This window comes from Salvia hispanica, chromosome 1, assembly GCF_023119035.1.
Source record: "Salvia hispanica cultivar TCC Black 2014 chromosome 1, UniMelb_Shisp_WGS_1.0, whole genome shotgun sequence".
Lineage (NCBI taxonomy): Eukaryota > Viridiplantae > Streptophyta > Magnoliopsida > Lamiales > Lamiaceae > Salvia > Salvia hispanica.
The window spans coordinates 12,735,422-12,796,369 of NC_062965.1; the positions used below are offsets into that span (position 1 = coordinate 12,735,422).

Below are 60,948 nucleotides of genomic sequence, written 5' to 3' on the forward strand. Positions count from 1 at the left end.
TAAAACCCCTTGCCACCAATCCTGCTTTAAATCTGACATTGTCATTCTCATAAGCCTCCACCTTTCTCTTGTAAATCCATTTACAAGAAATTGGTCTCTGGTGGATTTGAGACCTCAGAACAAGTATCCAGGTTTTGTTTTTCAAGAGGGAATCTATTTCTTCATTCATGGCTTGTATCCACTTCTGCTTGTCCTTGCTTCCTATTGTCTCTTTATATGTACTGGGCTCAGAGATCTCGAGTTCCTCAGAAACACACAAGGCATAATAGACAAAATCAGCATCCCTATATCTAGCAGGTGGCCTTATCTCCCTCCTTGTTCTGTCCCTGGCCACCAAATAATCACTAAGATCTTCATTGTCGGAAGTGGGGGGGCTGAGAGATAAATCAGCTAAACCAGAAATCTCAGCATCTTCATTTGGAAGAACATCCTCCTCAACCTTAGCAGCATTCTGCTCAAAATCAATCTCTGGTTGTATTAGATCTTGCTGAGGTTGATGAGTCTGAGCATTGGCCTTGAAAGGCATTGTTGACTCATCAAAAACTACATCTCTGCTAATTATTATCTTTTGACTTCCAGCTTCAGTGCACCATAGCCTATAGGCCTTTGCTCCATCCTGATATCCCAGAAGAATGCATTTTAGAGCTCTAGGCTCCAACTTGCCCTGTTTGATGTGTGCAAAAGCTCTACAACCAAAAACTCTTAGCCTTTGATATCCACCAAGATTCCCATACCATTTATTATCTGGAGTGTCATGGTCTATGGCTGAGCTCGGGCATTTATTGATGAGTTTTGCTGCGGTGGAAACAGCCTCTGCCCAAAACCTCTTTGGTGCACCTGAGGTGAACATCATGCACCTCACTCTCTCTAACAATGTTCGGTTCATACGCTCTGCAGTCCCATTTTGCTGAGGGTTACCTGGTGCAGTCCTGTGTCTCTTGATACCTTTGGACTTGCAGAAAGAGTCAAACTCCTTGGATAAGAACTCCAAGCCATTATCTGTTCTCAAACACTTGAGCCCATATACCTTCTCAACTTCAACAGCCTTGTGCCATATCTTGAAACTCTCAAAAGCCTCTGATTTTTCTTTTAAGATCCTCACCCATACCTTCCTGCTGAAATCATCAATGATACTTAAGAAGTATCTTCCCCCACCTGTTGACTTCTCTGAACTGGGACCCCAGAGATCACTATGACAATAATCCAGTGGCCTTGTTGAAGTGTGTTTTCCAGAACCATAGGGCAGCTTCTTCCCCTTCCCCAGCAAACAAGACTCACATAGTTTTACACTTTCTTGATCACTACAGGTGAAAATACCCCTTTTAACCAGCTCCTTCAACCCTTTCTCTCCAACATGTCCAAGCCTCTTGTGCCACAAAGCCAAACTAGAATCCATAGTGAAGGAAGAACTACCAGTAACAACATCAGCATTAAGATAATAGAGCCTGTTCCTTCTAGATGCCATCATAACAATAGTATTCCCAGACAAGACTCTCATACATCCACCAGAAGACACAAAGGAATATCCCTTCAATTCTAGCATGCCCAAAGAAACAAGATTCCTTTTTATACTAGGTATGAACCTTACTCCAGTTAACAATATAACCGACCCATCATGCACCTTAAAGCGAATATTTCCAATCCCTTTAATAGTACATACCTGATTGTTGCCTAACAACACAGTTCCATCAGCTTCTGTGAGATCCTCGAACCAATCCTTGTGTGAGCATATGTGGAACGAGCATCCAGAGTCCATGATCCATGAGTCTGAAATCTGCTTCTCTGCCACATTCATCACATGTGCAGGTTCCAAAGCCGTGCAGTCAGCCGTATTCTGATCATTGTTGCCCTCAGATTGTTTTCTCTTCCAAGCATAGCAATTCTTCTTGAGATGGCCGGGCTTTTGACACCAATGGCACTTTCTTGTCTCCTTAGGTTCATCCCCAGACTTTTGATTGGGATTGTGGGGCTTAGAACCTTGATTCTCCTTTCCCTTGAACTGCTTCTTTGGCTTGAATTTCTTTACAACAAGAGCCTCTGGAGCTTGATCAGAACTCGCAATTGTAGAGGTTCTTTGCAATTCCTTGGCCTTCAAAACGCATTGCACTTCATCAAGAGTAATGGCCTTCTCTTACCATACAACATGGCATCCTTCAGATGATCGAAGGACTTCGGGAGTGCGTTCAGAAGTAAAATGGCCTTGTCTTCGTCTTCAAGATTGACATCTATATTTTCAAGGTCATCGATGGCCTTATTGAATTCATCGAGTTGTTCTCCCATCGGCTTAGATTCAAGAAACCGATAGGAGTGTAGACGCTGCTTCATATAAAGGCGATTCGCGAGAGACTTCATCATGTATAGAGTCTCTAGCTTCGCCCAGACACCCATCGCAGTAGTCTCCTTCGCGACCTCTCGAAGGACTTTATCCCCGAGGCAGAGAACAATGGCTCTGTGCGCCTTTTCCCAGATCTCTCGCTTCTTCGCCGCAACCTTTTCATCTGCTCCTTCCTCGATCACCGGCGATTTCGATTTGATAGCATCGGCTAACCCTTGTTGGATTAACAAGGCCTTCATCTTGATACGCCAAAGCCCAAAATCGTTGTGGCCGGTAAACTTTTCTGCTTCAATTCTTGGCGTCGTCATTGTCTCCCACAGACGGCGCCAATTTGTTGATCTTGATTCAACAAAGAACAAGAAAACGATGCAAGAATTTAACGTGGTTCGATCTTCAACAGATCTACATCCACGGACGAAGGGGAGATGATTTTATTCCGAACACAATCAAAAACAGTTTACAACACACAATCTCTCAAGCTATCTACTCAATCGAAGAATCCCTCTCGACTGTGAAACACACACTTAGCTAGCTAATCTTAGATTGTGAAAGTAACGAGATTCACTCTAGAATTCTCTCTATATACAACAAAGAAGAAAAGGGGGAAAAAACTCTTCGATGTTTACCGTTGCAACTGAATGAGCTGGTTAGCTCTGTTTCACCTAACTCTACTGCCTTGGGCCAAGTCTTAGGCCCAACTGACATGGCCCACTTTAGTGGATCAGTCACCAAAACCCAACACAAGTAGAGGAGGAGATTGGAGGATTCCGCATGCCGATTGAGGTTGATCAACTAGTTGCAGTTGCCCATGCCATGTAGTTGGTCAATCTGTGAATATGTGCAAACCTAGCTAACGGGTTCTGCCTGCGGGCTAAACGGCTGGACTTCTCGAATATTGCTCCTTTGTTGTTAATTAGTAATTTATTCTATCCATCATTGTCCTTGTACCTCACTAAAGGCTTGTACCTCACTAAAGGCACTTTCCGATTTTAAACATGATATAATGATACAAATCTCTACACTATTGTTTTACTATGGAAATGCAATCGATTTTTTACTTTATCTATCTAAATTGTTACTATTCCTTTTATCCCATGTCCACATTCTTGAGTGGTAGTATGGTATTTTATGAGGAATGGTTAGGTGCAGTAAGTATAGAGAAAAAAAAATATAATTGAATATTTTAATGAGCAGAGAGGAGAGAGAGATTTATTTCTAAATATAGAAAGTGGACATCTCGAGTGAGACAAACTAAAAAGAAAATGTGGACATCTTGAGTGAGACGAATGGAGTATGTAATAACTGGAAATGCAATCGATTTTTTGATATATCTATCTAAATATATTACTCCCTCTGTCCCAAGGAAGGTGGCTCCTTCCTTGGGCGGCATGGGATTATATGCACTTTTATTTTGTGTGATAGATGAAGATAATAAAGTAAGAGAGATGGAATAAAGTAGAGATAAATGAGTTTTTATTTTTAGTAATGAGTCATCTTGGGCGAAACAAACTAAAAAGGAAAGTGAGCCATCTTCGGTGGAATGGAGGAGTATGATGTAATACTCACATAATAATGTACGTATACTCCCTTCGTTCCACAAGATTGTGAATTCTTTTTTTTTCCGTTCTACAAGATTGTGAATTCTTTTTTTTTCCGTTCTACAAGAATATCCATTTCCTAATTTTTAAAACCATTCTCTCTCTATGGAAGTGAGACACATTCTCCACTAACAATAATTTTTTTTCTTTCTATCTATCTCTTACTTTACAAATTTTGCATTAAAACTCATGCTCAACCAAAAGTGCATACTCTTGTTTGACGGAAGGGAGTACTATTTAATAGGTCTTGTTATGAAAAATTTCAGAGTACTATTTTGCTATTACTTGCGTTGGAAAATTTTATATAACAACAATTTAGAATGCAAAAGAAAACTTTTCTAAATTATGAATAAATTAACTTAATCATTTGCTTTATTATGAAGCTTTCATTTGCGTCCTCTAATTTAATTGGGACACCAATAATAATAACGTTTCGTTGAAGTGTTGGTGGTATTTTTATAATTTTCTTATGCGTCATTCCATTTAAAATTAGACACTTTACTTTTTGACATGTCTCACTTTAATATATTAATAATAAAATTATATATACATTTAAATTGCTTTTCTCTAAGTATGTGTATTTTTTTTAATTTCATCTCTCTTCAGATATATTTCTTGTGGGTTTCCTAAAGGGGCATGTACAAGAATTGTGGAGCCTCTTCTGGCAAGTAGCGTAGGTTTGTTCCTCCCTTGCTTTTTCCCCATTCAACTAAAGCATCTTTATCTCATACATATCACATAGATTCTGTATTGCCCATAATGTTATCTAGAATCTCTTTTCAAGGGAGATATGATTGATGTGATGATTCTTGTAATTGGCCTCAAATTAGACATACCACAAACCCTGAAGAATCCAAAGCTAAATGAAATCAATAAATTCTAACTACTTGATTATCCAGAATCATGCTTTCTATTTTTGATTAATTGAATGATTGCAACTGCAACAGATATGTATATCTATAGACTATAGGGATGGATGGTGATAGAAAATAGAAATAGTAGTATTAAATTGGCAAGTTGGCAAAGTGATGCTGCTAAGAAATAGATGGTTCAAGAGTCACAAGATAGAAGGTATAGGGTGAAGACAGGTGGAGGATATGATGAGAGATAGTGACTAGTGAATTTGAAGGGGAAAGAGATAAGGCATTTGTGATGGGGGAAGACTCTTCAAGTTTCCAGGTCCACTTGCATTTTGCTTTGCCCTCCCTTTCCCTATTTCTTTTCAAAGTTACAGATATTAATTTAATGAATCCAATCCCTAAGGTTTACAACCATCGTGCCATCTCCAACCATACACCAAAAATGAGTTTTGGTGTAGAAATCTTCTCTAACCATACACTAAATCCAAACTCATATTTGGTGTTTTTTTGTGAAACAACACCATATTTGGTGTTACTGCAAAAGTTTTGTGAGAAAAAATTCCAAAAATGGCGTAAATCTTAAATTTGGTGTCTATGATTGGAGTAAAATTATTTTTTGGTGTGGTATATACTCAAAAATGGGTTTGAGTTTGATGTAAATGATTGGCGATGGCCTTACAACCGTAGTTATAAATTACATTATGTATTAATAATTCAATTATTATTATTTGGAAAATGTGTTATTATATTATAATTATTTTTTGTGTTTATTTAAGTGATTTTGCGTTTTATAAATTGCTTGAAGTTGAAACATTGAATAGTTTAAATTAACTGGAGAGGTATGACTAGAGAGATGACCATTTTGCCGCAAAGAAAAGGGAAATAATAATGTAGCGGATGAGAGATATAGCTAGAGTGATCTCCATTGTGGATGCCCATACAGCTCTGCCAAAATGGGTCATGGCCATTCCGAAATCTATAAAAGTCTTATGTATTTTAAATGAATAATAGTAATATATAATGCTTTTCATTTTATCTACTTAAATTAAGTAAATTGACGTATATATTTTCTTTTATGCAATTATTAAACATTACACTAGTGTTGTAGTTATATTTTAAATGAATAATTATTCAAATGTTAAGGTCTATTAATTACGATATTTTAGTGTATGTGAAGTCGGGTTTTGAAGCTCCATACTTATTTATCGCATTTTCAAATCGAAAATCTTGGATATGTCACTAGATCGTGCCATGTACTGTTTGATTCAACAGTTAAACAGTTTGGCAATTATATATGGGTCACCCGCTCCGTGTAGCTTGACCGTGTTTCCGTTCCTTGTCATTGGACTCACGTTGGGAAGCATAAGTTCGAGCTATAATGGATGATTTTGACTCCAGTTTTGAGGAAAAAACTGTTTTAAAAGCAACACAATTGATAAGCAACATGCTGCTGCAATCACTCTCCATTTTTCTATTGTCATCTCTGGGAGTATGTTTAGTTTTATCTTTTCCAAGTTTGAGTATAGTCATGAGTCTTTTGAGTTGGAGTCTTAAGTGAAGTCTTTATAAATATATATCGTATAATGTTTCTCAGTCGATACTACTCTATCCGTCTCGCAATAGGAGTCCTATCTGGTTATGACACGAGTTTTAAGAAATATAAAGAAAAGTGGACTAAATAAGTTAATTAGTGGAATATGGATCCCACCTACATAAAATAAACTGTTAATAAATAAGTTATGGAATGTGGAGCTTACTTACCATTTATGGTAAAAATGAAAAAGGACTCTTGTAAACGGACCGAAATGGCGAAATAGGACTCTTATTGTGGGACGTGGGACGAAGGGAGTATTAATTCAGAGACTAGCTTGGTTTTTGTAGTCCTTTTCGGAGATGTGTGATTTCATTGGAATTTATATTTAATTTTGTGAGTTTTTGTTGTGGTGTATATATCAAGGATAATTTCATGTTCTACCCTAAGAAAGGTTGCCGAAAACAATACGTTCAACCTATAATTGATGATTAATTGATCAATGTCGCAGAAGCAAGTCACATGATGAGGATAAGGGGGACAAAATATCTTTGCCCTAGCTACTTATTTAATTTTTTATGGGGCAACTCCCATTTTTCTTTATTAAAATAATTTATTGGGCGAGAGTGGTTGAATGTAGACAAATTGCGACCGAAGCTGAAAATAGTGATTGATCAGCCATATATATATATATATAATATATATACACACTTAATTGTATGTTTCAATAATTCCTCATTTGGTAGGGTATACACTATAGAAGCATGATTCATTTTGTTAAATATAAAAAAATGTACTACCTACAAAGTACAAACACACACAAATGTTAAATGGAGCATGAGATGTGATTCACTCAACTCTATTAACCCAAACCTAAAACCCCACAGCCGATGCAATCAAACAGTAATGCTGCTATCAAGCATGATATCCTACACGTGTACGGCACCAATGGCCAGAGAGACACCGAGCATATTAATGAGCAATGTCTAAAATTCAAAATTGAGTTATGTGGTGGGAATATGTGGTGCTCAATCACAGACTTACAGCTGCAAAGAAATTGATTCTAGGTTCTTATTCTCAAGTCTACCACTCACAAATTCAAATTCAAACTTAAATTTGTTACTTATAATATTCGTCAAGCCCACTAACCTCAAATCCCCCTTTTCGGCTCTTAATCAGCACATTTGGTGGGTAATCATGATTAACGAATATAGTAATGCTAATAAAAGCCAGGACTAGATCTGATTCACTCATACACTCACTATAAATACAGGCACTGGAGAAGCCCTTATATCATAGTAGTTAAATTAAAACTCATCTAATTTCCTTCTCTTTAATTATCTCTCTCTCTCCATGAGATTGTTTAATTTGTGCAGGTAGGCAGAAGATGCAGGTATTTCAATGGTATTGTATGTGTAAAAGAGGTGAAGAAAGTAGGGTATTGGTGATGTGTTGACAGAAGATAGAGAGCACAGATGATGAACATACAAAAACACTTTGTATCTCAATCTTTGTGCTCTCTATTCTTCTGTCATCACCTTCTTTTCCTTCACCTTCTTCTCCCACTTCCTTCTCATTTTTGAGTTAAGATATTATAATTTTTGAGCAGCAAAGTAGTAATTGAAGTAAGTTTAAATGCATTGATAATTATGTTAGGTAGAGGTTGGGGGTTTAGTTGTTGTTGACAGAAGATAGAGAGCTCAGATGATGAAGTTGCAAACATTGTATTGCATCTCACTCCTTTGTGCTCTCTATACTTCTGTCATCACCCTGACAAACCAAATCCTCAATCAATTACTACTTGCCTTTAATTTCTGAAAGAATTAAAAAGTTTACTTGATGAATTTATGATTTTGGTGTGTTAATATATAGTTTTTGTGTGTTTGTTTAAATAAAATTGATAGAACTTGGCTCCTCCCCCTTTTAACATTTGTGGAAGAAGCATAGATCTTTAATTCCAATACCCTATTTTTGTTTATTTTCCTACCTACTTTGGATCTGCTGCAGATGATGAGATGATGATTTCAACCTTACTAAATCTCAATGATGTGCTAATTGTCCCTTTTTTTCTTGACTGATTTAGGTCAGTGATGGTTTTATTCCAAGACTTTCTTTTTCCCTTTCTTTGATTTTGCTTTTGTTAAAGTGGATTTAGGCAGTAAATTAGCTGATATTCTATAAATGCAACTAGTTTTCAGAAAATAACTCACTTTCTTATTGCTTTTGTCTTGGTATATCAACATTGAAATCCCTATATTAGTTTCATCATAAGTAGATTATATTTCTGCGGGTTTATTAAGGAATTTCATGACTAAATTTGGAATGTCAAAGATTTGGTATCTCATGGATCTTTATTTGCTTGACTTTGGTTAAAATGTGATTCACAAAATATTCTCCCCTTACAAATTTTTAACTCATCTCTTGTATTGCCAATCTTTTCAAGCGATATTTTCTGCTGCATATGAATATGATTAGAACTTTTATTATTTTATGCTACATTAGAAATAAGTGCTTGGTTATATCAAAGTTCTCATAAGATAGTTTACATTTTATATCTGGTAATTGAGCATTTTATAAAAAATTGTCGTGTATATTTGTAATTCTTAATGAATCAACGAACATTGGTAGTAGTATTACTTTTTGTTTTTGTTTTATTTGTATATTTTGAGATTCTCATAAACGAGTAGTTTCATTTATTTGTTTATGCCTTTTTTGCTGCTTTTTTTATTTTTCTGCAATTTTATGTAGTAGTCTACCGATCCTATATTAAAAATGTAGTAATTGGGTTTTCTAATTAGTTGGTTTTATGTATAATTATCCTTATCCATGTAGTGGTGCTTCTTACATCTGTTAAAATGCACGCATAATCTGATCAGTTCTTAGTTCTAGTGCTTGTTCTTCTTTTGTTCTGCGATGTGAGATTAATGTAATAACTTTCGGAATGTATTGATACAAATATAGAAACTCTCTATATTGAAATATGGAAGATAATTGAAATTGATCTTCTTGAAAAAATTCTTTTAACAAAATACTAGAAATAGTTTAGTAATATTTGAAAAATTCAAGAAAAGTATGATTAAGGAGTTCGAAATGACTTACACTGGCTTGAGGGCGCATTTTCAAGGAATTGAGGTTGTGCAAAACGAAGTTGGGATATTAATTTCCCAGAGCTCTTCCATGAAATAAGTAGGCGCATGTTGATACTCGCTATCATTTTATTCAGAAGCACATGAACAAAAATGATGTAGAGACGTTTGTGTACTAGAAGTCACAAGATCCAAGTTGCAGATATTTTTCAGAGCCATCGAAGCACAACGATTTTAGAAAATTGAAATTTATATATACTCCAAAGTCCAAATAAAGTCCAATGATTTAAGAGAGGATGTCGATTTTATAAAAACTCCTTACACTACTCCGAAGTTAAGAAAAGGTCTTGTTGGAAGTGATAAAAGCAATTGTATCATCTAAAGATTGATGCTATTTTGGGTATAAACATTAGTAGCAGTTTCTTCATGGATACAAGAGAAGATGCAACACACTATATCATCAAGCGGTGGAATTTGTGAGTATCATTATGTCTTCATAACTAAGAAAATAGTGGTAACATCTTCCAAGAATGATCAAGGGAAAGAGGCATGGAGAATTGCCTAGCTAGAGAATGTTGCCAATATTTTCTTAGTTATAGTGACATCAAATATGACCTACAAATTCTATCACCTAAGGATGTAGTGTGACTGTAACCTCTTTTCTATTTATAAAGAAATTATAATATCCATCAACAAAAGATTTATTTAATGTTTAGAAATATAATGGAAGTTGAACTTCTGAAAAAAAAAATTACGAAAGTACAAAACGTGCATCGGCAGTACTATACCGCTTTTTTACCTTCTTATTATTGATAAGCTTCAGCTCTTTTCTGACTCTATTCTAAGTTTTTGATATATCTAAAATGAACCCCAACAAAGACTATTTATAGTTAAATAAAATTTGAAAAATGTTCCATAATTGCTAGCTAGAGAACACAATTCCTCCACGTGTCTTTCTCTTCATCATTCTTGAAAAATGTTGCCACCGTTTTCTTGACTTCAAATATTATCCATAAATTTCACTGCATGAAGATATAGTGTGATTGTGGTCTCTTTCTATCCATAAAAAAACAATACTTTTCAGATAATGCAGCTGTGCGCTTCAACTTTTCTTAATCTTGAAGAAGAAGTTTAAATAAGTTCAATAAAATCAATGATAACTAGCAATTAGCTCATTAGTATCTAAACCAATGTTTTAAAAACCGGACCGGACCGGCCGGTTCGACCGATCGGACCGCGAACCGGTAGGTAGTCCGGTCCGGTCACTCCTTTAAACCACCAATGCATTGAACCGTTGTGAACCGGTAGAACCAGCCGGCCGGACCGGTTGGACCGTGAACCGGAAACCGGTTCAATATTGTTTTGTTTAAAAACGTTTAAAATTTGTTGTTGGTAGGAGTTGAACTCATGACCTCTCTTCTAAATAAGAAGACCTCTACCACTCCACCACATGAGCTCATTGAACAATTTGAACATCAAATATTTTTATACATTAACCATTAAATTTTTATCTACAAAAACTAATAATTCATTTTAATTTTATATTATTTAATATAATTGTTAATTATAATATAAATAATTATCATCCTCTATATTTTAATGATGCTCTACTTACCATCTATATTATTATTAGTACCATATAAGATTCATTATTTACTATAAATAAATTTTTTATATTACATACTTAATTTATATACCCTAGCTATTGACATCAATGAATATTTTTATCTAAACTTAATACCTAATTCGTATTTAATTATAATATTATTTTACGAAATAAATTTTCTTAAATTAATAAACATCATCTATTTTAATACATAAAAATATTAAATTTGTTAATAATATTTAATATATGTGTTTATTATATATTCCGGTTCAACCAATGGTTCGACCAGTGAACCGGTTGAACCAGTGAACCAGTAACGACGCCGGTTCACCGGCCGGTCCGATTTTTAAAACATTGATCTAAACTAAGGATAATCATTAGATAAGAAACGAAATTGATTCTATCAATAAAACTGGAGTTCTCCCACAAAGTAATACTCCCTCCAATCTTCTTTACTTGTTCTATAGTTCCTTAAATATATAGAGGTTTTAAGAAATTATTTAATTTGTCAATATGAAAAAGTGAAAGGATATGTTATATAAATTATATTATAACAATTGTAAATGGAATAGGTTAATAGCATATCAGATTTATTTATTAAAAATAATAAAAATGAAATGAGGTAACTAATATGAATGTAAAACTGAACAATTAATTATTAGAGACAGGATGAAGTATCATTAATTATATACTCCATAGACTAACAAATAGTATAAACTTTATTTTACTAAATTACATCAACGTGGAACTTCATCATGCAAGCTGTAAAGATGATGAACACGTATCAAAAGAAAATAGTATATCTGAAATTTATAATTCATCGGCAAAAAAAAATCCAATTGTATTATTTTTCCATCTCAATCCTACACTACACCGTTCATTTAATAAACTTCATTTTATTTGATTTGTTGGCATAATTAAATATAGTTGATCGTTTCATCACACCAATGGCCTATAGGAGAGACTCACCACCACCTCCACCACCATTAATCCCACCCCACAATCACTTTGTGCCGCCTACTCCCCTCCCTTTATGGCCTGGGCCGCCACCTCCTGCACCGGTTTATCACGCTTCACCGCCACCGCCACCGCCACCGCCACCGCCAACTCCAGTAATCAGTCTATGGGGTGAGCCGCCGCCGTACAACATCCTTCCTACTCCTCCGCAGCATCAAATGAATCGTCCCGGAGCGCCACCAGTTTATTGTGATCCTTCACAACCACCTCCGCCACGGCCACCGCCTTACTACTATTGATGATGTATGTTACAGAATCAATTCCCACATCAGCTGTGAGAATAACTGATATGGTTTATATAGAGTAAATAGGCTTTTTCTCCTAATAGAGTAGGTTAGTCTTTTGGGCTGAGTTCTCGTGTTTGGTCCGTATTAACGTAGCAACTCGATTTTCTCTGTGTCTTTCACCTCTTGAATTTATTATGAGTATACTAGTGTTTTCATCTTCATTTCCAGTTGTATGTATACACTTTGCTTTTAATGTATTACTTGCAGGCAGCTATATTATTCTTACTTTTGCAGTACGATCTTTCAAAATAATTAAAGATGATTAGTACTACTATAATTTTGTAAGCCAAAAAAAAAACTTAAAACGCACTATGAAGTAAGTATGAACCATTTTATGTCTTCGCTCAACCAATTTTAAGATTTACTGTAATTAATATATAGCTGAAAATATTTAGAATACAATTTTAAAGTATGTAATTAAAGATTTACTGGGCCAAATTTGCCTTTTCTAATTTATGACATATAGATTATTTCATGTTTATTCACTCAACCAATTTTAAGATTTACTGTATCATCTTAAATCTATAGATTATTTCATGTTTATTCACTTTTAGTAATGTAACATGAAATTCCATCTTATAAATACTCCCTCTGTCCCAGATTTGTAGTAACATTTTGCCATAAAAGTCCGTCTCACATTTGAAATAACATTTACTACCTCTGTCCCTGAAAATTTGATACATATTACCATTTCGGTCCGTCCCTGAAAATTTGATACACTTCACTTTTACCATTTTTGGTAGTGGACCCCATATTCCACTAACTCATTCCTACTCACATTTTATTATAAAATTAATACTTTAAAAGTAGGACTCACATCCCACCAACTTTTTCAACTCACTTTCCATTACATTTCTTAAAATCCGTGTCGGGTCAAAGTGAAGCAAATTTTGAGGGACGGAGGTAGTAGAATTTACCATATTTGCACATAAAATTTTACCCCATTATTCACTAAAATTACACCAAAATGCCATAATCTATATTAAAATAAATCAAAACAAAAATAAAAAACCAAAAAGTCAAAGAGGGACCCATCTTCAACCAACTCACTTCATTTACTACACACTCCATCATCTCACTTCATTTATTACACACTTCATCATCTCACTCCACCATTTCATTTCATTTATTACACATTCCACCTCTCACTTCATTAATTACACACTCCACCAATTCCTTAAAACCCGTGCCATAACTAAATGTTACTACAAATGTGGACGGATGGAGTAATAAAGAGATATATTATAAAAGTTTCGATTTGTGCCCAGCTACTATTGTTGCTGATGATGATGCAAGTTGGTAATTGGACTTTTATTTCTTATATATCAATGTCGATTTTCATCAACAATACATGCACAACTGAAGAATATCATAAAAAATAAAAATAAAATTAAAATTGAATATAAATACAGAAATTAAAATCGATCTTTCAGTAAACTAATGAAAACTGATAACCAATCTAGACACCCTTTTTATAGAAACCTGAACCCCAAATTCCCTTCCATATATATCTTATTTAGTTTGGAGGTGGAACAATGTCCAAGTTTGGTGGACATAGCAAATAGTAATGAAGACTTTCATGATGCTAAAACCTTTTCATGTTCCGGAGCCATTGTGCCCTCGAAAATTCATTGTCGAGCCATTGACGCCGACTACTAAAGTTTCCGACATAAATTTTGTCTACCTGGATTGTCGATACTAATTTTCGAACACACATATATCATCATCAGTTTCATCTTCTCTACAAGATGAAATGTAACTCCAATTATTACACGTAGGATTTTTATATTCCACGTAGGCAAAATTTATACTGTAAATTTTAGTATGAGAAATTCGCACGATTAGAAAACTTTGTGATATTAAAAACGGATGTAGAAAAGTGACCGGGACTCCTAAAGTGAGACGGAGGGAGTATTTCCTATAACCTTTAGAAGTGGTTTTAAAAATCAATAACTTTTCGAATCATGCGTATTTCTCACAATAAAGTTTTTAACATAAATTTAGCCTACCTCGAATGTCGACACTAATTCTAGAGCATATATATCACCATCAGTTTCATCTTCCCCACAAGATGGAATGTAGCTCCAACTAATACACGTAGATTTTTGGCATTCCACGTAGGTCAAAAAATTTATGCCGTAGATTTTAGTGTGGGAAATTCTCACTATTCAAAAACTTGGTACTACTCCCTCCGTCCCACTTTAGGAGCCCATTAGAGTTCGGCACAGATTCTAAGAGATGCAAAGGGAAGTTGGTGAAAAAATATAGTGGAATGTGGACCTATAACCAACGACGAACCCAGGTGGGGTCGGGCAGGGTCGGACGAACCCAGGTGGGGTCGGGCAGGGTCGGCCGACCCCACCGGCGGTCTGTGAGTAATGCTTGGGAAGCTCTATAATCTGCCCTCCGACCCACGGCAGCTCCACCTCCTGACCCCACGTACGACAATTCCACCTCTACGGAAAACTAGAGAATAAATGAGAAGAAAGTAGATAAATATCAAAAACCATTGTTGTGGATTATTATAGGAAGGAAATTTACAGAAGAATAACAAATTTAAAGATGCTATAAAAATTTAGCCAAGCTCTGTTGATGAATTTTGAATTTGAAGAAAATGTGAACTACTAAGTTGCATAATAATTGGAAGAAGAGAGGGGCGGCGATTTAGTAAATCTAGGAATTTTTTTTTATTTATGATTTATATTTCATTATATTTTTGTTTTATGCTGTAAACTACTAATTAATATATTTAATACCATGTGGTTGTTTATTTTGTGTAACTAATTTAGCTTAAACTACTAATTAATATATTTAATACCATGTGGTTGTTTATTTTGTGTAACTAATTTAGCTTTAGTAGATCCTATAAATATGTTAAATATTTAAAAAATGTTAATTAGCATAGTTAATTGATTTAGTTCAAGTTTTATAAATTTTGTTTTCGATTGTAACAAAAACATATTAAGGCAGCAAAAATGACAAAAATAATTATTTTATACTACATATTATATAATTATTATTTAAATATTGTTTTAGTATTAAATTTTCGGTCCGACCCCACGAGTTATATTTTCTGGATCCGTCATTGCCTATAAGCATTTATTTATGATCCCATCATTTACCGGTTGCGGCTAATGCAAGTCGGTAAATGGACTTTTATCTCTTACATCAATGTCGATTTTAATCAACAACACATGCACAATTGAAGAATAACATAAAAATATTTTAAAAATTGAATATTAAGTACAGAAATTATAATCGATCTTTTAGTAAAAACTAATGGAAACTGATAGAAACCTGAACCCCAATGCCTAAAAATTTACTTCCATATATATTCTTACTCCATTTAGTTTGGAGGTGTAACAATGTCCAAGTTTGGTGGACATAGCGAATAGTAAAGAACACTTTCATGCTAAAACCTTTTCATGTTCCGGAGCCATTGTGCCCTCGAAAATTCGTTGTCGAGCCATTGATGCCTGCAATGTTGTTGATCAATATCAATTGCGGAGATACTGGAGCACCAAAAAAACAGATTGTGTAAAGGGAGAAAATATAATGTACAAAACCTGTTTCCTCCAGTTGGTTGAACATGTCACCAAGCATAACAACGTTGATTGCACTATCGATCCCATGTTCAGCCCGAGCCATAGACCCTTTCCCCGCCAATGAAACACGAAACCTAGAGTAACCGCTGCTGGTAGTCCGACTAGATAATACGCTCCAAGATTCACGTAAGCGCCTAGATGCTGCCATCCACAACCTCTTGCCACTCCTAGGAAATACAACACATAATCTAGTATTATTGTTCATCTCAAGTGTGTGTGTGTGTGTGTCATTTTGGCTATGTTTATCGTACTTGTTGAGTTTCGCCATATGTTGCATCTACCCGAAAGAGAAGAAAATGGCACGAACAGAGGAGTTGAGGCCAAACCTGAAAGCACTGCTTGGATACAGTCCATTGCAATCAAGAGGCAAATGAATGGAACGAGCTCTCTGAGATAATCGACAACTTCTTTCTCGTTACTGAATGCGTATCCCACAATATTACTCAGGCTGAGGAGAAATGTGCAAGCGACTATCGCCTCAGCTATCGAAAGAAAGCCTGCAGCATAAACTGAAGCTCGAGCCCTCTCTGGGTGCCCTGCCCCAAGTTCGTTCGAAACTCTCGTGCTATAGAAATGTCAGGCATGTATGTACAGTCAAATAGTGCAGCAAACCAGAGAAAAATTAATGCACACAATTAGATTCGAAGCGCTAACCTTGCAGCAGCACCAACAGAATACGGGATGAAGTAGTGCAACGAAGCAATCATGAGGCTGTGCAAAGATCAAAGGAGAGATATATCAGATCTTTAGACGAATCAAGTGTCACTCATTTATTTTAGAACATTCAATGGATAACATTACCATAACGAAAGGACCGAAGTCTCAAGTTGCGGATTAGGCAAAAGACCAGAGAGCAATACCAATATTTCACAAGACCACCATTCAAGGCTGCATTGATTACCATTTTCAACATGTTAGATGCTATCAGATAAAGATATTCTTGACGAAAAACCAATGTTTTTATTACCAGACCATGACAGCGGAAGGGACAGCAAAGCGCAAAAACTCCCTCATACCCGATAAGACGCTTTTATCAAATGGTGCACGGGTTCTCTTGCAAGTCGAAGAGTAGTTAACATACAAAAGAAGTAAAATCACATTGAACCAATAACATAATCCGATCGCCAACGCTGCCCCTGCAGTGCCTAGGTTCGCCTTGAACACTAAAACCCAGCAAACAGGTACATGGACAAAAAGCGCTGCGATGGAGCTCCAAACCATGGGAACGATCAAACTTTGCGTTTGCAGGTATCGAATCAGTGCTTGGAGAATAGCATAACCAAATAACCCGGGGATAAGCCATATAGCGTAATGGCCGGCTTCATGAGAAATCGAAGGATCTTGACCGATAAATATGAGCAATCTTTCCAAAAAGATCCACAAAAGAGAGAGCGGTAAACAGAGTAGAAGAAGACATAGAATTGAAGCATTGGTGTAAAGTCCTAGCTTCTCATACTGCTCTGCTCCAAAGGCCTGCCCGCATAAGGTTTCGAGGGCACTAGCCATCCCAAACTGTTTACAAACACGAAATCAATTCGCTGCGAAATAGCTCTGGTATCTACAACTACTATGCTGCTTAACAATCTATATCTCTTCTTATTCAAGAGATCAATCTATTTGAGATGAGCAAGTAGAAAAAGGAAGAAGAGCTTTGTTTGATGATTTTCAATTGGAGGCAGATAAACAATTAATGCAAAAAAAATGAGGTCAACATCAAACATTCCCAAATTGAAGATACTAAATCCAATCATAAGTGGAGTAAAAATTAAATGGAGAATTAAAGAGACCAGGGGGCTGAGGCCGGTGACGTTGGCGAGGGAGGTGGCGACGGCGACGCCGGAGAGGGCGAGCTCGCCGAGGTGGCCGACCATCATCATGGAGACGACGCGTGGCAGAATCTGAGAGATGGTGACGGCCACCATTGGCAGCGCTATGTAGCTCACCTTCTTCAGCTCGTCCACGAAAACCTCCCCTTCGCCGCCGGGTAGCAGCAGCAGCGGCGCCGCCTCCTCTTCCATGGATGATCGAATTCGAGTGTGATGATAAGTTGGATTAGTCGTGAATGCGGCGTTGGTCTATCAATATTCAATATGGACAAATCTACAGCCATCCAAAATCATCTAACATACTATTTATATATTTTAAATGCCAATTCTACTTTACAGTATGTCCAGTTTAAATGGAGTAGATACTCCCTCTATCTTCTGCATAAAGCTAAGCATGTTTATGTAATATTACTAGTATTATTTTGCGAGTTTAATAAATAAAATTAAATACAGATAATACTATTCTCTCCAGTCTATTCAAAGTAGCATATTTTTTTAGGGATATTATTCATTAAATTTGATCATTCTGATAATCTTTTAAATTGGAATTTAAATCATAAAATTTTAACTTTTTACTATTATTTCATTCCTGCATAAATCAATATTACTCAATGACGTTATAAATAACAATATTTAATAAACTAAGGAAATAAAGGAGCATGTTTTAATGAAATATGTTGTTTTGGACAACATTATTAATGGACAATATTTTATATATGGATGAGACTGTTTAGAAAAAAAATAAAATTTTGTAATTTAATATTTTAATTTCGAAAATCATGTGATATTTCATTTAAATGATACAAATGAATATTATCCTTTTATTTATAAGTTATTCCATTCAAAGTGATATATATATTTTTTTAAGTAAAATATTACTACTATCCTTATTTTATTTCCTTTTATATTGTTTTATTATTTTCAATTTAACATATAAAATAATAGTAATAATATTTAATTTTACGTACCGGAAAATAAACTTTTCGTATTATTTGGGATGGAGAAGTGCTTATATTACCACCTACTGATTTTTCGTATTATTTGGATGGAGGAGGTATTTATATTACAACCAACTGTATTTTATATGCCTGGAATGTTTAACTAATAACTAATGGCATTTATATCTGAAGTGACTAACTCTAATTAAATTAAACACCTTGAAATTAACGAATGTGGAATACACGTGTCCTCACTACTCCACGCATGCATGTTCGGAAAAAGTTAAAACTGAGCACTAGCCATTAACAAATATGGAAAATGCAATAATATATGATAATATTACGCTATAAAATAAATTTTAAATAAAACACTTCATTACTAAATCAGTTTCACACCCACCTCACCTCACACGTTAATTATGGTGATAATACTGTACAGTTTAAAATTTAGTACACAAATCGTCATGTACCACATGATAATAGCAATAAAGTCAATATTAATAATAATAGTTAATAAAATAATAATAGTAGTAGTAGTAGTAGTGTAGATACTAGTAAGATATAGTGGTGCATATGTACTAATTAGGAGTACTATATTGTACTATTATGTAACATAATAAATTTTGATATGATCGTAAGAGCATTCCCGACTGTTGCCTTGCGGAAGAGCGAGCTCATGCCATCGGCACGAAAACATGCATGTTCAGGGTTGCACTCGTGCTGTCGGCACAGACGTGTTCTTAGCTAAGAGCTATGCTCTTCGGGTGGCCGGGACACATGGCACGCGCTGTGTGGGCAGGACATGTGGCACGCGATGTGTGGGCGGTGACACCCTATCGCCCCCTATGGCGATTGAACATGTTTTAATTAGTTAAAATGTTTTTTTAATTCGTAAAAAATCAGAAAAAAAATTAAAAAATATACTCCCTCCGTCCCATAGAAATATGTCATTTGGTTTCGGCACGAGTTTTAATGCATAATTGGTAAAGTAAGAGAGAAAGAGAAAAAGTAGTTGAAAATGTGTAGTGGATAGTGGGGTCCATAATTAAAAAAAGTACAAAGTAAGGAGAAAAATATTACCATAAATGGATATGGACTATTTGTATAGGACGGACGAAAAAGAAAATATGAGCTACTTCTATGGGACGGATGGAGTATATATTTTCTCACTTCCTAAAAATAGAGCTGTTTTATGACTGTTTTATCAAAAAAAATTGAATTTTTCTGTCCCCAATTCATTCAAATCATCTATAAATATCCTCATTCATCACCCATTTTTTACATCAAACTATATCTCACTCATACTTCACTCATTTTTCTTCATACAATTTAAAAACGCCCACATATAAATACTCAATAATAATGCGTGACACCAAAACCCACGTCCAACTACAACAAGATCTAGTCGAACACCTTTGGAAAAAATTTCGGTCACGAGTAGTAGGTTTTTTTAATTTTAGGATTTTAGTTATGCAATTTAAAACTTTTAGGATTTTAATTATTTACTTTTTCATTTTTTAGGAATTTGCAATAGTAGTTCAGGTTTTTTTAATGCTTTTTAATATCATAAAATATTTTTAGTAACTGAAGTATTTAAATTGAATAATAGAATAGTGGGACCCGTGAATAAAGAATAAAGATGTTTTAGCTAAGAGCACGATTGGGGGTGTTGTGCCATAGCTAAAAGCACGAAATAAAAAATGAAGAAAAAGTGAGACCAGGCCCACAACCGTGCTCTTAGCTAAGAGCACAGTATATCTAACGAAGAATTTTAATTGATCTTAGATTTATTTAAATTTTTTTAGCATATTACTACGATATAGTATTCCCTCCGTCCCAAGGAAGATGTTGGATGGCACGAGATTTTATGCAATTTTATTGATCAGCACGAGGTTTTTATGATATTTTATTTTTTTTGTTGGGTGAAGAGAATAAAGTAGTGATAAATTAAAAGAGTGTACATTTTTAGTAATGAGTCAATCTTGCAGGGCACAATTGAATAAATAACTCAAAATCATAGCATGTTTATCAAAAATTCCACAAAAGATGTTTACTACTCATAGACAAGTAAAAACATCAATTAAAGTATTAGACATGAACTAAAACAAAACAAAACACAAGGTTGAAATATACAGTCTTCAATCTTCTCATGGATTATGCAGTCTTCAGTCTTCTCTAGTTTAGATCTGCAGAGCTCCGCTCCAATGGAAGATTGAATAATAATATGTGAATATGGGATGGCAGAAGTATAGAGAGGGAGAAGAATGAAGGCTCTGAGATGAATGTTATGAATTAGGTTGTGAGGTATATATAGGCTTGCAAAAGATTTAGAATTGTAAAAAGTATCCTCCAAGTAATGGAAAGGATGGTAATTTTGAGTCCTTCAATTAATAGGAGAGATTTGGTATCACAAGGCAACAATTTCTTTCATTTCTTTAATTTTCGTCTAATTTCCGCCAGCTTTTGATTGCACTGCGCAACGTTTGTAAAATGGTCATAACTTTCTCCACGGAACTCCGAATTAGATGTTCAAGGTACCCACTCAAAGCTCTTTCTAAGACGAAGTAGGCACTGATTGGACTTCAAACTTGCTGGCAGAATGGGCTCGAACAAAGGCTACTGCACCTTGGCCTTTTTGCATTTTTTTTTTTTTTGTCTTTTTCTATCATTTATCAACAAACGCGTCAAAAAATCAAAATGTACGACATATGCAATTTTAGAACATAATTTGCATGAATGACATTTAAAACGAGCCAAATCTAGGCCTTAAAAACATGTAAACCCGTGTTTATCAGTTCATATCTCCTCCTTTGATCCACCTTCTTGTCGTGTCAATTGCCTCCAGTATAATCCTTTTTGTCTAGCCATTTGTTAAGTTGTACCTCCAATACAGCTAATCTGGCGATATCACACGCATCTCCACTTCCATCATCGATCTTAATCTGTGTTTGGAGTTATTCTTCTTCCAACTTTTTGATATTGTTGTCTATATTTTCGAAACACTTCTTGTTCCAACTTCTGATAGAGTGATATATGTAGTGCCCGAAATTTCTTGATCACATGTAACATTTCTAAGTTTCTCCATTCTTCTCTAACCAATTTTAAAATGAAAGTGTAATGTTATTGGTGCATTAAATAAAATATCTGAATGACTAATACGTAACATCTAAATTTACTAAAATGTCATATTATGACTAATCATAACGTGGCAGAATAGATTTTTCATGAGTTGATTAGTTTGCTATGCTGTTTATTGCACCGACATGCATGCCCATTCATTGTCTTCAACCTAAAACAATTAATCCACCTACTACCCTTTCTAAATTCGATCCTACAATAGCATCTATTCTACCTATTTTTGTACTATAATGTACGACTTACATTTAATTCTACAATTTTGTGTCAAATGTCACCTTTTTATGTGCCAAACTCCCTTGCTAATAAAGAATGTATTTAACATAATAGTGTACTGAAAATAAATTATATTTGCACGGCTTATAATTTCTCAAAACAATTTTTTAAGGAAAATTGGTTAGAAAAATCATGAAGTTTTGCAAAAACTTAATATTTTTCTCATAAGATGGAATGTAGCTCTAATTATTATATATAGGTTTTTTTGACATTCCACATAGGTAAAATTTATGCTGTAAACTATAGTGCGGGAAATTCGCACAATCAAAATTGTGGTGATATTAAAACCCATTTTTAAAGATTTTGGAAAATATCAAATTTTTGTGAAAATTTATGATTTTTTTATCAGTTTCCTTTTTTTTGAAATGTGTTTTTGTAAAATAATTTTATTATATTATTTTATAATTTCGTTAGGGGCCATATTAGATTAAATCTATATATAATTGATTTTGATAAAGATATTATCATATGTATTGAAAAAAAAGAAGAATCCAGAGGAAAATCAATAAATTCAAACCACCTTGTCCATTGTGTTTTTTCATGAAATCCGTACATATTTAGCATTTAACCCCTCGATTAACTTTACCAAATTTTATTGTTTTTTTAGAGATTAAAAGAACAATTATCTGACTTACAGGGTTCAAATGTCCATTTTATAATTCTTCAAATTTTATTCATTCATTAGGTGAAAACCTTACGAGTTTATCAACACCATATAATACACTAGTAGTACATAGTTTTAAACTAGCTTATTATAAAAATGTGTTGCTCAATTATATTACATCTCTCTTTTTAAATCACAAAAATTACCGTGAAAGGTCAAGATTTATCTATGTATGTTCAAATATAATACTAATAATCTGATTGTCAATTTGAGGACTAAGCCATCAGAATATATGAGTGGCCACAACGAGACTTCCTTTCGTATAGTCACATGCATCGCACTCCCCACTATAGATATTATGAATATTATGATACATATATATCGCCATACTTTAGTAAAAAATGTCCATAAGAAAGTGACCACACGTGCCATTGTATGTGGTTTTATGAAGGAAAATGCTAATGGAGTTACAATCATGATATCATATGTTAGATGAGAAAAGATAAATGTACTTAGATTGTACATTTAGAAAGAGGGACATATCTAGGTAGGGACGTAGGGTGCCGACCGATTCTACCGTCGATCCATGAGTACTGCCAGAAAATATCTGATCCTATGGCAGCTCCGCCTGCATCCTTGCTCTTCTTATTCTATTGTAGGATTTGCAAAACCTCAAACATATTTCACAGAAACTGTACTTTCATGATTCAGATTAAGTACGAAAAGGAAAAAATGGTTCTTGTCCCGCAGCATCAAACGAATGCAGTCGACAAGTTTTAATTCCACGAATTCAGTTTCCTGGATCTGTCAATATTTCTTTTGTATAGACAATACCTCTATATGTACTTCCTCTATGATGCAAAAGGAATATACATGATATAGCTCGTGTAATATTCTACATTCTGTTGAATTGCAGAATATGAGCACGTGCTTCGGATGTTTTCAAAATGAAAAGCAAGTTTAGTATATATGATTGAACAGACATACTACTAAAGTTTGATTTGAGAACATCCATAATTCCAATCCCAAATCTTACTTAACAACTAAATCTTGGGCTTTTTTAAAGGTATTTAAAATAATCGATCTCGATTCGTGGAAAGTAAAATACTTATGTATAATAACATTGATTAGTGGAACTCCACTTGCATTCCTTATTTTTTAAGGTTGATATTAGAATTTACTAGTATAAGTTAAATTTGTGCATCACGCAGAGTCAACATTAATAAAGTTGGAGATGATTATCATGTTTATCATGAATTTGACATATTTTTCAACGTCACATTCAGAACGTTACAAACAAGCATCCCATTTTCCATATTTCTACAGTTGATTGAAATAATTGCTGACTTGAGTATAGTTTTGTACTCCAGAAAGAAGACGAGAATCAGGACAGGCATTAATTTTAAACATATAAAAGCATATTTCCTTGTAGATATATATAGATACTAAAAGGCCTATGGTTAGGGACTCGGACTCGGACTCAATGTAAATAACTAAATATGTACTCATTTGATAATTAGGAGTTTCGTTTTTTCATTTTAGTCCACCGTGAATAGGAGTTTCGGTTCATTTTTATTAGGACCACACATTCCACTGCTCATTCTACTCGCATTTAATGTAAATCTAATACTCTCTCCATTTAACATTAATTGTCCACTTTTGTCATTTTTATCCATCTCCATTAATTGTTCACTTTATAGTACACTTTATAGTTCACTTTAAAATAATTCTTAAAACACATGCCAAAAATATGGGAGTGCTATTGACGCACACAAAAGGAATAATACTCGAAAAACTTAGAAATCAGAATAAAACCCATTTAGACTCATAGTACTTAATTTGTGGAACCGAGTAGTTTTTAATGCGATTATATACTTGTTCAGATACATTACACATACCGTATTAAGCAATTATTCAGATCAAATTAATGATGCTTTACGCACCAATTTGTTGTAGCTGCAGATAAGCATTATGCGAGTTACAGTAAAGATTATTTCAGAAAATAATTTGACATGTATATTTGTAATTGGATTGTTACACATAAGCATTTTGGACTAGGAAAGATGCATTATAATTAGTTGTCAACTGGGCCGGGCTGGCCCGTCCCAACTCGGCACAGGCCCGTTATATCCGGGCCCAAGCCCGGCCACTAGTGAAATGAAGCGGGCCTGGTTTAGGCTCATTAGTTGAGATGGGCTCTAATTGGGTCAGTTTGTAAACCCAGGCCCAGGATCATTTGAAGCCCAGCCCAAGCTCAGGTCCATCAGAGGCCCACCTTCTATAATTAACTTTTTTAATATAATTAGATAATTAATTACTAATAATAGTATAGGGATGTGATCAAATGAAAACTCTAAATATTACAAACTCAAAACTATGATTTGGACCATTGAAAAATGTCAACAGATCACAAAAAAACATCAACAAGAAAATGTCAACAAATTTCAACGGTAGTCAATGATTGATACAGTGTTGATACTGTGTTGACATTAAAATCATGAAATTTTACACTGTGTTGATATTGTATTGAAACTGTGTTGAAGCTGTGTTGAAGAATTTTGAGTTTGTACAATATATAAGTTTGCATTTTATCACTATCCTAATAGTATATATCTCTATTTATGCATGTAATCTTGTGCACGAGACATGTTAATTTTGTCTATATTATCAATGTTTTGGATGTCAACATATGTTTTCAGCCAAATCTTGAATGCAACATTCAATCTTGACTATATCTAATTTTTTTCTTATATTTTTTATTCAAAATATAAAAAAGATGATTCTAAAGTTTAACTTTAAGAATATTAATTATTCAAACCTTAGTATTTGATGAATGACTATAGAATTCTATAAATTTGTTAGTTAGTTCATTTATTTATTTTAAAAATATAACATCGACTCATATATCATCATCTACTAACAAAATTATCGATATTCATTATTCTTTTAGTTATACACTTACTTTTAAATAGAATAAAGAACATCAAAAATATTGTTAATACAAACTTACAAAGACAATAAATTAACTTAAACACATTATTTAAATCTAAATTTAGTTAGCATAACTTTAAAATATATAAATTAAAAAATTAAACAAAGCTCAGCCCAGGCCACCCAGCCCGCCCAGGCCCACATGGCAAGTGGGCCTGGGCCTAGACCGGGCTATACTAAGCAAAATTAGTAAAGGCCGAGCCCGGCTCGGCCCGGCACACTTGACAAGTCTAATTATAATGTTTCCAATTCAAGTTGAGGACTAAAAATAATTATTCCACCTGGGCTATGCTGAGTTGAAATCAATAATCAATAATAAAAATAAAAGTAATAAAGAATAAAAGAAGTAATTGCCCCACGTCCACGTCACGGCTTCATGTTGTGCTCCATGACGATTCAGTATCATCCAAATTTTTCCTTCACTAATTTCTCTACGAAGTGGAGGGACTACTATACATATGCAAACATTTAATTTGCTTCCAAAAACAATGCTTAATGTCACAATATCTCCACCAATTTTTCTTTTTCATGCTTCAATATGCCATCATTTTCAACTGGAAATTCCTCCGAGAAGATCCTCTGCCGTGCTTCAATTGCCTGTAAAATGAAGAAATCAAAGCATTAACTATGCATGAAGAAATCATTCTACTCCACATTGATCAAAACACAAAATGGACACACAGAGTTTCATGTCGATTGATAGATACAGCAGCGTACCTTCTTTTCCCAATTGGTAGAGGCCGTTAGAAGAGAAAGCGCGATAGATTGAACCGTTGCTCCTGCCACGAGTCCGCTCCAAAGGCCAACTCCTTTCAGGTGTACTAAAAAGCCAAACAACAGAGCCACTGGGATACACACCAGATAATATGCCCCTGCATTCACATACGCCCCTATATGCTGCAACCCGATGCCTCTCACTACCCCTGCACAAATATTAAGTGTCGTGTTGGGATTCAACGACTAATTTGTTTTATTGGCGAAAATTTCAATTGAGTCGACATAAAAAGTGTACCTGAAAGAACAGCCTGTATGCCATCCATGACAATTGACATGCCAAGGAAAGGGGCCATTTTCTTGACATAAGAGATTACTTGTTTATCTGCACTAAATGCGTATCCTAAGACGCGGCCTGAGGACCCAATGGCGAAGCCAGCTGCTAGGAACTCTGTGATCGACAGAGCCAACACTGCGTGCAGAGTGGTTCTGGCTGCTTCCGGCTTTCCTGCCCCCATCTCGTTCGAGATCAGCGTGCTGAACTCAACAAGGAAAACAGTTAAATATTCACAAAAACATGTAATGTAAGACATTGTGCAGTTAATAGTGATGCAAAATCGAGGGTAGACCTTGCAGCAGAGCCGAAAGAATATGGGACGTGATAGTGCAAATACGAAATCGTGAAGCTGCAAGCAAAGGAAAGTAAACACTTAGAAATGTATGTACATATATAACAGTTAGAGTTATTCAATCAAAGAATACCATATGGAAAGAACTGATGTCTCCAACTGTGGATTTGGCAACACTCCTGACAGCAACAGTATTAGCTCAAAAGACCACCATTCCAAACTGTAAAAACACCATATCGTTCACAGCTACGAAATTTAAGACAAATCCAAATTCAGTAAAAATAAAATAGTATGTGAACTCAAACTCACCATACCATGGCAGCAGATGGTATAGCAAGGTGAAAGAAGTCCCTCATGGTGACAAGCACATCCCATGACAACGGAGCTCGTGTTTCTTGGCAAGCAGGGGAATACATGACATAAAGCACGAGGAGAAGAACGTTGAACCAAGAGGATATGGCTATGGAGATAGCTGCTCCAGAGTTTCCGAGATGGAATCTGAATATGAAAGCCCAACAGAGTGGCAGCTGGAAGCAGAGAGATGCTAATGAGCTCCAAACCATGGGGAAAATCAAGCTCTGGATCTGCAGGTAACGAACAATGCACTGGAGAAACGCATAGGGGAAGAGCGTTGGGATGAGCTGGATGGCGAACTTGCCTGCTGCAGCTGATATTGAAGGATCTTGGCCCATCACAAGAAGCAGCTTCTCGGTCAAGATGAACCCGAGAGAGAGAACTATGCACACCATAAACAGCCATAACATTGCACCATAAGTTAGCGTTCCCACTCTTTTATATTGCTTAGCACCATATGCCTGTCCGCATAGAGTTTCCAGAGCACTAGCCATCCCAAACTGCATATCAACGGTATAAATCAGGCAATACATTCTACACATGGAGCTATGTTATGCATATAGATTTAGCAAGTACGAATATACGATTGATAGATTGAATTGACCACATGATTGAGTAGGATTAGATGATGATGTGATCATACTGGAGTAATATTTTACATCTTTGCTACCACACATAGTAAATGCCTAATATATAATGCTTTGGTGCAATGGTTTTGAATGGAGAATTATTTAGTATTGATTGAGCTAACTGTCAACATCTTTAGGCAGAAGAAAGTTATTAATAAGTATCAAATTAGGTTGAATGGTCGTCGACACGATTGATAAGAGCGAGGTCAATTTCGCACAAATTTCCTAATCACATTCGGCAATTGAGCAAAAACGTGGACGCAATCAGAAATAAAATTGAAAATGACAACTTACAACGACACTGAATCCGGTGACGTTGCAGAGAGAGGTGGCGATGGAGGCGCTGGATAGGGAGAGTTGGTCGACGTGGCCGAGCATGAACATAGGCGAAACCCGAAGCAGAAACTGCGATACCGTGACGACGATCATCGGCAGCGCGATCCAATTGACACGGTTCACCTCCGCCGTGAATGCAATTTTCCTCGCCGACGCGGCGTATCGCTTCGCCACTAGTGTCTCCACCTCCATTTTCTGGCGACTCCTCCTTACGTAACAACCCACACATTTATATTCATAAACTCAACTTAATCCTTTTTTTAAATAGCAGTATATTAAATGGAGAAATTGCATTGGTGTTTCGGCGTTGCTTAATTTTAATTTACTGATTAATAATTTATATATCTTGAAAGTTGAAATGATTAGGATGTACACTTTTCATTACGATCATTTTTTAATAATTTCATATAAAGAAATTTTTTATAGGGTGTGAAACCTGAAAAATCACAGAAAAACTGAAGTTCAACATTAGTTTTGATTATGTTTGTAGTGTTTCGGAGATTTTACTTGTGTTTAGATTGAGACCATTTCGTTACAAAAATCTACTAATTAATTTAATTAGGCTGTTAAACTTCTCTTGGATTCTATTTAGTGGTAATCCAACAATTAAATTATCTGAATGACTCTTTATTTTTTCTTCTGAAAATGAATATTGCACGCTCTCAAAATGTGTAAGTAACTAGGTCGAGGAAAAATACCGAAATATCGGTCTTATCGTATCGAAAAAATATCAAAAATACTGAATTTTAGGTATACGGTAAGTTTCGGTACGATATTATACCTTATCGAAAGATTTCGGTAAGGTAATGGTCATATACCGCGGCATACCGAAACGGTATATAAATATAATTATATATAAAATATAGTACTTATATCTTTTTAAATCGTAAATTCAATTGTGAAATAAAAATATAATTATGAGGAAAATATATTTTCTATATTTTTTGAATTATAAAATATAAATAATATTCTTAAGAGTCAAATATTATATTTTATTGATGCTAAAAGTTAGGTATACCGTAAAAGTGAGGTATACCAAACTTTGGTACAGTATACCAAAATTGAGGTACCGGTATCGATATGCAAATTCGTCATACCTACCCACCCATGCGGTGAAATAGTGCTATTGATGTTTAAATCTGGGTGAAATAGTGCTATTGATGTTTAAATCTCTTAATCTTACATATGTATCTAAGGATATGCTTTATACTTTGTATTTGTATTATCTTTGATGATTATTTCATATTGGGATATGATATGATTTGATTTTATATGATTCGATTTGATATAGGTCTTATTGTTTGTCAACGTATTTGATAAAATAAAATAAAATATCTTTTTATTTGTGCAATTCATGATTCTCTACTCTTCTTGAGGATTTTTATAGTTAAATAAAATAAAATTCTTTTTTATTTGTTCAATCCACGATTCTCTATTATTCTTAAATATTTTTTAAGCTAAATTATTGCTCAAATACAATAGGAGTAATATATTAATATTTGTTTGAATATACGTACTCCGAGAATATCGATATATCAAAAAAATTTGTAAGATAAAGATATGATTTTTTCATATACCGCATTTAAGTAAGGTATACGTGCCTATCCATCCCTAGGGCCGTGAAATAGTGCTATTGATGTTTAAATCTCTCAATCTTCCATATGTACCTAAAGATATGCTTTATAAGTACTTTGTTATCATGTTTGATAATTATTTCATATTAGGATATGATATGATTTGATTTTATATGATTCGATTTGATATAGGTCTTTTTGTTTGTCAACATATTTGATAAAATAAAATATTTTTTTCATTTGTGCAATTCATGATTTTCTACTATTCTTGAATATTTTTTAGTTAAATAAAATAAAATTCTTTTTCATTTGTACAATCCACAACTCTCTACTATTCTTATATATTTTTTAAACTAAATTATTGCTCAAATACTATAGGAGTAATATATTAAAATTTGTATGAATATACTTCCTCCGCCCACCAATAATTGTCTCATTCTGTCATTTTCATCCGACCACCAATAAATATTTCATTTGCTTTTTCTAAGAGTACTTTTGGTAATTGACCTCATATTTTACTAATTAAACTTTTATTTAAATTATTGCTTTCGTTAACTTCTTATTGATTCTATAATTTGTAAATTGTAGTAATATAAAATCACAACTTATAAATTCTTTTTAATTCTTCCATAATGATAAATATTGAAAGAGATATGACAATGTCGAATATATGATATGACAACAGTGGAGTTAAATTTTTTTACAAAACAGCTTCATTATATTTTAAGTGTTAATTAAAATATATTGATATATCCAAAATGGAGTGATGCACATGCATGTTGTAAAATAGAATTGAATAAATGTAAATACTATACATAAATGAAAGAGCAATGAAGAGCTTCAAGCTATATTAGAAAAATGCATATTAACTGGTTTAAGTGCAAGACTATTTACATAAGCCCTATTTTCATATTTGAGAAATTTTGATTTCTACATTTGTCTTACTTCAATTGATACTCCACACATCATAAGATTTCACTTTTGTTCTTTTTCATTTAATTTGCTATCTCCACCAATTTTTCTATTTCATGCTTGCTTATGGCATCATTTCCAACTTGAAATTCCTCCGAGAAGATCCTCTGCCGTACTTCAATTGCCTGTAAAATCCAGTCCAACCACATTTCTTGGAACATATTTGTGTAAAATGAAGAAAACAAAGCATTACTATGCATGATGAAATCTTTATACTCCAACATTGATCAAAACACAAAATGGACTCACAGAGTTTCATGTCGATTGATAGATACAGTACCTTCTTTTCCCAATTGGTAGAGGCCGTTAGAAGAAAAAGCGAGATAGATTGAACCGTTGCTCCTGCCACGAGTCCGCTCCAAAGGCCAACCCCTTTCAGGTGTACTAAAAAGCCAAACAACAGAGCCACTGGGATACACACCAGATAATATGCTCCCGCATTCACATACGCCCCCATATGCTGCAACCCGATGCCTCTAACTACCCCTGCACAAATATAAAGCACCGTGTTAGGATTAAACAACTAATATCATTCATCGGAGGATTTCAAGTGAGTCAACACAAAGTTTACCCGAAAGAACAGCCTGCATGCCGTCCATGACAATTGACATGCCAAGGAAAGGCGCCATTTTCTTGACATAAGAGACGACTTGTTTATCTGCACTAAATGCGTATCCTAACACATGGCCTGATGAGCCAATGGCGAAGCCAACTGCTAGGAACTCTGTGACAGACAGAGCCAACACTGCGTGTAGAGTGGCTCTGGCTGCTTCCGGCTTTCCTGCCCCCATCTCGTTCGAGATCAGCGTGCTGGACTCGAGAGTTAAATATTCACAAAACATGTAAGTCATTGTGCAGTTAATAGTAATGCAAAATCGAGAGTAGACCTTGCAGCAGAGCCAAAAGAATAAGGGACGTGATAGTGCAAATACGAAATTGTGAAGCTGCAAGCAAGGAAAAGTAGACACTTAGAAATGTATGTAGATACAAACAGTGTGAGTTATTCAATCAAAGAATAATACCATATAGAAAGAACTGATGTCTCCAATTGTGGATTTGGCAACACTCCTGACAGCAACAGTATTACCTCAAAAGACCACCATTCCAGACTGTATATATAAACCACATATTGGTCAAAGCTACGAAATGTAAGACAAATCCAAATTTGGAAAAAATAAATAAATAGAAAGTGAACTCAAACTCACCATACCATGGCAGCAGATGGTATAGCAAGGTGAAAGAAGTCCCTCATGGTGGCAAGCACATCCCATGACAACGGAGCTCGTGTTTCTTGGCAAGCAGGCGAATACATGACATAAAGCACGAGGAGAAGAAAATTGAACCAAGAGGATATGGCTATGGAGATAGTTGCTCCAGAGTTTCCGAGATGGAATCTGAATATGAGAGCCCAACAGAGAGGTAGCTGGAAGCAGAGAGATGCTAATGAGCTCCAAACCATGGGGAAAATCAAGCTCTGGATCTGCAGGTAACGAACAATGCACTGGAGAAACGCTTGGGGGAAGAGCGATGGGATGAGCTGGACGGCGAACTTGCCTGCTGCAGCTGATATTGAAGGATCTTGGCCCATCACAAGAAGCAGTTTCTCGGTCAAGATGAATACGAGAGAGAGAGCTAAACACACCAAAAACAGCGACAACATTGCGCCATAAGTTAGCGTTCCCACTCTTTTGTATTGCTTAGCACCGTATGCCTGCCCGCATAGTGTTTCCAGAGCACTAGCCATCCCAAACTGCATACCAACTTACACTATCGATTAGGCAATACATTCTACACATCAAACTATGTTATGCACGAATATACGATTGATAGATTGAATTGACCACATGATTGAGTAGGGATTAGATGATTAATATTTTACATCTATGCTATCACACATAGTAAATGCCTAATATATTATGCTTTGGTTCAATGGCTTTTGAATGTAGAATTATTTAGTATTGAGTGATCTAAAGTGTCAACATCTTTAAACAGAAGAAAATTATGAATGAGTATAAAATTAGGTTGAATGGCCGTTGACACGGTTGTTAAGAAGAGCAAGGTCAATTTCGCACAAATTTGTGAATCATATTTAGTGATTGAGCAAAAACGTGTAAAATTGAAAATGACAACTTACAACGACACTGAATCCGGTGACGTTGCAGAGAGAGGTGGCGATGGAGGCGCTGGAGAGGGAGAGTTGGTCGACGTGGCCGAGCATGAACATAGGCGAAAACCGCAGCAGATACTGCGATATCGTCACGACGATCATCGGCAGCGCGATCCAATTCACACGCTTCACCTCCGCTGTGAATGCGATCTTTCTCGCCGCCGCAGCGTTTCGCTTCGCCACCTCCATTTTCTGGTGAGACTCACAAACTCTCCTTTGTTTTCATGGACTTTAGACTTTATTAAATTAGCAGATTTGGTAAACTGCCGAACTTTTTTTTGTCCACTTAAATGCAGAATTTAAATGTAGAGTTGAATATTTTTAGTTAGGTATTTCAACTCTAAAAATAGTATAAAATAATTTAATAAAATATTTAATTATTTAAAATAATTAATTTAATTAGGTGTTTTGTTATTAATTTATATTATGAAGGCAATTAAATGTATATATAAAACACTAAAAAAAAAAGAAAAAGAAGATAAAAAAATGAGGTAACATAAACTATGGAGAAAAAGAAAGAAGAAAGGAAGTTAAAATCCTAAAAAGAAAGAAGAAAATGAAGAAATAAGTAAGGAAGAAAAAAAATAAAGATCAGGTACCTCAGGTTATTTTTGTCACTGGGTACCAAAAACGATATAAAATAAAGATCAGGTACCACTTGCGTGCGAAACTGAAAAATCAGGTACCATTTATGTAGTTTACTCTATTTTATATTAACTCATATTTTACTCTCTTTAGAGCATCCAACACCAGATTTCCGTCGGGCATCAGACCGCCGTCCCCGATGTCCGCCATTGTGCGAGGAAGAGGGGCGGACGGACGTCCCGTGCGGCCACGGGAGTTCCGCGGGTATCTCGCGACTTCCGTCGTGACGGCGACGGGACGTCCGCCGCTGTGGCATGCGGACGGACGTCCGATAATTCTATTTTTTTTTATTTTTTTTTTCAAAATCTATATATACAGCTCATTGAACTTCATTTCACTCGCACCACTTGTGTTAACAAGTTTCTCTCTCTCTCTAAGTTTCTTTTATTATTTAATATAATGGAAAGTGGTAGTGGTAGTGGAAGTGGCAGTGGTAGTGGTAGTGGTAGTGGTGCGGGTGGTAGCGGTGCTAGCGATTGGCGCCAGATTGTTAGGGATGAGCTGCGTGTCGTTACGTCTAGGGAGATGAATCGGGTGTTACAAGCGGCCATGCAGCAGCAGCAGCAACAACAGCCGGCGGTACCTCGACCCATCCATCGCCGCACTTATATACCTCATGACCGCATCACAGCACACCATCGGTTGTACGCGGACTACTTTGCTCCACAGTCGCGGTTTGGAGACAACTTATTCCGCCGACGTTTCTGGATGCGTCGTGAACTATTTCTTCGTATCGTTGGTGCGAGCGTCGATACTTATATTTCAGGATGAGAGAGGATGCGGTTGGTAGACTGGGTCACACGCCCATTCAGAAGTGCACTGCAGCGATCAGGCAGCTGGCTTACGGAGGTACGGCCGACATGTTCGACGAGTACCTCCACATCGGCGAGACGACTGCCCGAGAATGTGTGGAGTTTTTTTGTCAAGGCATTAGGGAGATATTCGGGGATACCTATCTTCGGAAGCCTACCCCCCAAGACTGCCAGGATCTGATGGCTATGCACGGGAGCCAGCACGGGTTTCCGAAAATGTTGGGCAGCATAGACTGTATGCATTGGGAATGGAAGAACTGTCCCTCCGCCTGGAAAGGGTTGTTCACAATCGGTGTCAAGAGCAAACATCCCACGATAGTCCTTGAGGCGGTAGCTGACTACCGGCTGTGGATTTGGCATGCATATTTTGGAGTAGCCGGTTCGAACAACGACATCAACGTCCTACAGTCGTCTCTCCTTTTCAACGACCAAGAACTCGGTGTTGGTCCGGCTGTCAGTTTCGTCGTCAACGGCAACCAGCACAACATGGGCTACTATTTGGCGGATGGGATCTATCCTATGTGGCTCGTCTTCGTGAAGACGATCAGATGCGCAACAAAAGATAAGAAGAAATACTTTGCGGGTCGTCAGGAAGCAGCGCACAAGGATGTGGAGCGGGCATTTGGTGTGCTCCAGAGTCGATGGGCGATATTGAGGGGTCCATCACGGTTGTGGGATATGGAGACCATCGCTGATGTCATGTATGCGTGTATTATCATGCACAACATGATTGTCGAAGATGAAGGTCCAGCACTGACTGAGTGGGCCGATGATGATGGTGCCGGTCCAAGCCACGGTGTGGCCACCTCCAGTGCACGTATGGGGATACCCCAGGAAGGGCTCGATCGGGTCCGTGCGTTTGCCGACATGCGCCAACAACAAGCCCATATTCGACTCCAGAACGATATAATTGAAGAGCTATGGTTGCGTCGGGGTGGTCGTTAATATGTTCGGGCGTGTTAAGTGATGTAGTTCTTTTTTTTTGTCCTTTTTTTTAATCTAATGAAATTAATTTGCATTTTGTTTAATTCCGTATGCATTACGAAATTTTAATTCCGAACATTGTTTACTTTAATTCCGTGAAAATTTTAATTTGGTGAATTTGTGATTTTTTTTTATTGCGGGAAGTCCGCGCAGGAAGGCTATGGGATGTCCGCCACTATGCAGGGAAGGCTATGAGATGTCCTTATGACGTGGCAGTGCTGGGAAGGCTATGAGATGTCCTTGATGACGTGGCATGAGGTGTTTTTGGAATGTCCATCGGGAAGGCTATGGAACATCCGCATGCATTGAGGATGCTCTTATCTTTCCTACTTTCAAAACAATTTATTAACCTTCGTGTCCAAAAGTTTTATTCAATATAGTTGAAATGGAGGGAGTAAACTCATTCCTATTTTTCTAGCTCTTATTTTATTCTCTCTACCTTTCCTTTCTTCTATTTTATTATCTTTTTATTTAATAGATTGCAACCATTTTTTTTAATCTCAATATGAAAAAAAGAAATATCTCCGCAGACTCCACTCTACTAGTAATAGAAAAGTAACGTTAATTAATTTTCATAACATATGCTTTGCTTTATAATGGCAGCCACGCATTTTTTCCACTCTTTGATTATATAGCATTTATGCTTTTGCTATATAGTGGCAGCCACGGATTTTCCACTCTTCGAGTGTAGATAGGTGTTTGTAATTTTCTGCTACTCTATATTTATAATTAACTAACCGTACCATCGACTCATATTATTTATATCAAATTATAAAATATTATTTTGAAATATTAAACAATACCCTTATATAAATCTAAAATTTTAAACATATTTAATAATAAACATATATTCTATTTATCCTCTACTAATTGCCATTTTTGACATTTTTGTCCATTTCCCATTTAATATCTATTTTCATTTCTATGATAAATGGTAAATAGGCTCTAAATTCCATTAATTCATTTCATTCACAATTTATTATAAAATTAATATATAAAAATAAGACTCAAATTCTATTAACTTTTTTAACTCACTTTCCTTTATATTTCTTAAATTTCGTTCTGGAACTAAAGTGGATAATTATTGGAGAATGGAGGAGGTATATTATTACTATATTTGATGAAAATAGTTACTTTTATTAAAATAAAGTTGTGATACAAAATTCTGAATTTAGTATAATTTGTGTAAAAAATCGGAGGAGCGAATTTTGGTGAAACTCATTGTAGGGTTTTGTCGGTGGCGGTGTGTGAAATGAGAGAGCAAAAATTAGAAATGAGATAGAAAAAATTATTTATACTCTGTTTATTGTATGCTAATTACGTCTTATGATTCTAAGTAGCCGTTGAAGTCAATTAATTTGTTATCAACTTAATCAAATCTGGGAGAGGAAGTATGTTGGGCCTAGTACGAGTTAGGTTATGTTTTTGGGCTGAGAGTATACTTTTTGGGCATTTTATACATATATAAAGAGGTTGCATTGTTAGTTGAATAGATTTGCACCATATTTTCAGTTTTTTGTTTCCCAGTTCATGTCAAATCAATCTTTTTGTGATGTAAATTTCTTTAATGTAAATATTTATAATATATTAAATTTAATTATTTTATATTTTGTACGTTTCTTGAAATTATTAAACCTCTATTACGTTTTTATATGTTTGAAACATAAATTGATTAATTAAAGTTTTAATCCAATATAGTTTCTGTTGTTGTGATTTTGATTTTGAATTGGATTTTTAATTTTTAAAGAAATATAGTAATTTGGATAAATGTTTGAATGTCTATTTTTGTCATCATAAATGCTAAGAGATTGATTATATTCTTAGAACTTTTGTTCCTTGATTTATGATTTTAGAACCTATCACTGTTTTTTTTCGAAGAAAATGTTTGAATTTAATTGTTGCTTTTAGTTAAGTGAACATTCGATATCTATGCTATACATCCTTGTAAGGGTAGATGTGAATTAGAGCTTTATAAGTCTAAGGAGATTAGAACTTTGATTGTATTCTTAAATAATTTATAAATGTTAAGTTATTAATTTTATAAAGGATCTCAATTTTGAGCTTTAGAAATTTGTATAGATAATTAAATTTAATTAATCAATATTTTTTATCTTAAAATTCTTGATAATTTTATTTCGTTTCATTCATTCATCTTATTTATATATGTTTGTTTATTTATATTTTTATATTTTAAATCATGTTAAGTTTTATTATATACTTCATCTTTGAGGTTTAACACGTTTTTCTTTATTTGTATATCTTATTTTTATTAAAAAAGAAATATATTCGTTCAGGACAACGTATCACTTGGCAAGCATACTTTTTGGGAAAAGTCATGAATATAAAGTCTCCTCGAATCAAATGAAAATCTTTATCATCAAGGCATTAATGTGGGATCTATTTGTAAGATTTGCAACTTGAGTTGTGAGTCAAGTGATTATTTATTGTTACATTGTACTGAAGTAGCTAATATTTGGAGGTACGACCCTCTTCTTTTGACTCCCATCTCCTTGATAACTCTTCATTTAAGCAAGCAAGTGGTTTAGTCTCTTTTGGAAAAATCACTCTACGAAGCCTTTGCACTTTTTTCTTGAACTACATAGAATATTTGGAAGAGAAGTAATGACTTTTACTTCGGGTGAAAAATTTTAACTGCAAAGAAATCTTGTCATTCGTGCACAAAAATTGGATGGAAATTGGATGGAAATATTGTAGTTTCCAAAAATGGGAACCTCCTCCATTGGGCACTCTTATGATGAATAGTGATATAAACATTCTCAAGAATGGTCAAGTTCGACTGAGTGTGATCTTTAGGGTGTCCACAATGGTGGCCCTCTTGGGCATGCCCAAGCCACCATTTCTTGGGCATGCCCAACAAACTTGGCCCTTGCCCTCAAAACTTGGCCACCACAATGGTGGCCCTCCGGGCCACCATTTTTTTTTTTCTATTTCAACAATTAAAATTATTTTTATACATTTTTTGTATGTTTTAATATTCCTAGAATAAAAATTATATGCATATAATAAGTAAAAAATGCATACTTAAAAAAAATGCATACTTTAAAAATTACTAAACCTTGATGCAGTCGCGCCGGTGACGGGATCTTTATCGATGAGGACCCTTGAATTTCGGGCGATCGCATGAGCGAGTGGTCGTCCGATGGATAAACTTGACGATTGATGTTGAACAAAGCGATGCGACAACGCTCATGCGTCCCGGCCCCGGTCGGCCATGCCGGCAAGGCGAGGTTGGGTCTCAGCCATATGTTGAACCTCTTCAACGCTAGTAATCATAGAACTTCTTGGGACCTGGTATTTGTCTGTTTCAAACCAGCTCCCAATCTGGTTTGAATTCATTAGCCACACACTTCGAGACGCGATTCAACCAGCAATCGTCGATCCGTACCGTATATAGAATCGGTTAATGACCGCGTACCAGGCTAAATACGGTAATGGATTAACTTCATTGCTATAGTAGATTGACCGCCAAACCAGCCTTGTGCTCCACCGCCCGCATACATCGCCCGGCAACGCGTCGCCCTTTTCATGCCAGAGCCAGCAGGCAGCCCTTGCTCTGCAGTTAGCCCCCACTCTCTCGGCGGCTTAACCGACCACGCCGCCGCTTCGCCCCCCACCATTTACGCCATTTCGCCGCCTCACTTCCTTTGTTTAACCCCGGCGCGATTTAGCCGCGCCTTGAATGTCGGGACAGCGGGGTGTCGGTGGTGTTCCGTCAAGCTTGTTCCATTGAATCTGCGGATTAGGATGAAGGGGATTGAGTGTGGTAGGTGGAGGATTGGAATTAACGAAGGTTGTTGATCGCGTCCATATTGGGCGGTGAGTCGCCAGAACCCCCGATTGGGGCCGTTCCTCTGTAATTTGGGGAGGAGGAGGTGACCAGGAGTTAGGGTGTCACATTTGCCCGCGGCGGCGATTGTGGACTCCACGGGTTCGTTGGAGGGGGTCCGGACTCGTCTCCACGGTTGGGAAGACGAATGTAGCTGATCCGTTCTCATAGGCGGGAGATGTTACCACATGCATTTGTAGACTTTGAAAATGGTAGATGGTGAAATTTTTAGGGTTTAGAATTGAGGAAGATAAAAAAAATGGGATGAATATAGTATTTATAAATATAATTTTCGAATTTTTTAAAAAAAAAAAAAATGAAAGCGGTGGCGAGACCGCGACTCTGACACTGGGTGCTTGAGGCGGGCAGCACCAGAGCACCGGCCCGGCCGAGCGCTCGGCTTCTCGTCCACCCCAGGAGCCCGCGGGCATGCCTACGCCTCGGTAGTGGGGAACGTAGGCTAAACGGGCGAGAAAGCGCGGCTCTCAGTACAACGGGCCTTCTTAGAGATGAAAAGGGGATGGTTGTCTTCGCATGTAAGACTGAACTTAGAGTGACTGGGTCGACAAATTTGATGGAAGATATCTCAATTCGGCATGATTTAAATATGTCCCTTTTTTACAATATTTCTATAGTATATGCGCAATATGATGGACCAAAATTTGATTAAGAGACTATATGGTAATCTGGACCTTGATACCTACACTGAGGTTGTGACATTGGGCTATATGCGTAACACTCGAGTATAAAATTACCTTTTTTTTAAAAAAAAATCATCTTCTAAAAGGAAAAAATAAAATTAAGAATTTAATTTATGTGTATTTTCAAAAGTCGAAGGGTATAAATAAATTTCATGTTCTAAATAAATTTCACGAGTCAAAATGAAGTGTACATTCGTGTAATAGGTTTCAAGTTTCAACATTTGCGGGTCCCGCTGAAACCAAAACCCTCCTCCTCCCTTTCCTCCCTCCGCAACATCACAAGCAACGCAAGCACCCCTTTCCGCCGCCCTTCACGGTTCTCTCTCTCTTTCTCCTCTTTCTATGTATCTTTACGTGCGTTTTAATTTTGCATTTTCTCGGTAATGTCAGTTATTCTGAGGAAACCACAATTAATTTTTTTTCTGGAAATTTTGCTAGTGAGTTCTATGCAATCTATGCGGAGGCGTTTCTTTGTACGATTAAGCATCTTCTTTTCTGCTCCTTTTTCCTATTTGATTGTTTGCCACATGAAAAAATAAACAGGAAAGCGTTATGAATTGAAATTGATTGGAATATGCTGTTTAAGCTGAATTGGAAGCACTTGATAACAGTTGAGCAGAAGAGTATAAAATTTGATAAACAGCTGCGAATTGGCATTGTCAATGTGATGCTTGTAGATAGAATGCTGTCGACTGAGTAGAAGATATTGTTGTAGGACTTGCTCTTTTGTTGCTCGGATTTCTTGTACATTTAATTTGATGCTCACTGCACGTTTTGTTCATTTCTGCAGAGGAGATAATTATGATAAAAAGGCGATTCTATAGGTTTGAACATGGTGCTAAGGATGCTGCATCAGAATCTTCCTCGTCTTCGTCAGGCTCCGAAATGGAGGCAGAAGCTACTGAGGACACTGATATTGAAGAAGAAGTAGAAGAAGAAGCAGAAGAAAATGTTGCTGACGATGTGAGAGAGGGCGCAGAAGCTTCTTCTTCTTCTGGTGGGTGATCTTTTGTTGTGTTGTTATCTTTCCGAAGCATTTAAAGTCTGTATGATTTTGGTGTTTTTTACCCTTACTGATTAAGTATCTGGTAGATAGATGAGTACTACTTCAACAAACATTCCTTAATTTATTATAAATTTGATTTAATCACTTTTTACTCTCTTCTTTCTGCCAGTATATATGGTGTTCTAGGCTTGAGTTGGTGCTTGTGTTGCTGCAAATATGTTTTGATGCATTTGCTTTGATCTTCAGGTTATGAAAGTGAGGACAGCTCAGTAAACGAAGTTAATCTTGATTCATCAGGTTTGAATTTTTATGGACCAGAGTTTGTAAAGAACTTTATTTAACAAAAGCACATTTAGGTTCAGCCAGTGTGTAAATCCAATCTTGTTTTTGGCATGAATATATTGGTGTGTGGTGCTTATAAACTTATCCTTCTCATGTATTTTGACAGTTTATTGTATGTTTTGTTCTTTTCTATTTGACTTGTTTAATGCAGAAATTATCAGCAATTATCATGGTGTTAATGCTACAGAGTTATTGTGGCCCATCACCCATGTGTTTGATGCTTATGTTATGCTCATTGCTCATTAGTGGTTATGCTGTTATGACATAGTTGTATATCATTGTGCAATCTAAATTCAACTAAAAAGTGGCTAACCTGTTACTCAACATTTTCTTTTCTGAAAGTTGCTTTCCCCAAATTCTCAAAAATGTTATGTGGATATCATGGACCCTTGTGGGAGTTCATTTATAATGATTTTTTTGGGATGCGTGCTGCTCACATTAGAAATTTTGAATCAAGAGCGCTGATTTCTAGAACTCTTTCGCCCTGTTTCTACAACTGAATTGGTCTTTGCAGGTTTACCTACTAGTGATGAAGACACCGCAGCTCAAGTTGGCAGCCAAAACATTGTAGGAAGTCTTTCTGGTGGAGAAGGAAACAGTTTACCTACCATAGCTCTGGATAGTCCCAAGAAGGATAAAACCGACTTTGAGACAGCAGATTGTATTCTAAAACATAAGTCAGTTTTTAAATGCAGGCTTTGCCCTAGGATAGTCTGCTTATCAGAGGAGACTTTAAAGGCTCATCTCAGCTCCAAGGTAAGAATGTTTATTGCGGCTTTTCTTAATAGCAGATGAGCCTATAATGTTTATCTTAGATTTTTTCTAGCTGAAAGCTTTGTCTTCACATATCTTTGCATCCTAGCCCTTTAACTTGATCCTCAATCATGTTCTACTTTCATCCCCCAATCTTGCATTGTGTTGTGTTCTGCTCGACTTTAGTGAGCTCTATACATGCTCTTGGTGTTGACAGACCATACCTTTTTGTTGTTTCCAGAAGCACATCCGCTCTGAGAAACTACTTCGAGAAGGGAGACTCAAGCTCATGTTAAATGAGAGAGGAGAAATTGAGGGCGAGGCGTATTCTGAGCATGATGCCCCTACTACAGCTTCTCGACAGGTACTGTTCTTCATGAATGTGCTTTATTTCTACCATCTTTGCCTAATTTAACATGCTAAACATAACTATCATAACAGAAATCAGAGAAGCCAAACAAAAAGGGCAAAGGACATTTGAAACAGAAGAAGAGACCTAGACAGGTGAAGAAAAGCTCCCTAATACTATTGCAATAGAATGATTTTTAGAATCTCTGGAAGTAGTACTAACTATGATTCGATTTCCTGAGCACAGGATGCCGAATCTAGAAAAGCAAAACGATCAACAGAGAAGCGGGAGAAGAGGCGTAAGAATGAGGACTGAAGACAACCAATTTTTCTATAAATGACTGCAGTTTCCAATAGACAGAAGTTCAATCTCTACAAGAATATCCCATAAACAAGTTTTTGACCTCTTTGTTGCGTTTTTATAAATTTTGTTGGATTCAGGATAATGGATAAGTTGTTTGTAACTCTTCATTTTATATTTTCATTAGCTGTACAAGAAAGGGTGAATGCAGGGTTCAATTTATATTCTCCATTAATCATCGTTAACATTGGGGTTCTTTCAACATAGCTTGACAGCAGCATGTAATCAAGGAATGTAGAAACAATTTTCTGATATAGTTTTACATTTATAAGGTTATGACAATAATCACAAGAACAAAATTGTAACTTAAGTAACAGGCAAAAGCCAGCCAAAGATGGGCTTCTTAGCTTCTAGAAAAAAGGAAAAAAAGATCAAAGAGTAAAATTAAAATTTAAGAAAAAGAGGCTCCTAGCTTTAAGTTGAACAGGCTGGACACTATACAAATCCTTGAACACCTTAGAATTTTTAAGGTTTTAAAACAACAAACATATTTCAGTTAGAAGCATAAGAATCAGATGTGCATGGTATTGAGCACAGCAGCTGGCATAACTGATGCAAGAACCAAAAATGACAGAAAATAGTAGCCAGAACTTAGTTCAGACCTAAATTTAACTAACAATGTCAAATGCGGATAGCACAGCACAACATGATGACTGGAGAAGTTAGTAGCGTCATGTTTTAGGCTCATCTTTATCAGAAATATTATTTGTTGAGGGGAGCGTCTCTTCTTCATGCTTATCTGCTTCAGCAACGTGATCAGGGGAAGGTGCTTGTTCTCCGTTCTCACTGTTTTCTGGGTTGAAATTAATGGGAAATTTGGTCACTCTTGGCTTGTCGGATAATATGTTTCTCTGAATCCTGTCAATCATGATCTTCTGGGGAGGCTCCTCTCGGAGCTGCTCATCACCATAGTCATTATTGACATAATAGCCCACACGAAGAAATTCTTGACCCACATAAGAGCATGTCAATAAGAGCACTGTGACACCTATAATGTCTTCCTCGCGAATTCTGGAAGGATCTGGAGGGTCTGCCTGATATTAATAACCAAAAGAGAACATAAGATCTTGAGAAGCATGCAAAGTAGTTCAAGTTTTAAATACGTAAATACTTGACTATAGCTTTACCTGCAAAACAAAACGATAGTTTCCTACATTGACTGGGCCAACAAGAACACTTTCCAAAAGTTGGTCATAGGTTTCATCTTCAGCAGATCCTACGTAAATGAGTTTCCACTCCAGATCTGGAGAGCACTTAGTTAATACAAACTGGAATAGGCAGAATAGTTTTCTTATAGACAATACATTATCGTGAAAATTTGATATCTATGTCAAGCCAATGATCCAAAGATCTTCTTGAAAACTGAAAAAACCTAATCACCAGTATTTCTGAAAGAGAAAAATTAATTGTATTTGGGAAAGGCTTAAAATACATTTCTAACAAGCAATCAGATCCTTATTTGCTACTTCTCCCAGAGGAATATGAAAGAATGGTGGCTTCAATGTCATTACCCTCTTGCTTTTTCCTTCTTTACATCCTTTATCTACTTTGAGGGGTTCTAAAGTCAGTAACGGCTCCATCCCAGAATATTGGTGGAAGTGCCATCCTCATAGTCATGGCGCACTTGTTTACTAATCATGAGTTGTTAAGTCTAATTGCAGAAGTAACCTCTTATAGAATGGACATGCAAGCAAATGAATATACTAAAACATCATTTTCATGGTCTGCAGCCATTTTAGTGAACTTGTTTGCCTAGCACATTGTAGAATGAACAATGTCTTCCGGTTATACATGATAATGGGTTACCAAATAAATTATAATCCTCATTTTCGAATTTTTGAAGCAGTGGAATTTGGAATGATCTCAATCCTGTCTATATGAGTGAGTGAATATTCATCATTCCCTGTCTCAAACAATTTTATGTGAAATCAAGGAGAGGTCCTAAATAGCCAAACAGAGTCTAAATGCATGTAGTCCATGAATGGTTAGCATGATGTAGATTTCTACCTAAGCTCCACGATTTCTTTCTGCCAATCTAGTAGCTGAGGACATCAATATTTGTCGAAATCCTCTTAAAAGCTTATCAATCATAAACCCTAACTCACCATTAGAAACACCCAAATCAACTTTTTCCCTCATCACTAAATCGATACATTTCTTAGCTAAACCGTTTAAATTTCACTACCAGAATCAACTAATTCTGCAAATCAATTAACACAAAAAACGCCAAAAAAAGGAATAACTCCAACACGCATAACCTAGAATCAAGTAGCCCTAAATGTGGTAATAGAGCAAATTGATATGTAATTAAAGTGAGCACTAAAATTACAAAGGGAAATGGCAAGAGATTACCGTCTTTGAGAGAAGTAACGCATTCGTAGGAGATTTCGAACTGGAAAGGGGACAAAAAGGAAGCCGGATTGTCGAGCACAGCGACGTTGGTGATGTTCACGGCACTCATCGGAGGGGCAAGGATGTTGAGAATTGGGCAGAGTTGGAGTTGGTAAATAAGGCCCCCGATCGAGGCGCGAGCAGAGCAAACTTCAAGGAAGGGAGGGGCAGCAGAATTGGTTGTGAGAAAGGCGAAGAGAGAAGAAGAGAAGCGCAGCGAGAATTGGATGTCACAACTCACATCAGAAGCGGAAGAGCGAGCTTAGCTTTACCCCCAAAATCCAACACATAATTTTATTATCAGCTTCTGATTTTACTATTTATATAACTGACTGGCTACTGTCTTCGCAACCGGATATAGCCGGTTTTCGAATTTGGCGGGAGTTTCTTTCATTTTGGCCTTATGTTTGTTTCTTGCACAACTAATTGGGTTGGAGCCTGGAGGCACTTCAAATCAATACTTGAAAAACTAATTGGATCTAACTTGTTTTACTAATGTGTATAGCTGTGTGTATTAGCCTATTAGGTTTTCAGTTCAATTTTTTGTCAAATCAAATAGAAAAACCAAAATTTTTAAAAATTAAAACCAAACCGAACAAAATTATTCTTAAAACTAATCCGAAAAACCAAAGTTGCAAAAATATCCGAAAAACTAAAATCTAAACGACAAAAACCAAATCCAAAAATTTAAAATTACACAATACATCCAAAACAATTAAAATCTGAAAATTAATTTTCTGAGACTAACACAATTATATTGTATCAACCAATTAGCATATCAAAACAACTACAATCTTTATAAAATCTAAATATTATAACATTTATGAGTATAATTTAATACAAATAGAATTTATTTTTAAATATTAGTATATTATACATATAGTATATTAAGAAGAAATTTGATTTTCCAATTTTTATACATCCGAACCAAATCGGATTGAACCAAAAATCCAAAATTTATCAAAAATTTAAACCGAACAAAACCATAAAACCGAAAAAACATAACTGAATTTTAAATTTCATTTTGGTTCAGATCAAATATTCAGTTTTCGGTTATTTTGCTCACCCTCGGTTTCATAGTTACCGATTGATTGCAAAATAAAATCGATAGTGTGTTTACCAAAGATCACAGCTGTAGTAAAGCTATGTCTCAAAAACTTACACGTAATAACTGTACAAGTTTTTACAAGAGCAAGAACCCTACCCTTACCCGACTGCATCTCCCTCATTTTTTGATTCCTACATCCATTTTTCTGGTCTGCAAACTGAACATATCAGCTATATCACAAGCTGTGCTGCAATCTTCAGGCTTTCTGTCCGTGACAGATCGAATAAATCTAGGAAATCTAACTGAAATACCACGCGATGGATGGACTAAACCAATGGCAGCATGATGAACCGGTGAAACCGTGAAGTCCGCGCCCTTTATCTGCCACACGAGTTCCGCAGAAAACCACATGTCGGGTGCTTCTGCTGTTCCATAGTATGATGGCTTTTTCGAAAGAATTCTGTCTCCAGTGAAGAAGTTTTTCATCTGCAGAATTTAGTCACAACTAGTTATCTGTTGACATCCATCGTAACTAACAAGTTCATCTTTGCTTAATGTTAAAAACTTTCAGCAAAGGCTAAACAGACTCCAATTTCATAGAGTTTAGCTTTTCGACTTACCTCTTTGTAAAAAGCATCTGAAAATCCTGACATGACCCGGCAGACACTCTGGAATTCTTCAGTATCGGGATTGTAGCACGCCATTAGAAACGGACTGAACCTGGAATATCATAAATGCAGTTTTACATGCGTGAAACAAAAGATTCTTCGCGTTCTTCCCAGGAAGACGTGTAAAAAAAGACACTAGCATCGTCACTACACCCAGCACAGGATTAATTACTGCCAGATTGATGCTTAGTATCATTTTCATAGAGAGTATTATTTACCATCCTGCTTTTCTTCCATTCCCATACCAAGCACCTATAGGTACCAAGTCCAAGGAATCACTTAGCCCTTCGACATAATCTCTTTTTACCTGCAAGTAGAAAGGATGATTTGCTCAGGGAGTAAAGCATTACACACCCCTTCATAATAAAATGTTCTAATAAAAAGTTTCAAACATATATAACACCTTCAACCAGGCATCGGAACGCTTTGATGGAGCGTACCCAGAATCAACATCAAGAGATTTAACCATGATCCCTTCACATGAGGAGTGAATGGCGTCCGATAGGAAACTACTCATCCTATCTGTTGTAGCTTCATTATTTGAAAAAGCATCTTGGGGTTCGATCTAAACAGAGGTTGGTTATTTTGTAGGAACAGTGTAAAGTCATTGACTCATTCATCAAAAAGACAGAGAAAACTTACAGTCATTTCTTTAGCATATTCGAAATAACCTGGTCTCTCTTCACCAAATAAATCCTTCAAATCTGGTTCCCCAAAGAGAATGCGAAATTAGGCCACATACAATGTCATCCAGGACAACAGTATGAAATGATCAATAAAAGGAATTCCATACATTTCCGTCTTACACGCAGGGGCCAATCCAATAACCTGCATTTAAAATTTTGTATGGATTGAGAATAACACAACAAATTTTCTAACAAAAACAAGAAAATGAAATCAGGAGCAAGTTGTGCACAAACCCAACCATTAGGTATGAGCATCTGTATGAGAGTTGAATGCATCTTTAAACTAGTTATCATCTTCATACGTATTCTACTTTTCATTTTATTTTTCCTTATTCTCTTTGCGTATATGTAGTTTTGGGGTGGGGATGCAGATTGTTAAAGGGCTGTAGGCAACACTTACTGCTCTCCACTTGCAAACATAATGTCAAAGACAAAAACGCATATGTCAACCTGCGAAAACAGAAGAGATCAGATACAATAGTCTCCCCTCCAACAATAACTAGCTTCAGCACAGACCTACAAATATAGTATAGAGCTGGAACATGTAAGAAAGAGTTTGCCAGACCTGCTTATCTTAGGATATAGAATTTTAGTTTTTATGTTCTGATGTATATATTCCAGTATATTTTTTGTAGCTGCTATACATGGAGCCACAATATACTAGATTTTGAATAATTCATGAGTTGCTCTATTGTTCCTTGAATCTGATTACTTTTCTCAGCGGAGGACTTAATGAGTATTCCGAGTAAACATATGACCCTTAAATGATCTTTATACTCATCTTCATATGAATAATGCCTTTTTAACTTTGAAGTGAGCAATACTAATAAATTTATTAGAAACTAAATGGCATGCCCATATTTCCATCGAAAAGGTGAATTTAGTAGCTTTCATCTTATAATTTTTTTTGGTAACAAGTAGTCAGAAAAGTGGTTACTTTTAAATCCATTAAAGGTGAGGAAATTGAGATAAAAGAAAAAGGAAGACAATAACTAAAGGAAAATTACATAGTTAATAAAAAAGATTTGCAGGTTTCCATTTTTCAAATACATCCTCCAAAGTCTTCATATCATAATATAAAATGTTAAACAAACTTATATAGTAACTTTTTTTTTACTTGAGCAGATCAAGTCAAAAACATTTCAATGATCAGTTTTAAATTTTAAATAGTGACACTGTATAACCTTGATTTTATCTACGTCAACCATGGAATCCTTACTCCCTCTCTCCCTGGTTGATAGCTCTTGAAATGACATTAGCCTCCGATCATTATTTCGATCAATTGCAACCACCTGAACTCAAAATAAATTATGTGTTACTAACTTATGGTCCCTGTAAATCTGAAACCAAGCAATGAACATATGAATTTGTAGATTGCTAATTTTGGGTGCATCTGCATCAGAATGCAAACAAATAACAGAAAAATAAAGAGAAGGAAGACTGAAGATTGACCTCAGCATCCAAAATAAATGCTCCAGTAGCAGGCACACAAGAGTCGACGACTATCTGAACTAAATCTGGGAATCTTGATGTGGTTTCATCACCATTCCTCGAGAAGACACGTATAGAACCGTCCGCAGATCTATGAATTTGAGCGCGCTGACCATCATATCTAGAAAACACAACGGAAATGAAATGTTCAGCGATTTCTAAATTGAACTCCATTACAGATAGCCATGCTATCAAGAACTATTCAGAGGGAAAATGTGCTCTCTTGTGCAAATACCATATAATTTAGGAAAAAATAGAAAATCCCAAACTTGGAGCATTTCAACATTCTCTTGATGCTTAGGTCTTAACTAGACCAAAATACTTGCACAATGACTAAGCTGATAAGCATCGCATTCAGAAAATTCACATTGCCCCAATACTAAAGCCAGAAACCATAATTCAGTAAAGAAAAAAACTCATTTCTGATGGAATAACAAGCCTCATAAGTTCTGAAGAATTACTATGCCGGTGATAATTGGAACTGAGTACTAGTTGTATAAATTACAAGAGCTAACTAGATTTCCTGGCCGCTTTTAAATTGCAATAAATATAACCAAAATTCAAGAAAGCAAATAGTTATAGCAAGTATCTATAGAACTGACTTGTATTCACATGTGAATGCTCTGTTTTGGAAGATTTTCAGCACCTCCAGCACTCCATTAGTGATTCTGAGATTATATACCATGAAAATAAGGAGGCATACATAAAATAATCGGTTTTACATCAAACACAAAGTAAGTGGTCACAAAACTTTGCAAGCATTGGCTTGATTGGTATGCCTGGCACCATTGATATGGTTGATGATGAAAACTGGATCCCTTTTTCCATCAGAGATGGGATGAGTAAATCCTGTAAAAGCAACAAGAAGAATCAACAAGTTCATAATATCTCAATCACAAACAACTCTCTACAAGTACCTATCAAGACGTACTAGTAACTACATGTGTTTGTGTTTGATCAACAAGATATAATTGTTGAAAGGAACAACCTTGCCACAAGAGACTCCGCGAAATAATTAGGGCAATCATAAGATAAATAGTACCTTACATCCATTATAACGGAGTTACATTTTTTGTTGGAATGAATTCAGAGGCATATGCACTACTATATCACCAGGTTTCAGAGAAGATAATATAGTAGAACATATGCACTGCTATATCCCCAGACTATGTAAGCTCAAGCAAAAGTGTCAAGATTAGCTGATTTAGAGAAAGAACTAAATCTAGATAAGGAGATATTAATCACATGAAAAATAATAAGGAAAAGAGAGGCAAATCTCTTCTCCGTGAAAATCTTTCAGCCATCCATGCACCACCTCACATATTCTCCACTAAAAAGTATGCAGGCATCTTATCTGATCTAATAAAGTTCTTTTAAAGACAATAAATGGAAAGTTCAAGATTTCATCTGTTTCGCAGATACCAATCATATTCAATGCAGAAACAGAGTGTACTGATAATAAAAACAACCAACACGAATTAGGCAGGACGATGGAATCATAACTTACCAAGTTCGGAACTATGTTGTATGCTTCAACTACAGCACCTGAGAGACGCTATCAAAAAACAAGGAAAAGCAGATAAATGAGCAAAACTGCAGCATTCTACTCATTGAACAGTTGATTAATTAACATAGCAGGATATTAAGGAGTATAACAGAACAGAACTTGATACCAAACCAATGTAAGACAGCACACATAGAAACTCAAACTAAACAAACCTGAATGTCTTCCTTCAAGTTTTCAGCTGTTCCTTTATAATGCATTGCAATGGCCTGGGCTAAAGCAGGAAGAATAGTTCGCATCATAGCTCCAATTCTTAAGTTCCTAACCTACACCAATTAAAATGTGAAGTCCCATGCACCCATGGTGTAACGCTACATCATGACTAACAAGGAGGTAAAATAAGTTACAAGAGGGTACGAAGAAAAGTTTTCAGATTATTTTTCAATTCCGTTCTCAGCTTTAATTGAGAGACAGTGGAGTCTCTCACCATCTTTTTCAGCCAGGCGATTTCAGATCTCAAGGAAGATACAATGCTTTCATATCTTCTTTTTTTTTTGTAAATGTTCATGTTTCCCTGTAACTGCTGCATGATCTTTTTCTATAGCCTTATATTTTGGTTTAACTTTAAATAATCCAATTACTAGCATAATCACTTTGTGGTTTGAAAATAATCCAATTACTAGCATAATCACTTTCACCGTACCAGAGTTCTGACGAGAAATTTCATCTCCTTCTCTCTACATGAGCACATGAGATTCACAATGAGGCTTTTCTTCCGGCTTGTACTGCCACTACCTGTTTGTACACTGACGAATTCAATGTAGAGGTGAAAGATGCTTACAGAATACAGTGGAAAGGATAAAATCATAGCTCATATGATCGCCTGAACATGGAACACATTACTAACATACAAAATAATTCGACAAAAAAACTCTCTAGTATCATAACACAAAATTTTCAGTTCATTGAAAATGTTATTGCCCGAACCAATTTAGAACCTAACAAAAGAGCACATAAAAAATTTAGCACTTCTCAGCTGTGCCGTACTTGTTATAAAGTAGTACTTGCATTCAGGATTTATAAAACCAAATTTTTCCTGAACAGCAGGCAAAGGTACCAAAGTAAGCATGCACTTGTAAGAAAATGAAGAGAATGATAACTAATCTGAAAGCTATAACTTCAGAAGATCAATAATACATTGACATGTTTCCCATTGGTTGATCAATTAAAAAATAGTTTCAAGAGACAAAAAAACCACTAACATAATAGAAATATATAGGTATTTACTAGTAGAAGATATACTACATTATAAAAAGGGGAATATATAAAACTTAGCATGGCATAAGTAAATGCAATATTTTTCATCAAAACCTTGAAAAAAGAACATTAGTTGGTACTATATTTCATGGCCTTACCACTCCACATAAGACACAGCTCAGATTCATGGAAATACATTTTGGGCCTTGTTCTCATGCAATTGTTTGAGGCCATGGACCAAAAGATAAATGAGTTGTCTTTCTACATACAAAATCCATAACTAGGATATCCATACCTTATCTTCTGTAAGACAGAATACACTTGCCGGATTGTAAGCGCTGCTGGAGGAGAGAGTAGTGATTGTGTTTGCCGGCAAAGCTGAGCAACATCACCTGATAGAATATAAGTTACTCAGCAACAAAAAAACCCACCAGTGGCACAGATAATTGTACAACATAAGGAGAAAGAATTCAAACTATATTGTGTACCAAGATCACCAAGGCTATCATAAAGGTTCTTTATTTTTGATTTGTTAGTCCCACAAGCCTCTTCAAGGGCCGAAACAACAATGCCACCACCAATATTCAGTTCCTACAACATCACATACAGAATAAAGGATTCCAGAACAGAATTTTGATATGTGTATTGTAAATAAACTATACATGCACAGCTAGATAGGTGAATAAAACAAACAGGACAGGAAGAATTTTATCGGGTGGAATTACATTTCCAGCTCTTGTATTATATTGAACTGTTCCAGTACAAAATTATACAAAAATCTAGAAAGAGTGTAAGGAAAACAAAATTGAATATAATATTACCGTATTTTCATGTTCAGGAGCAATCCTATTTGTACACAAATACACAGCAGGAAGAACATCCTCTGGTGAAAGGGCCAATAAACTACATAACGAAGTATAATGGATGATAAAAAAATAATAAGGCCCAGGCCGATCAGTTGGAAAGGGAAAAATTAAAAAAAATACTAGCACCAAATGCATATAACAGACTCAATTTTTATATCAAATACAAGAAAACCGACCTCCTAAACATGTTACACATCATTGATATAGCTTTATTCCTGCCCTTTTCTTCTTTAACCAAATCAAAAGTGCGGGCTATATGAATGTATGGAGCAGGTTGTCCTTTCCTCCAGCATGCTGGGAAAGATTCTAACCCTTTAATAGCGTGCTACTGAAGCAATAATCTCCAAAAATGAGACATACAGTAATAATTTACACAGTCAGATGACCATAAACTAACTAACCATGTTCAATAGGGGAATAACGCTCAAGTGGCAGAGATACACAATCTACAGAAAGATTGTCCTTTATATCAGACTTGATTTCAACAGCGTTCCTCTGTTCAGCATGACCTTCCATGGAGGAGATTCTACGTGTACACTCAGACTCTTTGAATTTATCATTACCCAGCAAATTTTCTTTACTGTCATTGGCAGTGCTAGCATGGTTATTGTAATACGTATCCAGAGCCATATTGATGTCTCCTTTGGTCTTCTCAAGGAGTGATGCTGCATAGCTTCTTAATGATTCACCACCATCATTCACAAGCTGAATAAACTGATCCACCTCATCTTTGTACAACTCAGTAACCTCAGCGGGAAACTTTTTTTTGTCATTGCAACAATCATTAAATTCAACGTCAACTTTGGTCTCTTCAGAGACAACAGGCAATTTGTTTTTAAAGAATTTGGTTATGGTAGACTGTTTTGAATCATTACTATTCCGGGTTAAACCAACTCTTGCTTTCTTTGTTCCCTTGTTATCAAAGTTTCTCTTCCTTTTGCCTGGAGAATTTGCGGTTTTCTTTATACTCTTAGGACTAGGTAATTTAAAACTCTGACTCAGAGGAACAGTCTCCGAGTGATCAGTCTTGACAATAGATTTAATGGGCGAAACTGGTTTAGTTTCTGGGCCTTCATCAAAAGCACAAGAGACCAATACACCAGGACGGACCTGTTCATGAAATTCCGTTTCATGTTCATAAAAATTAGAAACTGCTTCAACAACATTTCCACCTGAACTTTTAAGTAAGTCCAATATCTGAGATAGAGTGACCCAACTGGGCAGGCAGTCCCGCATATCCTGTGCAGATTTCTCCAAACAATCTTTTCTGATATCTTCTGAATCAATATGCTCATGTTCCTGTTGAGGACACGGAGATCTCCTGTCACTCTCCTGTTCCATGTCAGTACAACAATGTGATGCAGACGAAGGGGCATCCTCTTTTTCTTCTATTATTACATCATCAGACCTGGAAGGTATATCCTTCCCTTCATCCACTGCCTTCGTCCCACCACGAGCAAAGCTCATCAAAAATTCCTGCTTGATGGCCATTTCATCAACCAAACCAGCAAAATGCTTTTGCATTGCATTGGCATGCTTGCTGTCAATTTTTTCAACATCAGCACCAACTGTGGGGATAACACGCTTTGGCTTCAAAAACTTCACATACTCTCTAAGCTCGTCATAGTTAGAATGCTCGCTATATGGAACTAGATGAATCTCAAATGAGTCCTTAGTTCTCACTGAGAACTTATTTCGCTTGAGTTCATACGTCCACCCAGTCGGAACAAAGCCTACAACCTTCGAGTAACCTCTCTCACTCATAATCTCACCGATCTTCGTGAAGTTAGGTCGAAAATACGGCCATGTCTCGCCCAACACATTCCAACCAACGACATGAACATCGCTCTCGGACTCATCCAGCGTAAAAACTCCCGTCTCTCCCAATTCCAACGCGCTTAAAATCGCCATCTTCCTCTCATTCACATGAATCTTCCTCTTACACCTCCGAGAAATCTCTAACAAAATCCTCTCCTTCCCAATAACATATGTAGCAACCAAAAACAACACATTCTTCGCATTCTCAAATCCAAGCCTCTCAATTACCCCAACAATATACTCAATCGACTCCTCCTGACTCGGAAATACAAATTTCGGATTACAATAGGTCGTATCGAGAAACACAGCATCAGCGCCAATAAATTCAGAGATCGCATTTTCGTTCTTCATTTCCTTAGAATACCTAAAATCACCAGTGTGCACATACCTAAAATCAGCGCCGCCAGAGGTGGTCGGCACCTTGAATAGGAACTGGACTGCGCCGGGGCAGTGGTTGGCGTCGACGAGGTAGACTTCGGAGCCATCGATTAGTACTTTTTGGGCGAGAGGAAGGGGGGAAATCAATTGGCGGGGAATGTTGAGGATTTGGTGGAGGAGCGTGGCGGTGGTGGAGGAGCAATAGATGATTCCGGTGGTCCAGTGCGGGGATAGGCCGGTGTAGTGATCGGAGTGGAAGTGGGAGAGGAAGTAAGAGAGGGAGAAATTGGGGTCGGCGTGTTTGAAGCCATCGACGATGAAGCGGGAATGGGGAATGAGTTTGGAGTAAGGGAGGGAAGCGGGGGGGGAGGTGAGGGGGCAAGTAGGGGGTGGCGGGGGCGGCAGAGAGAGGGAGGAGAGAGCGGCGCGGTGGAGGGCGGCGGTGGTTAAGTTGAGCGGTTCCGCCGGTTTCGACATTGCACAGTTTTGAGCGGTTCTCTATTTTGCCTCGAAATTATAGTACTCCGTAGTAGTAACAAAATAAAATGGCAAATGGTGCCACACTTTGAATATTGATAAATAAAAGAAATCGTTAATCTAATCTAACATCTAACATCAAATCTAATCTAACATCTAACACATAATCTAAAGTCCCACTTTTGGTTATATCTTTTTTTTTCACAAAACTATGAAGCTATTTTGTTTATTCTTTTGGTCATTTTAAGAAATGACAACTATTAAATAAAAAAGAGGCTGATATTATTGGACAAAGATTGGTCTAATGAAATAGTGGTTTCTCAAAAAGTTAAAGCACCTATACATACACACACCTTTAATTGAATCTGCATTTTTATTGATTGATTGATTTACTGATAATTTTATTTTTAATTGCAACATAGCAGGAATCTTGGAATCCGGCGACAACTCTGACGATGGGTGACGAAGGCGGCAAGGCTGATGGAGGTGGGGCAGTGGCGGCAAGGCGGCGACTGGCTACGAGAAAGTGACAGGTTCGGGGCGAGAGAGATAGGGAGGAAAGGTGTGAAGACGAAAAAGAAGATGAAGAAGAGAGAGAAGTACAACAAAGGTGAAGGCGGCTACCAGGCAGTGCAAACTCGCCAAGATCCTTTACAAACATATTATTGCTACCAGCGGTGAAGAGAGAGAAATTATGCAAATCCAGCGGTGAAGAGAAAGAAATTATATTTTCATTTAACACAATTTCTTAAAAGTCTTCGTAATGATAATGTTTCTTATTTTTTATCAATATGTATTGATAGTGTTTGTAACATGTTATTGAAGTGTGATTGTTTTGTCTATATTAGATATTTTAAAGTGTTTTAATTGATATTCTTTAAAAGTTAATTTTTTATTTATCTAATATACTGTTATTGTACATTTCTTATTCCAATTGATTTCTACTCTTTGATCATTAACTAGTATTAACCCACGTGCTATGCACGGGACATAAGAATTTTCATATAATGAATATACTAATACCAATGAAACTATAGGAAATAAGAATTCATAACAATAGAAATATTTACAAAATCATATATATGCTTTATCTTATCCCACTCTAAATCAATAATTTACTTATTCCTATAAAATATTTCAAATTTTCAGTAAACAATTTTATACAATTTGATTTATGATATAAGTGGAGTAATATAATTGACAAATAAGAGATGTGTGACTAATAATTAAAGAGTAGTATGAGTTAGTTAGAATATGATATACAAATAAAGAAAATATGTGTGAGTAGAAAGCAAAGAAAAAAAAATCAGTTTATTATATAAATATAAAAATTATATAAAGTTTAATTGTGTATTATCATATGAAAAAAATCGAGTACACTTTTATATAAATTTATGTATTGATTGTTATCATATAATTATGAGGGATGTATACCATTAAAATTAAAGGAGGTCATTTATTTTTTCTAATAATATCTATGAAATACATATAAAAATATTAAAATAATATTAATGCGTAATTTCTATGAGTTTAGATAAGACTTATACATAATAAAACAAAATTAAAGCTAGGTTTGAATTTAAATAGGTATATATATAGTAGTATTGTATATTTATAAATGATAGTGATTGAATATTAAATATAAATAAAATTTTATACATAACTACAATCTAAAAGTAATTTCAATATAACAAAAAGTTATAAAAAATAGTCAAGAAATTAATATAAAATTTAATTTGATTTTAAAAATATATACAAAATACAATAAATTTAAAGTCTAAATTAGAACCTAGCTTTAAAGTATGATAATTATAATAATAGAGTTTAACATAAATTCTATTTAATAAAAAAAACATTAATCATGTATAAATTCACTATAAGAACCCAAATTATATGCTACATTAAAAGCCCAAAATTAGAGCCCAATTAGCAAATAGAAACCCTAAATTAATATGAGGCGCCTCATTTCTCTCTCTTCCCATTCAACTGTACCCTACTCCTTCCTCCCTTCCATGTGCCGCCGCCGCCCGCTCCGCCTGCCTCCTTCCGCTTGCCTCGACGTCCGTGATTCGCCGCCCACTTGCTTCCTCCACACCCGCCACACTGCATAGCTCGCCTAGCCATCGTTCCTCGCCTTCGTCACCCGCCCTCACACGCCAACCTAGCTGTGGTGATCTCCAGCAGCTCTCTCGGGCAGCAACCACCGCCGCCCTCTCCTTTTCTCACCTCTCTTTCCGTCGTCGTCGCCACCGCCCCCCTCGCTGATTTTTCTCATTCCTCTCCCTTTCCTCTTCTCGTTTTTTTCTTACGCCTCTCTCACGGTTTCACGCCACCACCATTGTTGACGTCACTGTCGCCACTGCATTCAGCCGCTAGACTCACCGCCATCACCAGTGTCGTCTCCCTTCATCGGTGGGGTGAGATATTTTTTTGTTCATTTTATTTCATGTTCCTAAGAGTTCTAATTTAAAACTTGAGTTTTGGTCATTTGGTGTTCAAAAGATTTCACCTTTGTTCCTCACATGACAGTATCAACGGCGCCGCTTCCTCTTCCTCTCCGGCGTCTCCTCGTCGCCTCACGTCGTCTGATTCCAAGCAGAGCCACACCTACTATACTGCAATTATAAAACCAAAAAATGCAGATTCTAGTGCATCTATCTAAATGTGTTTTAAATCTTCTTCAAGAAATTTGCATTTGATTGGACTCAGATTCTAGTGCATCTATTTAAATGTGTTTAAAATCTTCTTCAAGAAGTTTGCATTTGATTGGACTCATTTTCAGAGCTGCCTTTTTTCTATCCAATGGTTGATATTTCTTAAAATGACTACACAAAAATAGCTTTACATTTTTCCTCCAAAAAGGATAAAAATATCTTTTCACCAAACTGTCACTTTAGATTAGGATAGATTACACATCTTTTTTTGTCATTAATTTTATTATTTTTATTCCATTTAGATCATAAATTAAAATTATATAATATTATATTCATTAAGGAGTAGTAAATTCTTGATTTAAGATAAGTATATTCTATAGTTTAAATATTCACTTTGCTTTAAAATTCTTATATTTTATATTTATTATATTTTGTATTTATTATTTGAAACTCTTATGTCCTGTGCATAACACGAGTGTTAATACTAGTATTGCAAATAGACTACTTTTCTTATTTGGCTTGTTTAAAAAAAAAATAGCTTGATAATTTTATAAAATTTAATTTGAAAATTTATAAGCTAAAAAAAACTCATAATCCAATGAGCCCGCAGCCGCAAATTGAGCGAAGCCCTATATATAGAGTGGGCCAAAATGGTTATCATTATTTTGTCTATTTTCATTACTTTTTCAAAAAAATTAAAAGTTAATTACTATATACGTTGTTTAAATCGTAAAAGTATACTCCATTTTAATTCACCATTTCAAAGTTATAGTAATGGTACTATTTATTTTTATTTTTACAACTATTATAAATAAAAAAAATTATACTACTAATTTAGGAAAAATGATAAATTTTTTTAAAAATGTACTATATCTTTATGAGTTAAATATTTTAAAGTTAAAATAACAATTGTTTGTATGCGTATGAATTTATTATAGATATAAATTTATTAATTGAAATATACATTGGGTAAATATATTATAAAAAAAATTAACCTGATTGACACGACGGGTTAGTCCGAAACCCGATAGTTCAAAAGAGTTGAAAATTCATAACCTGAATAGTCCGACATTCTGAGCGGATTGACCTGAACCCAAATAGTCCATTAACTTTGCTATAATATCATATGCGACCTCTATTCTTTAAAAATATCAACATATCTCTAGACTTTGATGTAATATCTATGGAATAATAATTACATTTTTTGAACTAATCAAAGTGTCCTTCAGTCCTTAAGTGCTACACATACATAAAGGAGATAGAAATCAAGAGGTTGTTACCGGTTCCTACCCAACTTTAATGACCGGTATGATGGAATCCAACGGGAAATCTTCAAAGACGAATCGAATCCCTTAGTTGAGTCGACTTAATCCCTATATACATCATATTCTTATATTGACCAATAAATGTATACAGTATAAATATTTTATGATATACGTAGTTTACTAGTAGAACTTTTTTTGTTATATATAAAGATATGGATACTGTCATATTGATGAGCAACGGTGTGCGCGTGTTTTCGTTGCCAACGAAACCCAAACCTCATAGGCTATAAAACTAATATTCAATCAATCATGTAGGAGTATGTAATAGGAGTATAGGACTATAGGAGTAGTGTACAAAATGGTACATTACATTATTTTCTGACAATTGTCGTTAATAATGAGCGTTACTCACAAATGATTGATTAAAAATTTGAAAATTTAATTATATTAGAAATATTTAAAGGAATGTAAGTTGTCGACGCGGAAAGAGCACATGATGTCTTCCAGCTTTCTTCGAGGGCCATTTGTGTTTATATGTCAAACACAAACCTACCATATAATATTAGTATTTCCCACTCCAACAACAGTTTTCTTATCCCATATCCTTCAAGGTAATCATAAGACTCGATAACGTTTATACACTCGTCGTCAATGTACTTGCATTGTTCTACACTTCTATGCTACTTGATGATATTTTAGCTTAAATAATTTTGCAAAAATTTCTGTATAGTTCTTCAATTAATTACTCAAAATCTCGAGAATTTATATTATTAAATGAGAAATGTTGGAAATAGGAAAAAGAAAAAGAAGGCATAAAAGAACCGGACCGTTGGCGGCCCCATACTCAGGACTGTATTGATAATGGTAATAAATTTTTTTTAAAATATGTTATTTTAAGAAAAAAGATACCCTAAACCCTTTTTACAAATTTTTACTTTTTTCATCTATTTGTTTATAACTTTGTAATTTGAACGTTGTAGAAAGTTACTATATATGCAACTTTAGAATTTTATTTCTTGTTATACATTAGAACCGATTACAGGTAGCCGTTTACTTATATATATGAAATTCTATTAATTTTTAAATATTCGGGATGTACTTCAAAAACAACCAATTTAGAATGTATAACCTCCCTCCAATTTCATACACCTGATAATTAAACTGCACAAGGTTTAATAAATATATAGTGATCCTATTCTGAAGAACATTTATGCATGCTTTACATAACCTATAAAACACTTATTAATTAATAAATAAATCAATTAAATATAATTCGTGATATGATGTAATGGTGTGGTTAATATTTATGGAACATAAAATAAAAATACTTATGTTGCAAATTGTAAGAGTACTTTTTAATAGTTTTGGGGGTGGGGTGGAAAGGATAATCTTTTTCAAATTTTCAATTGATAATTGATAAATCTTGATAAGTTAAAGTTTGAACTTAATACCTCATTTTTGTTACATGCACGTTAGTCCTCCTTTCAATCAAACTTTATTATAATTGTGAATTCACGAAAATGTTCCACGTACCCTAAGTTGAATAAGTTCCAACCAATCATTATTTCCTACTCCA

The 60,948-nt window shown here is 35.6% G+C and overlaps 6 protein-coding genes across 7 annotated transcripts; 1 reads left to right on the forward strand and 5 right to left on the reverse strand.

The window, feature by feature from the left end:
• Window positions 1–15,522: 15,522 nt before the first annotated feature.
• Window positions 15,523–18,039, reverse strand: LOC125203925 (protein DETOXIFICATION 14-like). 2 transcript variants are annotated; one of them, XM_048102445.1, is made up of 7 exons: window positions 17,713–18,039; window positions 16,893–17,437; window positions 16,727–16,813; window positions 16,580–16,636; window positions 16,177–16,490; window positions 15,887–16,092; window positions 15,523–15,796 (listed from the first exon to the last, which is right to left on the reverse strand). In XM_048102445.1, the coding sequence occupies exons 1-7, from the start codon at window positions 17,941–17,943 to the stop codon at window positions 15,728–15,730; spliced, it is 1,509 nt and encodes a 502-aa protein (XP_047958402.1). In that variant the 5' UTR covers window positions 17,944–18,039; the 3' UTR covers window positions 15,523–15,727. The 2 variants fall into 2 exon arrangements, with proteins under 2 accessions (XP_047958402.1, XP_047958407.1); XM_048102450.1 differs by having other exon boundaries at window positions 16,252–16,490; window positions 17,713–18,033.
• A 7,829-nt stretch (window positions 18,040–25,868) lies between these two features.
• On the reverse strand, window positions 25,869–28,557 carry LOC125202384 (protein DETOXIFICATION 12-like). The gene is made up of 7 exons (XM_048100772.1): window positions 28,316–28,557; window positions 27,348–27,892; window positions 27,172–27,258; window positions 27,039–27,095; window positions 26,708–26,946; window positions 26,413–26,618; window positions 25,869–26,292 (listed from the first exon to the last, which is right to left on the reverse strand). The coding sequence occupies exons 1-7, from the start codon at window positions 28,547–28,549 to the stop codon at window positions 26,194–26,196; spliced, it is 1,467 nt and encodes a 488-aa protein (XP_047956729.1). The 5' UTR covers window positions 28,550–28,557; the 3' UTR covers window positions 25,869–26,193.
• A 2,194-nt stretch (window positions 28,558–30,751) lies between these two features.
• LOC125215756 (protein DETOXIFICATION 12-like) lies at window positions 30,752–33,327 on the reverse strand. Its single transcript, XM_048117295.1, has 7 exons — window positions 33,038–33,327; window positions 32,109–32,653; window positions 31,926–32,012; window positions 31,791–31,847; window positions 31,475–31,713; window positions 31,184–31,389; window positions 30,752–31,028 (listed from the first exon to the last, which is right to left on the reverse strand). Exons 1-7 carry the CDS (start codon window positions 33,257–33,259, stop codon window positions 30,927–30,929), a joined length of 1,458 nt encoding a protein of 485 aa, XP_047973252.1. The 5' UTR covers window positions 33,260–33,327; the 3' UTR covers window positions 30,752–30,926.
• Window positions 33,328–40,238: 6,911 nt separating this feature from the next.
• Window positions 40,239–43,040, forward strand: LOC125201947 (aspartic and glutamic acid-rich protein). Its single transcript, XM_048100244.1, has 7 exons — window positions 40,239–40,375; window positions 40,850–41,056; window positions 41,312–41,362; window positions 41,922–42,163; window positions 42,402–42,524; window positions 42,602–42,664; window positions 42,756–43,040. Exons 2-7 carry the CDS (start codon window positions 40,861–40,863, stop codon window positions 42,822–42,824), a joined length of 744 nt encoding a protein of 247 aa, XP_047956201.1. The 5' UTR covers window positions 40,239–40,375; window positions 40,850–40,860; the 3' UTR covers window positions 42,825–43,040.
• A 208-nt stretch (window positions 43,041–43,248) lies between these two features.
• On the reverse strand, window positions 43,249–45,534 carry LOC125201948 (probable histone chaperone ASF1A). The gene is made up of 3 exons (XM_048100245.1): window positions 45,222–45,534; window positions 43,997–44,112; window positions 43,249–43,903 (listed from the first exon to the last, which is right to left on the reverse strand). The coding sequence occupies exons 1-3, from the start codon at window positions 45,328–45,330 to the stop codon at window positions 43,541–43,543; spliced, it is 588 nt and encodes a 195-aa protein (XP_047956202.1). The 5' UTR covers window positions 45,331–45,534; the 3' UTR covers window positions 43,249–43,540.
• Window positions 45,535–46,248: 714 nt separating this feature from the next.
• Window positions 46,249–55,459, reverse strand: LOC125200833 (DNA ligase 6). The gene is made up of 19 exons (XM_048098628.1): window positions 53,182–55,459; window positions 52,957–53,074; window positions 52,736–52,817; window positions 52,403–52,505; window positions 52,210–52,306; window positions 51,361–51,463; window positions 50,873–50,983; window positions 50,661–50,708; window positions 49,905–50,002; window positions 49,756–49,821; window positions 49,115–49,274; window positions 48,847–48,954; window positions 48,063–48,112; window positions 47,770–47,804; window positions 47,619–47,680; window positions 47,380–47,541; window positions 47,195–47,283; window positions 46,929–47,028; window positions 46,249–46,794 (listed from the first exon to the last, which is right to left on the reverse strand). The coding sequence occupies exons 1-19, from the start codon at window positions 55,451–55,453 to the stop codon at window positions 46,486–46,488; spliced, it is 4,173 nt and encodes a 1,390-aa protein (XP_047954585.1). The 5' UTR covers window positions 55,454–55,459; the 3' UTR covers window positions 46,249–46,485.
• Between the last annotated feature and the right edge of the window lie 5,489 nt (window positions 55,460–60,948).

What these genes read in the sequence shown, in the direction of transcription:
- LOC125203925 (XM_048102445.1), bottom strand. Translation starts at nt 17,943, where the DNA reads ATGGAAGAGGAGGCGGCGCCGCTGCTGCTGCTACCCGGCGGCGAAGGG. An exon ending in ACTTCGGTCCTTTCGTTATG is followed by an intron (nt 16,637 to 16,726) that starts GTAATGTTATCC and finishes ATCTTTGCACAG; the next exon opens with CCTCATGATTGCTTCGTTGC. An exon ending in CATATGGCGAAACTCAACAA is followed by an intron (nt 16,093 to 16,176) that starts GTACGATAAACA and finishes TGTATTTCCTAG; the next exon opens with GAGTGGCAAGAGGTTGTGGA.
- LOC125202384 (XM_048100772.1), bottom strand. Translation starts at nt 28,549, where the DNA reads ATGGAGGTGGAGACACTAGTGGCGAAGCGATACGCCGCGTCGGCGAGG. An exon ending in CCATCTGCTGCCATGGTATG is followed by an intron (nt 27,259 to 27,347) that starts GTGAGTTTGAGT and finishes GTGTTTTTACAG; the next exon opens with TTTGGAATGGTGGTCTTTTG. An exon ending in CTACCAATTGGGAAAAGAAG is followed by an intron (nt 26,293 to 26,412) that starts GTACGCTGCTGT and finishes TTCATTTTACAG; the next exon opens with GCAATTGAAGCACGGCAGAG.
- LOC125215756 (XM_048117295.1), bottom strand. Translation starts at nt 33,259, where the DNA reads ATGGAGGTGGCGAAGCGAAACGCTGCGGCGGCGAGAAAGATCGCATTC. An exon ending in CCATCTGCTGCCATGGTATG is followed by an intron (nt 32,013 to 32,108) that starts GTGAGTTTGAGT and finishes TTATATATACAG; the next exon opens with TCTGGAATGGTGGTCTTTTG. An exon ending in TCTTTTGGCTCTGCTGCAAG is followed by an intron (nt 31,714 to 31,790) that starts GTCTACTCTCGA and finishes TCTCGAGTCCAG; the next exon opens with CACGCTGATCTCGAACGAGA.
- LOC125201947 (XM_048100244.1), top strand. Translation starts at nt 40,861, where the DNA reads ATGATAAAAAGGCGATTCTATAGGTTTGAACATGGTGCTAAGGATGCT. An exon ending in CTACTACAGCTTCTCGACAG is followed by an intron (nt 42,525 to 42,601) that starts GTACTGTTCTTC and finishes CTATCATAACAG; the next exon opens with AAATCAGAGAAGCCAAACAA. An exon ending in AGAAGAAGAGACCTAGACAG is followed by an intron (nt 42,665 to 42,755) that starts GTGAAGAAAAGC and finishes TCCTGAGCACAG; the next exon opens with GATGCCGAATCTAGAAAAGC.
- LOC125201948 (XM_048100245.1), bottom strand. Translation starts at nt 45,330, where the DNA reads ATGAGTGCCGTGAACATCACCAACGTCGCTGTGCTCGACAATCCGGCT. An exon ending in CGTTACTTCTCTCAAAGACG is followed by an intron (nt 44,113 to 45,221) that starts GTAATCTCTTGC and finishes AGTGCTCTCCAG; the next exon opens with ATCTGGAGTGGAAACTCATT. An exon ending in ACTATCGTTTTGTTTTGCAG is followed by an intron (nt 43,904 to 43,996) that starts GTAAAGCTATAG and finishes TATTAATATCAG; the next exon opens with GCAGACCCTCCAGATCCTTC.
- LOC125200833 (XM_048098628.1), bottom strand. Translation starts at nt 55,453, where the DNA reads ATGTCGAAACCGGCGGAACCGCTCAACTTAACCACCGCCGCCCTCCAC. An exon ending in CTCCTGAACATGAAAATACG is followed by an intron (nt 52,506 to 52,735) that starts GTAATATTATAT and finishes GTGATGTTGTAG; the next exon opens with GAACTGAATATTGGTGGTGG. An exon ending in AATGGAAGAAAAGCAGGATG is followed by an intron (nt 47,029 to 47,194) that starts GTAAATAATACT and finishes ATGATATTCCAG; the next exon opens with GTTCAGTCCGTTTCTAATGG.